General features: G+C 52.2%; 5 protein-coding genes across 10 annotated transcripts in view; 2 read left to right on the top strand and 3 right to left on the bottom strand.

The window, feature by feature from the left end:
* The window catches only part of Ethe1 (ETHE1 persulfide dioxygenase), a 15,911-nt gene extending 12,971 nt beyond the window's left edge, over window positions 1-2,940 (bottom strand). Inside the window, exons 1-3 of one of the 2 annotated variants that reach the window (XM_036176976.1) lie at window positions 2,747-2,940; window positions 2,189-2,333; window positions 1,707-1,855 (exon numbers count right to left, since the gene is read on the bottom strand). In XM_036176976.1, coding sequence (XP_036032869.1) covers window positions 1,707-1,855; window positions 2,189-2,333; window positions 2,747-2,827 — 375 coding nt within the window. In that variant the 5' untranslated portion in view covers window positions 2,828-2,940. Of the gene's footprint in view, window positions 1-1,706; window positions 1,856-2,188; window positions 2,334-2,746 lie in introns of those variants that run through there. The other variant, XM_036176977.1, reaches the window with a different exon arrangement.
* Window positions 2,941-10,348: 7,408 nt separating this feature from the next.
* Znf575 (zinc finger protein 575) lies at window positions 10,349-12,683 on the top strand. 2 transcript variants are annotated; one of them, XM_036194395.1, is made up of 4 exons: window positions 10,349-10,570; window positions 10,781-10,883; window positions 11,249-11,411; window positions 11,978-12,683. In XM_036194395.1, exons 1-4 carry the CDS (start codon window positions 10,386-10,388, stop codon window positions 12,619-12,621), a joined length of 1,095 nt encoding a protein of 364 aa, XP_036050288.1. In that variant the 5' UTR covers window positions 10,349-10,385; the 3' UTR covers window positions 12,622-12,683. The 2 variants fall into 2 exon arrangements, with proteins under 2 accessions (XP_036050288.1, XP_036050298.1); XM_036194405.1 differs by lacking the exon at window positions 10,349-10,570 and having other exon boundaries at window positions 10,826-10,878.
* Window positions 12,684-18,196: 5,513 nt separating this feature from the next.
* Xrcc1 (X-ray repair cross complementing 1) lies at window positions 18,197-42,918 on the bottom strand. Of its 3 annotated transcripts, none has more exons than XM_036175600.1 (17): window positions 42,742-42,918; window positions 42,120-42,212; window positions 32,702-32,818; window positions 26,118-26,276; window positions 25,573-25,647; window positions 25,371-25,482; window positions 24,686-24,795; window positions 24,509-24,614; window positions 24,074-24,332; window positions 23,723-23,839; window positions 21,898-21,991; window positions 21,625-21,751; window positions 21,071-21,125; window positions 20,849-20,985; window positions 19,079-19,169; window positions 18,448-18,523; window positions 18,197-18,364 (listed from the first exon to the last, which is right to left on the bottom strand). In XM_036175600.1, the coding sequence occupies exons 1-17, from the start codon at window positions 42,790-42,792 to the stop codon at window positions 18,251-18,253; spliced, it is 1,893 nt and encodes a 630-aa protein (XP_036031493.1). In that variant the 5' UTR covers window positions 42,793-42,918; the 3' UTR covers window positions 18,197-18,250. The 3 variants fall into 3 exon arrangements, with proteins under 3 accessions (XP_036031493.1, XP_036031488.1, XP_036031497.1); XM_036175595.1 differs by having other exon boundaries at window positions 21,625-21,754; window positions 42,742-42,917; XM_036175604.1 differs by lacking the exons at window positions 42,120-42,212; window positions 42,742-42,918 and adding an exon at window positions 41,183-41,204 and having other exon boundaries at window positions 21,625-21,754.
* Window positions 42,919-44,331: 1,413 nt separating this feature from the next.
* LOC118579444 (phospholipase A2 inhibitor and LY6/PLAUR domain containing) lies at window positions 44,332-50,343 on the top strand. The gene is made up of 5 exons (XM_036180730.1): window positions 44,332-44,407; window positions 45,299-45,415; window positions 49,379-49,531; window positions 49,717-49,860; window positions 50,096-50,343. The coding sequence occupies exons 1-5, from the start codon at window positions 44,338-44,340 to the stop codon at window positions 50,248-50,250; spliced, it is 639 nt and encodes a 212-aa protein (XP_036036623.1). The 5' UTR covers window positions 44,332-44,337; the 3' UTR covers window positions 50,251-50,343.
* A 6,020-nt stretch (window positions 50,344-56,363) lies between these two features.
* On the bottom strand, window positions 56,364-62,218 carry Irgq (immunity related GTPase Q). Of its 2 annotated transcripts, none has more exons than XM_036172064.1 (3): window positions 61,359-62,218; window positions 60,402-60,933; window positions 56,364-59,161 (listed from the first exon to the last, which is right to left on the bottom strand). In XM_036172064.1, the coding sequence occupies exons 2-3, from the start codon at window positions 60,929-60,931 to the stop codon at window positions 57,928-57,930; spliced, it is 1,764 nt and encodes a 587-aa protein (XP_036027957.1). In that variant the 5' UTR covers window positions 60,932-60,933; window positions 61,359-62,218; the 3' UTR covers window positions 56,364-57,927. The 2 variants fall into 2 exon arrangements, with proteins under 2 accessions (XP_036027957.1, XP_036027965.1); XM_036172072.1 differs by lacking the exon at window positions 61,359-62,218 and adding an exon at window positions 61,227-61,340.
* Between the last annotated feature and the right edge of the window lie 5,727 nt (window positions 62,219-67,945).

Raw genomic sequence — 67,945 nt, 5'->3', positions numbered from 1 at the left:
TTTGTTTCGAGAGAGAGTTTCCCATAGACCAGGCTGGCTGGGAATCCTCCTGTCTCTGAAAATTGGGATTAAAAGTGTGTTCACCCATGCCAGCTTTTTTTTGGGGGGGGGGGGGCGTGCAGGGTCACACGTAGCCCTGATTGGCCTCAAACAATGTGTAGCTGAGGGTGACCTTGAACTCCTAATTTTCCTCTCTCCACCTCCCAATCACTAGGATTACAGGTGTGTGCTCATCACACCCATTTCAAAGCTCCTCATTGTCATTTTTAAGATTTTATTTTATTCTCATTGTGTGACCCTGGCTGTCCTGGAACTCTCTAAGTAGATTAGGCTAGTCTCGAACTCACAGAGACCCAGCCTCTCAGCCTCTGCCTCCCAAGTGTTGGGGTTAAAGGCATGTGCCACTAAGACTGGCTTGCTTTTAAGATTTTAAGCAGTCATTTTATTTATGTGTATGTCTGTGTATCTATAAAAGTGAATGTGTGTGCCAACAGATGCCAGACAAGGGTGCCGGGTCCTCCTGGATTGACAGCAGAGTCAACTGTGACCAGTCTGATGTGGGAGCTGGGAACCCAGTTTGGGTCCTCTGGGAGAGCAACAGTGCTCTTAACCACGAAGCCATCTATCTAGCCCCTAAGGGCTCCTGTTGACACAGCCCTGGTCCTTCTAACCTTCCACACTCCTCTCCAACCCAGAAACACTTGTTACTCTCTCACTAGTAGGGCTGACACAAATGAACCATGCATCTTTCCAAATACAGGGGTGAAGTCAAAGTCTCTCACGGCTGCTACACCCTCTCCACACAACACACGGCCCTCACGTCCGCTAACCGCCTCCAAATAAACTGTACCCATTCCACAAGACCATCAACCCAGAGGCCGGGACCTCACACTCTCACCAGACACGCTGTCCCCTACGTCAGCCAAACTACATCTTTGGCAATTCTAACCACCTGTTTCCTCCCTCTGGGTACAACCCCCCAGCCAGTCCACTGTGCCCTGGGTTGCAAAGCTGGCTGGAAACCTGCTGATTAAGCTTGTAGCAGAGAGAGAGAGAGAGAGAGAGAGAGAGAGAGAGAGAGAGAGAGAGAGAGAAGAGAAGGGGAGGGAAGGGGAGGGGAGGGGAGGGAGGGGAGGAAACAGACACAGAGACAGAGACACAGAGATAGAGACAAAGAGACAGAGACACAGAGAGACAGAGAGAGAGGAAGAACTGCCAGCCCTCTTCTGGGTGAGGCAATAGGGTTGTGGTTAGAGTGAGCTTCAAGGCCAACATTTAAGGAAGAACCCACTAATACGTGGTTGACCCCAAATTCATACCACCAGGCCAGTAAGTGCCACCTTAAGTGGTAGCCCGGGATACCTCACTAGACCCACCCCAGAACTATTGCTGGACAACGTGATGCTCCTTCTTCAATGCCAAACCCCAATCAGCTTTTATGGAAATGGCCAGGCCAAAAAACCTGCCCCCAAGGCCGCAGGAAACTTCCGTCGGTGTTGACTTAGGAGGATTGGCAGAGGCACGCCTGCCTACAGCCTCCTGCCGCGTTGCCCCACCTGGCTTTATGGTCCTTTCCACAGAGAACAGAGCCAGGGAGTCGGAGCCTACATCCACTGACCCTTCTTCCCGCCCCACCCCCACCCAGCAGCTCTTCCCCCACCCCTCCCACGTGCCCCCTCTTCTCTAAGACCCAACATCCAACTCACAAAGCGACCGAAGCGGATGGAATCACCTTCGTCGATGTGCAAATCAGCCTGGGCTCCGCTGAGGCGGGAGATGACAGATTGGCAGCCGGGGAGTAGGGACCTGAGAACCCCTGAGCCGGTGATGTGGTCAGCATGGCAGTGGGTATTCACTAGGAGAGAAGAAGGCAGAGCAAACCCTCAGACCCAAGGAATCAGACCCTACTCAGCCTCCCACAGACCCAGAATCCAGGCCCCAGTCTCCTTCAATCAGATACTGTGGTCCAGACCTCAATCCTCCTCCCTCGGACCAAGGGGTCCAGGCCCCAGCCTCCTCCTTCAGATCCTGGGGTCTAGCCCCCAGCACTCCTCCCTCATCCAGGGAGACTCAGGGGTCCGGGCCTCGCCATCCTCCTCTAGACTAGGGGCCCGGGTCCCTATTTCCCTAGGCGCACTTTCTCTGTGGCCCCGCCTCTCTCACGCCCAAGTTTGGTCCGCAGACTAACCGGCGTAGAGCAGCTTCAGCCCCAACTCCTTCACCAGTTGAGCATCCCGCTGCGCCGTCTCCAGAACAGGGTCGATCAGAAGGGCCTCTCGAGACTCCGGGTCACCCAACAGGTAGGTGTAGGTACAGCTCTTGGGCTCAAACATCTGGGAGGGGTGGGGCACCGGACAGAGTTCCCGGACCTGACTCCCATGCCTGGGGACCCCAGCATCCAGGGCTCCCCTCCACCATCTTCTAGAATGAGCAACCCCACCCCTCTTGGCCCAGGGCTCAGGAGTCAGGGGGTCTCCACCGGAACCAAGGAATTCCATCTTCCAACAGGGTCCCTAATCAAAGACCCCCGCCCTCCTCGGGCAATGGGCCCAGACGCTCGGCCCCCAAGCCCGGGGTCTCCCTGACCACCTCCTTGAAGGGCTCGGGAGCCCTTTTATTTGCAACAGCCGGGGGTGAAGGACCCCCCGCCCCAACCTCTCCATCTCCTTTCAAGGGCAGAGGGGTCCCACCCCGCCCGCCCGCCGCCCCGGACGCGGGGTCCGCTCGGCCATCCGCCTCGCCGCACCTGCCGCAGGAGGACCGGAGCCCTGGGTGAGCTTTGCTGGCTCAGCCGTCGCACGGCGACCCCGAGGGCCGTGCTCGCCATCGCGCCGGGCCCGCTCCGCACTGAGCGCGGCGGCCACCGGCCTGAGCCCTACGCACCCGGGCTGACCCGGGAGGGCGGGGCGGGGCGGGGCGGGGCGGGGCCTGTCTTAAAGGAGCCGCAGATGCCCCGACCCAGGAAGACCGCAGGCTGGCAAGGGCTGCCGGGAGAGCCTGAAGCCCGCAGAAAAGAGGCCATCGCTGGGGCATTCGGAGATACTGCTGTAGAAACAGGGAGGGGAGTAGAGAGCTCCCAGACACTTAGAGACACGGGACGTTTTCCAGGAAAACACGTGGTGCGCTAGTCATCCTGCGAAAGAAAAAAAAAAAAGGACGTAATTCAGTATCACCAGTGTTTTGAGGAACTGTTGGTTAAGTGTCTGATTACAACTCTTTTTTGTTTGATTGTTTGGTTTGGTTTTTTGAGACAGGTTCTCATCACATAGCCCTGGCTGGCTGGCCAGAGGCATGGCAATCCTGCCTAAACCTCCCAGGAACAAAAACAAAAAAGAAATAAGATTTTTTTTTTTTTAATTTGGAGGTTTTTTTTGTTTTGTTTTGTTTTGTTTTTGAGACAGGGTTTCTCTGTGTAGCTTTGCTCCTGTCCTGGATCTGGTTCTGTAGACCAGGCTGGCCTCGAACTCACAGAGATCTGCCTAGCTCTGCCTCCCAAGAGCTGGGATTAAAGGCGTGCACCACCACCGCCTGGCCAAGATTTTTTTGTGTATTATTTTTAATTATGTGTATGTCTGGGGGGTGCAAATGAGAGTGAGTGCCAGTGCAGGTCCGGGGCACTGGATCCCCTGGAGCTGGAATTACAGGAGGTTGTGTGCTGTCCAGTGTCGGGCTGGGAACAGAATTTGGGTCCTCTATACGCTCTTAACTGATGAACCATCTCTCCAGTCGAAAAATTCTTTTCAATTGTTTACAATTTTGAAGGGACTCCACGCGCATGTGCTGGTCAGAGAACAACTTTGTAGGGTCAGGTCCCCTCTTCCGCCTTTATGTGGGTTCCAGGGACCAAACCCCTCAGGCTTGCCAGCCATGGTTGCTTAGCAACTGAGCCTAAGCTCTTTGTCAGAAATAGTTATTTTTCTTTTCTTTCCCCTTCTTCCTCCCTTCTGTTGTTTGTTCTCCCCCCCCCCCCCCCCCCCCGTTGTTGTTTTAGACTGGGTCGTTGTAGTCCAGGCTGGGTTTGAACTCCCATGTAAAATTAGAATGACTCTGAGCTGCTCTGTGCACACACACACACACACACACACACACACACACACACACACACCACAACTTCATCTTCGCTTCCCAAATGCGGACCTTACACGTGTGGGACTCCATACCTGGCTAACGGTCTTGTTCTGTTGTTTTATTTTTAATTTTTTGTTTGTTTGTTTGTTTTCTTTCTTTCTCCAGGACAAACCCTTCCGCAAACATCTGCCTGCACGTGCCTTGTGTTATTTCTTGCAAGTTCAGTATGAGGGCCATTTGTCTTCTGTGGGAGTTGAAGACTCTACACGCTTACTGATCCCTTATATCAAGGATGCAGAGATAGCTGGGTGTTATGACACATGTCTATAATCTTCGCACTCAGGAGGCTCAGGGAGAGAAGATCGCTGCAAGTTTGGGGCAAGCCTTGAGTACATTGTGAGTTAGGCCAATTCGGCCTAATGTCCATCAATGTTATTATAGCTCCGTGACCCAAGCAACTTAGATGGAAAGCGTTTATTTGGGCTTACATTTCTACATCACAGTCCATCGCTGAAGGAAGTCAGGGCAGAAACTCAGTCAGGGCAGGAACCTGGAGGCAGGAGCTGATGCAGAGGCCATGGAGGGGTGCTGCTTATTAACTTGCTCCCCATGGCTTGCTCAGCCTGCTTTCTTATAGAATCCAGGACCAGCAGCCCAGGGATGGCCCCACCCACAATGTGTGGGGCCCTCCTCTACCAATCACTAATTAAGAAAATACCTGACAGGCTTGCATGTAGCCAGATCTTATGGAGGTATTTCCTCCTTTGCAGTCCCTCTTCTTTGAGGGCTCTAGATTGTGTCAAGTTGGCATAGACCTAGCCAGCACACCTAGCTGCCAAACCCAGTCTCAAAAACAAACTCAGAGCTGATAGTCAGTACACAAACTATCAAACATTTTGCTCCTGGAAGCCTATCGATAATGGGGCCACTCCTAGGCTAAAAGGTGACACGTGTGACTTCGCCATAGAGCCCTTGTGTAACATACATAAGGTTTCTATCCCCAGCAACAAGGAAGAAAAACCCAAGTCCTCCATTCCAGTGGACCTCAGTCACATTGCACTTTGTCACAGAGGAGAGCCGTGGTGCGGAGGGAGAATCCAGCAACAGTCCACCGTTATCTTAATCTTGCAGTTCTCAAGGTCCCTGCTGGGTGCCTCACGGCAAGACCTGTTTGTATAAACTATATATAACTATATATGACTATATGACCAGCTCCAAGGTTGAGGGGAAGGTTTTTATTATAGATATGAGGGAGAATAAAGCCAGAGGCATCTGGATGGGTCCAGGTTAGGGAGAGAAAGTCATACACTGATCGCGGCCAGAACACAAAGGTTGTGGAGCTGGGTGGGGGTTGGGGAGAAAAGAAGACAGAGTGTGGGCTAAGGAAATGAGGAGAGAGAGAAAATGCATGGCCAAAATAGTAGGATTTGAAGGGAAAAGAGGAGCTGGGGGGAAGGCCTATGAGCTGGAGAAGTTTGGGGTAGGAGGCAGGCAAGAAGAGCTGTGAAGAGCTACAGGTACTGGGGACGCAGGGAGCCTGGAGGCCAGCGTGAGCTTGACGTGCTAAGCACACCACAGATAGCCTCCTGGTTCTTTTGGACCTGACCTTGTTATTCTCTTTACACAGCCTACTTTGCTTTGACCCAACACTCTGCTTCACAAAAACGTTACATAAAAGCCAAGTTTTCCAAATCCTCTGTCTCCCCTGGTTTGGGGAACCCGCCCCAGGAGTCCCATTGTGTTCTTCTCCCCCAAGCTTCAAGTCAATAAAAGGCAAGCTATCTTCTGACTCTCCCCCCAACACACACACACCTTTGGTGTGGAACAAATGCATCTCACACCCCAAAATAAATACCACCAGTGCCGGAGTCCTCAGCATCTCTAGGAGCCTTCATCACAGAAGAGGCTCAGAGAGCCACTCAGAGACATGCCTATGCTTCGAAAATGGAATGGGGCATGAAGAAGGAAGCCAGAGGGTTTCAGAGAGAGGTGTGAAAGAGCAGAGGAAGGACCGGGGGGTATCTAACAATGAAACTAACACAGGCCAGGCGGTGGTGGCGCACGCCTTTAACCCCAGCACTCGGGAGGCAGAGGCAGGTAGATATCTGTGAGTTCGAGGCCAGCCTGGTCTACCAAGTGAGTTCCAGGACAGACACATATGTGTACACTTGACTGCAGAGGATTGTGAGAAGCTAGACATGGTAACTGATGCCCATAATCTCTACAATTGGGAGGCTAAGGTCAGATGGCCATGAAATTTTGTTATTGTTTGTTTTTGCGACAAAGTCTCTCTGTGTAGCCTTGGATGTCCTGGAACTCACTCTGTAGACCAGGCGGGCCTCGAACTCACAGAGACCCAGCTGCCTCCGGCTCCTGAGTGCTGGAATTCAAGGTGTGGGCCACCATGCACAGCTTTGTGTTGATTTTGAGGCCAGGCTGGGTGACATAGTGAGACTCAAAAGATAACAAGACTGTGAGAGAGGGATAAACAGAGGAGAACACGGAGGGGTGTCATGTGGAGCCAGGAAAGGGGAAGAAGAGATGGCCCAGAAGGAAGAGGCGGAGAATGTTGCTCAGCCTTTCAGGCACTTATGAAGTCTCTTGTTTGCCCAAGCTTGAAGACGCTGGGACCAAGAAGAGAGTTACCAGGCCCACTGGAGAGGGAGACAGTGGGTACAGTTAGGGGACATTAAGATTGTGGAAGCCCAGGAGAGAAAGAGGCCAGGAAACCAGGACCTTTAGGCACAGGTGAAGAGCCAACCATACCTGTGGGGCCCTTCCCTAATGCTTTAGCAGGGCTTTGGCTCCCTGTCCCTATAAGGGAATCCCTGGCCTGCCACACTCTAGATACAGGTTCTGCTAAGTCTCACCTGAGCTACACCCCAGCTCCTCACTGGGGCATTCTAGGCAGGGGCTCTACCACTGAGCCACACCCCAGCCCCTCACTGGGGGATTCTAGGCAGGGGCTCTACCACTGAGCCACACCCCCAGCCCCTCACTGGGGATTCTAGGCAGGGGCTCCACCACTGAGCCACACCCCCAGCCCCTCACTGGGGGATTCTAGGCAGGGGTTCTACCACTGAGTCACCCCCAGTCCCTCACTGGGGGATTCTAGGCAGGGGTCTACCACTGAGACACACCCCAGCCCCTCACTGGGGGATTCTAGGCAGGGGTTCTACCATTGAGCCACACCCCAGCCCCTCACTGGGGGATTCTAGGCAGGGGCTCTACCACTGAGCCACACCCCCAGCACCTCTTCTACTGTTTAAATCTCTGCCCAAGTTTCTCACTGAGTTTGCATTCCTTCCTAAGCCCTTTGACCCTGAGTTCCACTTCCCCCACTGTTACCCTTAGTACAGAAGGCTTCCTGCTGGTTATCTACATGCTGCAAATGTGTAAACATCTATGTGGAAAGCCCTGTTCTTGCCTTTGGAGTCAAACAAGATGGGTAAGCTGTCCATCTTAACAAATGTATATTCTAGAAGACAGACACACAGTGGGGAAGGGCGGAGATAACAGAGGAGTGGAGGGCTGAAGAGATGGCTCAGAGGCTTCGAGACAGGGTTTCTCTGTGTAGCTTTGCGCCTTTCCTGGATCTTGCTCTGTAGACCAGGCTGGCCTCGAACTCACAGAGATCCGCCTGGCTCTGCCTCCCGAGTGCTGGGATTAAAGGTGTGCGCCACCACTGCCTGGTGAGTTGACTCTTTCTATGGGTGAGTTCTGGGGATTGAACACAGGTATTCAGGCTATGAGGTAAGCACCCTTACCCGAGTCCAGTGTTTTGTTTTTGTTGTGCATTCACCCGAATGGGGTCACATTGTCCTGGGAACAGCAGGTGTGCAGGCCTCAGGAAGAAAGGACTGTGTTGTATTTAGGGGATCTCCCCTATCAAGTGTTCTCTCTCCCCAGAGTCTGGCTCACCTGCTGGCTCTTGTGCTTGCTGTGGCCAGTCCTACCGCAGGGCCTTTGCACTCTCCCCAGGGGTCTTCCTTCATTTCTTGGCTCATCTGGTTCCCTTTCCAAAGGTCTCGCTCAGAAGTCACCACGGCAGGGGGCTTCCCTGGCAAGGCTCCTCCATTCGGCTGCCGTGTGTTTAAAGGTTTATTTATTTATTGTGTATGACCAGAAGGGGGCGCCAGAACTCACTACACATGGTTGGGAGCCACCAAGTGGTTGCTGGGAATTGAACTCAGGACCTCTGGAAGAGCAGTCGGTGCTCTTAACCTCTGAGCCATCTCTCCAGCCCAACAAATGTAATTTTTTTAAAATATTGGTACAGGGGCCAAAGAGAGCCCCGTGCTTAACAGCACTACCTGGGAAAGGGTGTGGTGTGCAAACCTTTTATTTAAGCTCTGGGAAGGATCTCTATGCGTTTGAGGTCAGAGGTCACTGGTCTACATAGTGAGTTCCAGGACAGTCAGAGCCACAAAGAGACATAGAGACCCTGTTCCCCCGCCCCCCCCCCCCCAAAAAAAAAACAAAAATAACAAAAACAAAAACAAACAAACAAACAAAAAACAGAGAAAACAAAACAAAATGCTTGCTGGTCTTCCAGAGGACCAGAGTTTGGCTCTTGGCAACCATATCACATGGTTCACCATTACCAGTATCTCCAGTCCCAGAGCATCCAGTGCCCTTCTTTGGCCGCTGCACAAATGTGGCCTAAACACATACACATAAGTAAAAATAAAATAAATCTTTAAAAAAATATTGGCAAAAGCCAGGTGGGGTGCCACATATCTTTAATCTCCTCATGTCTTTTAAAAAAAAACGATTTACTTATTTTTATTTTATGTGCATCGGTATTTCACCGCTGTGTATGTCTGTGTGTGGGTGTCAGATTCCCTGGAGGTAGAGTTACAGGCAATTGTGAGCTGCCATGTAGGTGCTGGAAATTGAACCCAGGTCCTCTGGAGGAACAACCAGTACTCTCAACCACTGAGCCATCTCTCCAGCCCCTAATCACCTCATGTCTTTAATCCCAGGCAGGTGGATCTCTGTGAACTCAAGGCCAGTCTGGTCTACATAGTGAGTTCCAGAGCAGCCAGAGCTACATAGTGAGACCCTGTCTTAAAAAAAAAATAAAAAATAAAAAATAAAAAAAAAGACAGCGTTAATTGAACACTTAGCAATTTGTAAACACTTTCCATTGATAATTCAATACCAAGATACCTCCATTTTCTGGATGAGGACATTGAGACCCAGAATGTGAAATGACTCATGGTCCATGCAACTAGAAAGTGGCAGAGTCCAGGGCAAACCAGTTACTCAGCTCCACCAAACAACTCCTGTGGCTCCCAGGCCTGGCCAGATATTGTGGGTTACCCGGATGAAGACACACCAGTGCAGAGGACTTTTATGAGCACTTTACAATCAAGTCAGTGCAGGGCAAGATATTGCACCATCACTGCCTGGAAGAAGGCCAAGCATTCAGTGTCACCCTTGGCCTGGCACTCCTGGACCACCCAGATTAGGGAAGGGAGGCAGGTGGTACCAGATGCTGGGTGTGGCCTGAGACTCTAGTCACCCGGTGGTGAAGGGTGCCTGAAGTACTATGCAAATACTTTTGGGTGTCACCCAGGTCACTGAGCTCAGAGTCCTGGCCCCTGCCCTTCCTGGAGAAAACAACCATGCTTTCTGTAAACACTTGGAGGAGTGGATTCTAATCCACTTGGAGGAGTGGACTCTAATCCACCCGGAGCTTTTGAAACTGCTCCCAAAGGTTGAACTCAGACTATCTACAGAATTCTCAGTACAAGGCCAGAGTCATCTCAATGGTTAGCAGCTGCAGCCAAGCCTAAAGACCCAAGTTCGCTCCCTGGGACCCACATGGTAGAAAACGAGAACTGATTACCACAGGTTGTCCACTGACCTCCACACACTCAAACACATCCACATACAACAAATAGTAAGTAAGTGTAATAAACTTTTGAAAGAAAATAACAGGGACATTAACAAAAAGAAGTTGGGCGTGGCTGTACATATCTCTCTCAGCACTAGGGAGGTGAAGGTTTGAGGATCACCGGTTCAAGGTCACCCTCTATTTTATAGGGAGTTCAAGGCTAGCCTGGGCTACTTGAGACCCCATCACAAGAAGAGGAGGAGGAGGAAGAGTGTGCATGCAGCCAGCCTCGGTAGGCCCCACACCGTGCCAGCCATGCACTTCTCTAGGATCCTTTGGCCAATAGCTTCGCGCTTGCTCACGAACTTGCCAGCTGGGTGGTGCATCCATCCCCTCCTTCCACCGTGTCTTCTCCCGGCCGCAGCCGCTTACTGGGTGTGACTGCGCATGCGTGCCGACGCCCCCTCCAGCCCGGATGGGAGGAGGGTATGGAAGTGAGGTTGGGCCCCGCGGCTTGCTGGTCTCCTCTCTCTCCTTCCCTCGGGCGGCGTCTCGGCGCTCACAGGACGGTGCAGATCCGGAGGTTGCAAGATGGCACACAGGTTTAGCTGAGACGGGAGGGTTCCGGAGCCCCACCCCCGGGAAGAGGCCGCCCTGCAGGTGAGGAGAGCAGGGCAAGGTCCTGGTCCCCTGGAGACAGATTGAAGGCAGGACACCAGGATCTCTCCTCCGCCGACCATAGACTTGGGTCCGGGTATCCTGGTTCTTGAGGAGTGCATGCGATGCCAGACGTTTGGGACTCCCCCAGTGAAAGTCTATTCTGGGTCTCTAGGTGGCTCTGCACACACCTTCCTTTCGTCTTTTTTCCAGGTCTCCCTATCCTCTGAGGTTCCCAGTTCTGCACCAGGGATGCGATTTATCGACCAGAAGGACAGGGTGGACACTTCATCCATGGACTGAGACTAAAGGCAGGGTAAAGCGCCCCCCTCCACTTGAAATCCCTGCCACTGCACTCAGAGGGCCCACCTCTAGGACAGTGTGTCCGAGGGCACGCCCACTGAGCTCAAAAGCCCGCCCCTGGGTTTGGGTGGCTCGGCCACTGACTGTGATCCTTTTTGTATAGCCCCGCCCCTCCCAGATTTAGCAGTCCCGCCCACTCAGAAATACTCCCCCCCCACACACACACACCCCTAGCAAAAAAAGATCTCTTGATTTGATTTGCATATCCCCTCCCTGTGTGCGCTTAGGCTCCTCTTTCCAGCCCCGCTGCTGCTCGGTGGAGCCAGGATCAGACTTAATCAAAACCCTGGTCCTAACAGACTGACCTCCTGATTTTAGGCTCTCACCCCTGTCTCCATGAACTTGGTAATCACCGGGGTCTTCCCCGCCCTCTGCTCTGCTACCCCGGGTTCCTCTGCCAGCAAGATGCTGGGTGAAAGCGTGAATTCCGAGGCCAGGATCTCGGAACCTAGTCTCACTTGCCAGGACCCAGTGACCAGAGGTGAGAGCAGCCTGGGTTGTACATAGGGGCCATTCCCCAGGATTGACAGCTGTGAAGAACCAACGTTAGGACCATTTGGGATTACACACACACACACACACACACACACACACACACACACACACACACGGGCGCGCGCTTGCAGCAGGTTATGGGGGATTTCCCCATCTGGCTGGACCTCCCATTTGCTGGGGCTCAGGAAATAACAGGAGGTGCATAGGGGGTAATGTGGGATTATGGAAAGTACTAGAAATGAACACTTTAGTAGGTTTCGGGGACCTCAAGATAGAACGTGGGGTCAGAGGGCAAGCAGACATGATCCTTAATGGACCCCAGTGCGACACTTGCCTGCTCAGACACTTTGAGATGTCCTTCTGGTAGTGCAGGCCTCTAATCCCAGGATTCAGGAGACAGAGGCGGGGGATCTCTGTGAGTCTGGGGCCAGTTTGCTCTACAGAGCGTGTTCCAGGCCAGCCAGAGATGCATAGTTTCAGAGAGAGACAGAGCCTTGCCTGGGCCCTGGGAGTGCCTGTTACCAGAAGCTCATCAGCTCTCCTGTCCCCAAGTTTCCCACCAGGACCTGCTGAAACCCAGCCAGCCCAGTGCATCCGGGAGCCTGCCCTCCCGGCCCCGCCGGCGGCCCCCACCCCAGCGCCCGCACCGCTGCCCGGACTGCCCCAAGGCTTTCTCGTACCCGTCTAAGCTGGCCACGCACCGGCTAGCACACGGCGGCACCCGCCCGCACCCGTGCCCCGACTGCCCCAAGGCTTTTTCGTACCCGTCCAAGCTGGCCGCACACCGCCTCACGCACAGCGGAGCTCGCCCTCACCCCTGCCCGCACTGCCCCAAGGCCTTCGGCCACCGCTCCAAGCTGGCCGCCCATCTCTGGACCCACGCGCCCGCCCGCCCCTACCCGTGCCCCGATTGCCCCAAGTCCTTCTGCTACCCCTCCAAGCTGGCGGCCCACCGCCACACGCACCATGCCACCGACGCCCGCCCCTACCCTTGCCCGCACTGCCCCAAAGCCTTCTCCTTTCCCTCCAAACTGGCGGCCCATCGCCTGTGTCACGACCCCCCAACTGCGCCCAGCAGCCAGACCACTGGCAACCACCGATGCTCCAGCTGCGACCAGGCCTTTGGGCAGAGGCGCCCTCTGTTAGTTCATCAACGCAGCCACCACCAGTCCGAGGGCCAGGGAGAGAGGGAGTGAGCAGTCAGTCTGCCCGCCCCCTCGGCCTCCATCACGTGTCAATAAAGACCTGGAATTTCTAAGCCCTGCTGTATGTGTGGACCTCCCTTTAACAGGGAGAAAGAAAGGGTCTTGATACTTGTAGCCCAAGCTGGCCTGGAACTCTCCGTCTTGTGTGGCCTTCCAAATCCCAGGTTCCAGTTATGTACCCCCATGCTCATTTGGGATTGGCTATATTGGAATCTGGTTTAGATGGCTGGGAAAAATTCTATTCCTGTGGAGAGGTAGGAGTCATCAGGTTGGCATTGGGTTCAAACCTTGATCACTGGCCCCACCTGCTCCCCTACTCTCCCCCCCCCACACACATTTGTATGGCCAAGGTAAAAAGCCTGCTGGCATCTTGGGTTGGTGAGGCACACGGGCTCTTTGCTTACTGTTGAAAGTAACTCGGTGCCTCTGCCTTGGCCATAAGACATTTACAAAATTCACTTATTGTTGCAGGATTTATCTCGTAAACTCAAGCCTGTAAGAAGGGCTTAAGGGGACGCACTGTGGTGTGGCCACACTGGGGCCAATTAACAGAGAGGAATGTGTGACTGTAGGAAAGAGGCCAGCACTGTGTATACCAAGTGTCCTGAGCTCAGGAGGTGACAGAGGCAGACCACCAGCAGCACACATACTGGAAAACTCAACGCTGGAGTGCCTCTGAATCTCTCCAGGAACTTGGACAAGGTTTGTAACTTCTCAGGACTCAGGCGCATTATCTGGGAGATAGGACTTTGTGTTTGTGGGGTATTTTATTCTTTGGACAGGCCCTTACGTCTCCAGGCTGTCCTTGAACTTACATGGTGCTGGGGATTGAACCAGAGCCAAACGCTAGGCGAATATTACACATACAGGCTTGCACACTTTTTTCTTTTCCTTTTCTGTCTGAGCATTTTGCCTGCATTTGTGCATGCGCACCATGGGTACCTGGTTCCTGTAGAGATGAGAAGGGGGTTAGATCCCCTGGAACATTAGAGATGGTTGGCAGCTGCCATGCGGCTCCTAGGAGCAGAACCCTGGCCCCTTGCACAAGCAACAAGTGCTCTTAACCACGGAGCCGTCTGTTAAGCCCCAGTAAATACACACGCCCTTGGGCTGTTTATCCTTTCCATTTTATTTTTTTTTTAAGATATGGTCTATGTAGCCTTGGAATTCACGATTTAGATCAGGCTGCCTTCAATTTCAGAGACCTGCTTGCTTCTGCCTCCCAAGTGCTGGGATTAAGTGTGTGCCACCACACCTGGTCCACTTTTTGGTGTTTTAAGATAAGGCTTATTCTGTAGTCCAGGCAGGCCTTAACCTTAGGGCAATCCCCCCATCATGGCCTCCTGAATGCCAACACTCCTGTGTAACAGGGTTGCTGTAAACAGTGTGGAAGAGGAAGCTGTCATGCCAGCACAGGTCAGGCAAGCGCTGAAGTCTGGAGTCTGTAAGGACGCGGGAACTGATGTTGCCTGCTCCTGTGCTCTGTAGCTCTGAATTAAACACCTACTATGTGTGGAGGCCTGCATGGAGCACAAGGGTACAGCGGTGAAGACCTGCCTAGAAACAGTGGACCCTAGTCAATCAAGTAGTGGTCCAAACCAAAACAAAACGGTCAGCCTGACGACCTGGGACCCACACCCGGTGGGCAGAGAGGACCGACTCCTGCAAGCTGTCCTCTGACCTCCTCGTGCAAGCTGTGGTACACGTACCCTCTCCCCCAGCGCCCACACTAAATAAGTAAATGCAATAACAAAACCGAGCTGGGAGTGGTGCCACACACCAGTAGTTCCAGCATTCAAGAGGCAGGAGGATTGTAGAAGTTCAAGGCCAGACTGGTCTACATAGCAAGTTCCAGCCCAGCCAGGGCTATAGTGTGAGGCCTTGTCCACAAATCAAATAAACTAACAACACACATGCTAGGTCTACTTGCAAGAACAAGTCTGAGTGCTTGGCACACTGCTTTCCAGACACAAGGGTCCCAGGGATCGAACTCGGGTTGTCAGGCTTGGCAGCAAGCCCCTTTACCCACTGAGCCGTCTCCCTGGCCACCTGTTTTTGTTTTTGTTTTTGTTTTTTTAAGAGATGAAAGGAGAGGTTTTCTTGGCTAGGGTTCAGGTAATACATGATGTAGAAAGTGTGATGGCTGAGGCAGTCAGGGGTTAGATGCATGGCAGTGAGAACATTCAAGATTGTAGCATGGCCTGCTCATGCCGTCTCAGGAAGCAAGAGATGTTTTGGTTTTTAAAATAGTTATTTCAAGCTGGTCTTATATGCATTATGTAGCTGAAGATAACCTGCAGCTTTTTTTTTTTTTTGGACACTATGTAGGCCTGGCTGGCCTGGAACTTACTATGTAGACCAGGTAACCTAAAATTCAGAGATCTACCTGCCTCTGCCTCCCGCACCATCACCGCCCAGCTCTTAATTTTTGTTTATTTTTAAGTTTAGATTTTACTATTTTATGTGTATGGGTGTTTTGCCTGCATGTATGTCGTACCTTGTGCATGCCTGGCATCTGCAGTGATCAGAGGGCATTGGATCCTTTAGGACTGGAGTTACAGATGGTTGTGAGCCACCACGTGAGTGCTGGGAATTGAACCTGGGTCCTCTGCAAGAGACAGTGCTTTTAATCGCTGAGCCAACTCTCCAGCTCCTAAGTTCTCTTTTTCCCCCCAAAGGTGGTATCTCACTATGTAGCACAGGCAGGCATCAAGCCTAGAGTCTACCCAATAAATGCATATGCCACCTAGATCTGGGTTGAGATACAAATCTAAAGAGTAAAATCCCAAATGTTTAGATGGAAAGGAGAATTATATTAGAGACCAGAAGCAAAGAAAGAATATTTGAAACCAAAAATACAGCACACTTCATGAAGGAAGAGACAGATAAGCCTGACCATGCGCAGGTGTAGCTACACCCATGAGGAGACTCGCCCCGCAAGCATGTTAGCTGGTGCACTGAGTCTTGAGGAGGTAAGGAGCTAAGAGCTGAACGTTCTGGAAGTAGACAGAGGAAGTGAGCAGGCTGTTGTGCAGAAGCCGCTGGGGAGGCTTTGGAAGTGGGGAGAGGTAGTACCCCCCTGCCCTGTCCTAGCTGTGGGCCCTCTCTGGGTTGAGAGCTGTCCATTACGGGTCCTTCCAAAGCGCTCACAGCAGCAGTGGTCGCACAGAAGTGAGGCACAAGGGGTGCATATTTTATAAGGCTGGTACTTATAAAGGTGGAGAAAGGAGGGTCAATTCAAGGTCACCCCCAGCTACCTATGGAGTTTGAGGCCAGCCTTGGGCTATGAGACTGTCTCAGAAACAAAGAAACCAAAGGCATTGGTCTGATCGGACCTTAACCTTGTACAGGTGGTGGAAATGAGGCCAAGAGGACTTACCCGGGACCAACAGGACGGTGGCTGAGTGGGTGGAAGCGGGTCTCTTGACAGCCCGATGCCCTGCGTCCTACCTGCTCCTCCCCAGGGCGGCTTGTGCATGTCCCAGTCCCTGCAGAGGGCTGGTACTCCTTTGAGAGTATAGCCTTCCTTGTAACCCTATCTAAACGACCCATCCTGCCCATTGCTTGCCCTGTTCAAAGTGCCCACGCTGCATTTGCCACTGCCCAATGCTACACTGAACGCCTGCTTACTCCCCTGCCCTGCCTGCCACTGCCGAGCACACAGGTCCCATGACACCAGGGAGTAGCGTCTTTCTTCACTCTACATCCCTAGCATCTCACAGATGGAAGACATGTCACTTCATGGTGCTGGGAATGTGTGGATACGGCATGTGGTGAGGGGGAATGAGCTGGGAAGGATGAAGGTTCTGGGTCAGTGGTCACTAAACCAGTGCAGGGCTTGGGACACAGTCCAGTGGAGTGCCTGAATGTGCTGAAGGCCTGGATCCAATCCCCAGTACTGTCACCAAACTAATGATTAGATTAACCCAGGTGGGGATCATGTCACCGGGGGAGTCTTTCTCTGGGTAGCCCTGGCTGTCCTGGAACTCTCTTTGTAGCCCAGGCTGGCCTTGAACTCAGAGATCCACCTGCCTCTGCCTCCCAGGTGCTGGGATTAAAGGCACACACTGGATTTTTTTTTTTCTTAAGTTCACCAAGACAGTCTCATGTCATCCAGGCTGGCCTCAAACTTGCTATATAGCCAAGGATGACCTTAAATTCCTGATCCTCCTGCTTCTACGTCCCAAACACTGTGATGACAGATGTGTACCACCCCATGTGGCTCATCACAGGGTCTCTGTAAGACAGGGAAGAGGCATGAGCCCAGTGATGTGAGGTGGAAAGATGTGGCCATCTTAGATCAGCTGTGGGCAGCCCCTAAAAGCTGAAAAACATTGCCTGCTCAGTCACACCTATGTTAGTCTAGACACCCACTCTGGATCTGAGACCCCCAGACCTGCTGGAGAACTTGTCTGAAGCCATCAAGTCTGTGGCACCTGACTTCAGTGCCAGGAGTGCAGCTGGAACAGACAAGCCATGACCCACTGACCAGGTACACAAAGCCCAACAGGGCCAGTGTGACCAGTCAGTCAGCGAGACGGTGGAGGGCGGAGGAGATCGGTGACCCTTGGCTGGGTAAAGTTAGCAAAGGGCCTGGCGTGTCCAAGAAGAGGTTACCTGGGGTCAGGTCTCAGCTCTGACCGACCCTGGCCTTTGTCCTGCTTAAAGCCCCTTCTGGCCCCACCCCAGAAAGTCCAAACTCCTAGGCCTGGAGTTCACAGCCCTCCAGGACAGGCCCGTCCAAAAGAACTTTCCCTGGAGGCAGCATGTTTTGAAATTTGTGACCCTGTGACCGAGGACCTGATGTCAGCCTCCCCGACTGCCTCTTCTTGGCGTTTTTTTTTTTTGTTGTTGTTTTGGTTTTTTTTTGGTGGTGGGACAAGGTCTCACAATGCACCTTATGCTGGCCTCAAACACTAATCGATTCTCCGGTCTCTGCCTTCATGAACCAGGGCCATATACCATTATTCCTTTATATTAAATGGCTACCTGTGTCTAGTGGCAACCACAACGGCCGGCACCGGAGGACTGTGCTCATCTTTCTAGCCAAATGTGCGCTAGAGCTCCTTCCTGTGAGCAGCCTCAGGCCACGCCCACCTCCACAGGCCACGCCCGCCTCCGCAGGCCCCTCCCACCGCTGGCTTTTGTCTCTGTCACCCCTATACCCCCCATCCCCTTACAGCTCTGTTCCGTTCCCACCTTCAGCTCGGAGTCTTGAAGGGGCCTCCAGGATTTGGATAACTTGATGACAACAGCTTCCCTTCTGCCCATCCTGCCTCCCAAGGTGAATGTAAACTATGCTGGCAATGCCACAGCGTCACCAGGAAAGGGACCCGGAAGCCGGTACATGCTCTGAGACACAGAGCACCTGGCAGGACGGACGGCACCGATCAGGGAGAGGACAGTGCTGAGTGACAGAGTTTCACAGGACTGCACAGCCACTGGGGAGAGCGGTTGGTTTCTTAGCAGATCTCTGGTGGAGGGCCACCTGCCTCTTCCCGGCACCAGCACAGAGGGCAAGCTAAACCCAAGCCGAGCTAGAGCCCCCTGAGGAAGGAACTACTGCTCCAAACAAAGTCCCCTTTATTAAAGCCATGTGTGTGCACACAGGTGTGTACGCTCAGGCCTGGGGCACCACCCCATACAGCTGGTGGGGGAGTAATTTCTGCTTCTCGTTACAACTGTAGATCCACCGGGGCCGGACGAATGCCAGGGAAGGGTTGTCCATCAGGGCCTGGGGGATACATAATCAGAGGACAGAGGGTACCGACACCGAGGTGGGTTGGAGCTCCCCACCTCTGGCCCTCCAGGGCTTACCTCCTCAAAGCTGGGGTCCCACTCCTGGGCTGTGATAACAAACTGGACCCGCTCACTCATGTAGTCCTCGAGCTCACTGGGGGAGAGAAGAGGTGTGTGTAGTGGGGGAGTGTGAGCGGCCTGGCCACATGCTCAGGTGAGTCTGTCGCACTCTCCGCTAGAGCACATTCTTTCTCGTGTGTCTCTTGCTGAGGTCCATATTAAAGTCTCTTTTGAATAGCCCCGGCTCTGCTTGAGGCGGACAGACACCATGATGCAGGGCCCTTCCAACACACAGCTCCTAGCTGTTCTGCAGGTGGCAGGCAGCGTCCTCCCTCCGGCCAACTTTTCACTCTCTTTTCTTCCTGTTTTCTGTTGTTTTTTTAGCTTGACCTCTGCCCCTTGGGGCTGCCCGTGAGACCTCCCACACAGATGCCCTGACAAGTCACCCCAGCAAAGTCCACCAGAGTGCTAACCCTCTCGGGAGTGGGAGATGAGCAGGGCTCCACAGCACAGTGGGCAGGGCTGGCACATGGACTCCGCAGCCTATGCTTGCCCTGCTAGGCACACTCACATCATCTTCCCAAAGCCCATGCCCTCTAGAATCAAGCTGCCAGCTTGACTGGGACCCACCACCAACCCCACAACTGACCCATTGAAAGCGGTCACGTATCGGATGAGCTTCCTCCTCTCATCCCCAGGGAACTCCCCGTACAGGAAGAAGTGTTTGCCCTGGAAGAAGTCTGTGGGAGAAATGGGAAAAGGGAAAACGTGAGGCCCCAAAACCATAGACATTGACCAGCATCATTGAGTACTTGGGAACAGAGAGGAAGGTGAAGGTGCTTAGCTGAGGAGGAGGTGCTCACAGAGTGGGGACCCATGACTATTAAATCCAGGTCTAGCCCCAGTCCAAGGCGTCAGAGGCTCTGTGTGCCTTTGCCTGGCACTCACTTTGCCTGGCACTCACTTTGCCTGGCACTCACTTTGCCTGGCACTCAGCAGAAGCTGAGACACACAGCTATGTGGCTCTTACGGTCAGGCCCACAGCCATCTCACTGACTTGGCCCACACTGGCCCAGAGGCCCACCATCTCACCACAGTTGGCTTCTACTCTGGCCTCTGAGCTGGTTTCCTTCCTATCTTCATGTGCTGGAATTCCCAGGTCAGTGATTCACTATTCTCATTCTAGGAGCTTTGGGGGTCACGGTACTTTCCTGTTTTGCCCACAGCCTGGAAATGGCTCCTCCAGTCACCTGGCCTCCCCTGCTCCTTCTTGAGGCCTTTTCTTCTCTCTCCTGCCCTCATACCCTTCCTTCCTCCCTCCCTTCCTTCCTTTGTTTTTTAAATATATGAGTGTTCAGCCTGCAGGCCAGAAGAGGGCGCCAGATCTCATTACAGATGGTTGTGAGCCACCATGTGGGTGCTGGGAATTGAACTCAGGACCTCTGGAAGAGCAGTCGGTGCTCTTAACCTCTGAGCCATCTCTCCAGTCCCTCCTTTCTTTTTTGAAAAAGGGTTTTAGTAGTCCAGGTTGGCCTTGACCTTGTGATCTTTCTGCCTTGGCCTCCTGGGCACTGGGATTGCAAGCAAGCATATGCACCATACCCGGCTCTCCTTCTGGTCTTCTATTCGCAGGAGGGTCAGACACCCTTCCACACCCATGTGCTAACACACATGTGATCAAGGGCCAAAGCTCTCCGGTGGGGTGTGCTAACACACATGTGATCAAGGGCCAAAGCTCTCCGGTGGGGTGTGCTAACACACATATGATCTAAGGTCCAAAGCTGAGGCAGAAGGGGAGCTACAAGTTTGGGGCTAGCCTGGGCTGAGACCCTGCCTCAAAAAACCAAACAGAAAAGAGAGTGCGTGTGCACAAACATATATATACACACACGCAATCACACACACTCGCACACTTGCACGCACACACACAGAGCAGTGGCTTAACATTGTCAGCAACGAGTGCTAAACATACAGTGTGCCAAGCCGGGTGGTGGTGGTGCACGCCTGTAATCCCAGCACTCGGGAGGCAGAGGCAGGCGGATCTTTGTGAGTTCAAGGCCAGCCTGGGCTACCAAGTGAGTTCCAGGAAAGGCACAAAGCTACACAGAGAAACCCTGTCTCGAAAAACAAAACAAAACAAAAACAAAAAACAAAACAAAACAAAAAACCCAAAACAACAACAAAAACACAAAAAAATCACTCAGGTGTGCAGGACAAACAGCTGAGTCTGGGGGCAGGGTGGGGAGTCTTGAGCCACTGGTCAGCAAAAGAGGTTGCTCACCCTGGGAGGGTCACCATACAGCAAGATCACACTGGTGGGAGCAGGGAGCTGTCGGCAGGGGTGAAGAGGGAGTCCAGGAAGGGAAGTGCTGAGGGGGTAAGACACAGCAGGGACCCTCAGAAATCAGGGATCTCCAACCTGGGAGCTCTGGAATCGGCAGGTCAGCCTCCATGGAAGCCTCGTTGTCTGTGTTCTCATCTGTGGAGCCAGCATACGGGTCTTCACCGTTCTCCCCTGGAGCTGGGGGCTGCCTCGGCTCACTCTGCTTGGCCACCCTGGGAGGTCAAGGGTTATGGAGAGCACTCAGGGAGCAGACGCCCACACCCAAGGCCAGACCACACCTGCCCCAACCCAGCCTACCTCCTCAGTTCATCCTCGGTGTCCCCGGAATCTTCCGCCCCATTGTCCTGCCCTTCTGCAGTAGCAACTCGGTCAACATGCTATTTTTCTGGGGAGTCTTTAACGCCCCTCTCAGAATGGCATCCGAAAACAGAGCCAGAGGCTGCGAACTCAACCTCAGCTGCCTTCTCAATCTAGTTTTCTGGACCCATAATGCCCTCCTTCACTCCTTTCATACAGCCCTTCCCCCTCAGACCCAGAAATCTGTCCCCCAGCCCTGTCCCAAGACCCAGGGGTCCACCAGGCCCAGGCTCCTCCTCCAGACCCAGGGGTCCAGGCCCAGCCCTCCTCCCTCAGACCCAGGGGTCCAGACCCAGCCCTCCTCCCTCAGACACAGGGATCCAGGCCCAGCCTCCTCCCTCAGACCCAGGGCTCCAGGCCCAGCCTCCTCCCTCAGACCCGGGGTCCAGGCCCAGCCCTCCTCCCTCAGACCCAGGGGTCCAGGCCCAGCCTCCTCCCTCACAGACACAGGAGTACAATAGGAGTACAGACCTCCCCCTCACTCAGACTCTAACCTGACTGTTCTCCCTCGGTGTCACTATTGTCCTGGGGTCCTGGTGAGGATGCTTTGGTGTCTTTTGGAGTTGGTGGTCTTTGGGGTGAGCTGGGTCCTGCTGCCTGGGTCTTGGCTTTAGCCTGGGGCTGCTGAGGAAGGAGGTCTGGGTGAGGTCAGAGGCAGTGTGAGGCTGCGGACAACCAGCAGGGGGCAGAAGCAGGAAGGCTGAGGTAGCACAGCAGACCCTGGCAAACTCCCAGCACCCCCTCCTGGCTAGGCGGGGGCATAGGACCTTTCGGGGAAGCTTGGGAGTTTCCTCTTCACCGCTCTCACTGGGAGAGTCCCCCTCGTCCTCACTGCTGGAGCCAAGACCTGCCATGAGGTACCTAGGGAAGAACAGGACCTCAGGCACAGAACTAACAAGGAACTGGGGGCTGGGGGACGGCTGTAATAGGAACCCACTGCCCTGCCCCTCCCAGCTCCAGAGGGGGTCCACAGCATGCCAGGGGAAGAAGGTCTGTTCCATTTGAGAGAGAAAAGAGCAAGGGGAGAGGGTCTTCCCTTTGGGAATCAAGGGAGGATGCCGAGCAATAGGGGGGATTCTCAAAAGCAAATTCAGGTGGAACTCGGAATCTGGGGTCCCTGCACCTGCACATCCAACCAATCACAGACCAAAGTGGCGTCGGTACTGAACATCCACAGACCTGCTCATTACTTCCAACAACATGCTGTGAGAAGGGCTTACATGGCATTACATAGTTCTGGTTACAAACCACCTAGAGATGACTCAGAATAGGAGAGGAATCTGGCCTGGTGGGCAGCTCTGTAATCCCACTATTCAGGAGGCTGAGGTGTGGCTCAGTGGTGGAGCCCCTGCCTAGAATCCCCCAGTGAGGGGCTGGGGTGTGGCTCAGTGGGAGAGGCCCTGCCTAGAATCCCCCAGTGAGGGGCTGGGGTGTGGCTCAGTGGTAGAACCCCTGCCTAGAATCCCCCAGTGAGGGGCTGGGGTGTGGCTCAGTGGTAGAGCTCCTGCCTAGAATCCCCCAGTGAGGGGCTGGGGTGTGGCTCAGTGGGAGAGGCCCTGCCTAGAATCCCCCAGTGAGGGGCTGGGGTGTGGCTCAGTGGGAGAGGCCCTGCCTAGAATCCCCCAGTGAGGGGCTCAGCAGTTGCTTAGCATGTGGGAAGACTTGGGTTCAGTTCCTAGCAACACACAGAGACACACACGCAAATGAGGCTGGAGAGATGGTCCAATGATTAAGAGCTTGTACTTGCTCACAGAGAACCCTGAAGTTTGATTCCCAGCACCCACACTAGGTGCACAACTGCCTCTCACTCCAGCTTTAAGGGATCTTGACACCATTGGCCTCCTCAGGTACCTGAGCACACACATGCATACTCCCACACAGATATACACACATATACATAATTTAAATAATAAAATATTTTAAAAGTATATGGAGAGATGTGTGCACTTTTTATGTAATACTCTATTTTGCAGCTTATAAGCAACTTCTGTATATGCATATTTTTAGAGATTTACCTCTGGAAGAGCAGCCAGTGCTTTTAACCACTGAGCCATCTCTCCAGCCCCTACCATGTTCAGAATCTTGATCCTCAATAGATTGTGTGTGTGCTGAAACTAGGAACCATCACGACATACCTGTGGGATAAGAGAGCCCACAGATGCCCTCACACTCCCGCAGGAGGATCATGGAGCTGTGGTCGATGCTGACACCAGAGAACTAGCTTCCAGGGGTATGTGGATCCCAAACACAATGTGGAGTCCACTGCCTCCTCTGGGTCAGTGGACCCTCCCACCTTCCTGTCTTAGTCCCGCTAACACAAGTATGCCAGGTAAGCCTACTTCTGAACACTCTCACGCGACATCCTGTGACCCAGGTCTCGCCCCTGTCCTCAGTGCTTGGATCTGACTGCTCTCCTCCACCTCAAAGGCCGTCCCTAGCTCCTGCTGTCGACAGCCCTGTGGTCCTTCCACCTCCCACTGCATCTTCAAGGGGACAGACAGACGCGGCTGTCGGTCCCTGCCTGTCTCCCCGGCTCTGGACCGAGAGGCAGGTGTGTGAGCTGCCAGAGAGGGGGGCATAGCGAGGCCTCACCTCCGGGAGGGCAGCCGGCGGCGCATGCGGTGACAGTCTAGCACCCACTCTTTACGCACGATGCGGCCTCCGAGGCCCAGGACCTGGCTGTACTTGGGAGTGTTGGCGAAGGCACAGCTGGGGGATGCAGAACAGGGACGTCAGACGCGGTGGTCTGAACAAACGTGGCAGGGTGAGAGACAGCAGAGATGGGGCTGAGGGAAGCAGGCAGCAGAGAAAGCGAGGCAGCCTCCAGAGAACTAAGGAGGCAGCGACAGACAGGCAGACCGACAGACCAGGAGCAGTGAAACCAAGAGGACACGCAGGGCAGCACGGGAACGGGGTGGGTGGCATGAAGGGACGGAGGCCTACATGAGGTGTGTGCTGTCCGGGGTCCAGTCTGGCCGATACTTGGCCCCCATCTCCAGGGCTTTGTCCCGAAGCTCTGAGCGGAAGGGGTTCTGGAAGCCACTGAGCACCACCACCACACCCTGCAGAATCTTCCCCAGCTCCTGGGGGCCAGCTCGAGCTACCCTGGGCTCCGTGCTGTCTCCGCGGGGCTTCCCTGGGACTGTCTTCTGTGCTGGGGTAGAGGCAGGGGCAGCAGCTGGGGCGCGACCAGGAACAGGCACTGGGGAGTCAGAAACAGAAGTTCAGCTGGTACCCCTGGGGCTGTACATGGGGAGGCACCAGCTCCCACAGGACACAGGAACTAAGGCCCTCCTGCCTCCTTTCTTAGACCCCAGCCCTTCCTTTACGACATACAAGCCCGGGTCCCTGCAGGATTAAGGAATCCAGTTTGCTTACATTTGGGTCTCTTGAGGACAGGTGGCCCTGCTGAAGGTTTGCTGGGAGGCTTCCTGTCTTCTAGATTCAAGTCTGGTTTCCTCTTCCCTTTGGGAGACTCCTGGGGCTGAGGAGACAGGGATGGGTTGAGGCTTCCAGCTTCTCTCATTCTCCACACCCCGTGTCTGATGACCTCACCTTGGAAGAGCTACCCAAAGCCTTGGAGACTGGAGAGGCAGAGGAGGCCGCACTTGAGGCCTGCAGCGTAGCTGCTGCGTAGCTGGGTCCTGCTGGGTCGCTAGCAGAGGCTACAGAGGGAGACTGAGGATGAGAGGTCAGGGCCAAAGACACTTCAGCCCTATCCACCAGCTATCATGTCATGCTCAAATCCAGAAGTGACCCAGGGCTCTAGACCTCCCTCCTCAGACTCAGCAGTCCAGGCCCCGGCCTTCCTTCCTACACAGCCTCGTCCCCAGACCCAGGATCTAGCCACATCCCTCAGCGCTGAGGTTTCCTTCTGTTAAGACAAGCCAAGTGGGCAAGGCGGTGGTGGCGCATGCCTTTAATCCCAGTACTCGGGAGGCAGAGCCAGGCGGATCTCTGTGAGTTTCGAGGCCAGCCTGGTCTACAGAGTGAGTTCCAGGACAGGCACCAAAGCTACACAGAGAAACCCTGTCTCGAAAAACTAAGGGAAAAAAAAAAAAAAAAAAAAAAGACGAGCCAAGTGTCATACAGCTGAGGCTGAACTCCAATTTTCTAACTAACCGAGGAGGACCAGAACCGTCTGACCCTCCTGTCTTGTCTCCCCATTGAACCCAGGGCTCCATGCTAAAGGGAGCACTCGGTCCCCGCCAGCCCCAGCAACTGTGCTTCCCACAGACACCTGAAGACGGCTTGCTGATGCGGCCGAAGAAGAGGGCCCCTGGCTTCAGGGAGTGGGCACTGTCATCCTCCTCTTTCACACGGAACTGGCCGAGCTTGGTCACGGTCACCTTCTAAGGTCCCACAAGGTCAGTGCTGTAGGAAGGCTGTGCAGGCGGGGGAGAGGCAGGGAGCAGGCTGTGGGGGTGACAAGTGCAGCTTACCTGGGACGGAGCCTCCGCCTCATCTTTGTCTGGAGGGCTGTGAAACCTCACAAAACTCAGGCCATAGGGGGAGTCCTGGAACGTGAGGTGTCTGGGTGGGACAGAGCTAGGCTCTCATGCCCCTTCATATAGGGAGCCCTTTCTGGCTCAGTGAGGCAAGTGCCCCCCAGGGAGAACGATGGTGGTGATAATAACATTAAACCTCACGGAGCCCTAACTGCAGACAAGGTCGGGGCTCGGCTCTCTGCCCTTCACAGCAGCGAGTCCACCTCCAGGTGCTCTGTCGGGGCCGCTTCTGAGACACAGAACTACCCAGGGCTCTTTGCTCCTCTGCTGTCAGGATGCAGAAGGCAGGAGCCTGAGTCCCCGACCCCAGTATGCTGGCATTCAACAGAGCCTGATGGGCCTCAATTCACCCTCCAACACTCCCTCCAGGGAACTAAGCTGCTTGCCACTGGAGGACCTCAAACCCAGCTCTCTGGACTCAGAATGGGCCCCTCAGGCACCCCTGCCCTGGGCCATGTCTCCGCTTCCACACTAGGTACCTTGCTGTATGGCTGGCTGCACACAATTTTAACGCGGTCCCAGCGCTTCTCTGCTGCTGCCCGGACTAACTTGTCAGGTCCAAACATACGAACTCGGTTCAGGTTCGAGCCACTTCGGCTCTCAGAAGGGGACATGAAAGAGGAGGTGACCAGAAGGACCTAGGTAGAAGACAGCACAATGAATGAGGAACAGAGCGAGATGACAACACAGAGGACACGCCCCAAGAGTCCCCGGCAGAGAAGTCTTGGTGAGAGGCACAGGACTCGAATGCTCTTTGGAAATGCACAGCCGAGCCGACTCAAGGGCCAGGAGAATTATAGGAGGCCAAAACCAAGAGACCCAAATCCAGAGATGCCCATGCCCAGGCGGGGCTGTCCCTGTGCCGTCATGGGTGGCTCTTCTGAGAGGCTGCGGGGCAGGACGAGAGCCCCTCGGCCATATGCGGAGCTGGGAGCACTATGCCAGCTCCCGGTTTGCAGCAGCCTACACTAACCCCTCTCTCTGGACAGCAGTAGAAAGGGTGGGGCTCAGCTGCCCTTCAGGATCTGTTTCAGCCCCATGACCCCTCTACACTGTGGTAGATGTTTCCGTCAGCCCAAACTACCTTCTGTGGCCCACCCCAGGGGCCACAGCTGCCCTGCATTTCCTTCATCAGACCCCAATCTTACAGTAACAGTAACTATATTCTTACGTAAATCCTGTCCACAAAAATAATAGGTGTGGTTTCTCTGGCTCCAGGTCATGGCAGGGCCACCACAGAAGCAAGGATGTGGATAGCCCCGTCTGGATTACACAGTGAAGCCTGTTTTAAAAATAAATACACCAAGCTGGGCAGTGGTGGCGCACACTTTTAATCCCAGCACTCGGGAGGCAGAGGCAGGTGGATCTCTGTGAGTTCAAGGCCAGCCTAGTCTATAGAGGGAATTCCAGGACAACCAGGACTGTTACACAGAGAAGCCCTGTCTCGAAAAAACAAAAACAAATCAACCAAATAAATAGAATATAATGGTTCATGACTATAGTCTTAGCACTGACTACGTGGAAGACCTTGCAACCCATTTCCAGGTTGAGAAAAACAAAAGAAATTCAACACACACAGGTGGGCATGTCACACATGCCTGCAATCCCGGCACAGTCTGATGGGGTAGGAGGATTGGGGTTCAAGGCCAGCCTCAGCTGCATGAGTTCAAAACCAGTCTGGGCTACTAGCAAACCAAAGTTAACCATAGATGCTTTGGAGAACTGAGGACAGAGAAAGAGATAGGAAGTAATAGGATGTGGCTGAGAGAGGGTCTTGGAGAAAGAGAGAGAGGAGGTCATTGGTTGCTTCTGTGCTGCTTCTCTGATCATTCAGGTTTTTACCTCAATATCTGACTCCTGAGTTTTTTTTGTTAAAGAATAATTAGATAAACACATCATCTGGTGCCCAACATGGGGCATGAAATAATGAGGTAGCTGCTCATCTCTGGCTGTGCAACCACCATTACATTATAAAACTGGAGAGGACCAAGGTCATTAGAAAACCAACCTTAATATATCCAGTTACCATTCTAGAATGACCACAAGATGATAGGCACCCAAAGGCTATTCAAAAGTTCAGTAGGATCCTATAGAAATGTTAGATTTGAAGAGATTAAAGAAAGCAGTAGTTTCATATGGTATGCACTCACTTTTCATAAAGCAGATGTTAAATTCATGGGCCAGAATAGAATTATTCCACAAGACTGGAAAGATTTAGTTACACCAGTATTGGAGGCTGGTCCTCAGTTACAATGGAAACCTTGATGGAGAGAGGAAGCTAGGATCATAGAACAATGAAGTAAGGCTAGAAGTATGGAAATTTCCAAAGAACACCTTCTCACTGAGGCCCAGTTTGCTGATTTGCAAAGACAGATTACATTTAATGATCATTCCCTGGCCCTATGCCATACAGTAGTTTTGAATGGTTGGGACAAGGTTGAAGAATCAGGAAAGAGGACTGAGTCACTTATTAAAATTACACAAGGCCCAAAAGAAGCCTTCACTGATTATTTACAAAGATGATTTCAGCTGTAAATAGAATGCAATCAGATCCAAAATTTAGACAAATATTACTCTTTGGCTTTTAAAAATGTTAATTCAGGGGTTGGGGATTTAGCTCAGTGGTAGAGCGCTTGCCTAGCAAGCACAAGGCCCTGGGTTCGATCCTCAGCTCAAAAAAAATGTTAATTCAGAATGTAAAAGGGTGATTAGGGCTTTAAAGGCAAGATCAGCACCAACAGATGAATGGATAAGAAATAGGCTGATATCGGATCTCACATTTATGATTATACATCAATAGGAGAATTGATTTCCAAAGGTTTTAAGAAAAATCAAAAGGTTAGATGTTTTAATTGTGGTAAACCAGATCATCTGAAAAGAGATGGTAGGCAAGTTGTTCCTAGAAACAATGCTTTTCCTAGAGATAATCCAGAGAGAAGGCCCCCGCCTTCTGGAGTATGCAGAAGGTGTGGCAAAGGCTGACATTGGACTAATGAAAGCAGATCAAAGAGACAGACAAGGTAATCCTTTGCCATCAGGAAATGCCTTGGGGGCGTCTCGCAGGTACCAATATCAAATTTGGTTCAGTCATTCCCTGTCAGCATTGGGGAAACTCCTCCACAGAGCAATTAAAAGACTTAATGCCTGCTGTTAAAAACCATACTGCTAGCTGGGCAGTGGTGGCGCACGCCTTTAATCCCACCACTAGGGAGGCAGAGCCAGGTGGATCTCTGTGAGTGCGAGGCCAGCCTGGGCTACCAAGTGAACTCCAGGAAAAGGCACAAAGCTACACAGGGAAACCCTGTCTCGGAAAAAAATAAAAAATAAAAAATAAAAAATACTGCTTGGAATGACAGAACAGATTCATTTGATAAAACAAAATTTTTAGGAGAGACCATAAAACAAGTATTTTGGCAATCTTCTAAGATGATCAAAGATCAAAGTTAAAAATACAAATAAAAGTTGGGGATTTAGCTCAGTGGTAGAGCACTTGCCTAGCAAGTGCAAGGCCCTGGGTTCAATCCTCAGCTCAAATAAAAAACAAACAAACAAGTGGCTTTGAGACTGAGGGTTTGGTAGACATAGCGGCGGATATAACAATAACTGCACCAAAATCTTGGCATACAAATTGGCCTCTTCAGGGGGTAAATGTTCAGCCTCTAGGGATTGAAACTCTATGTCAGGTAAAACAAAGTACAAGATAGGTTGAATGTATAGGGCCAGAGGACAGAGAGGAAAAATAAAGCCACAGGTGGCTAATATAGCTATTAATTTATGATTTGTTACAACAATGGAATACTCAGATTAGCATTCTTCTAATCTCAGAGACAAACCATAAAATAAAGAATGCTTCTGAGAAAAATATTAAAAGATATTATGAAGAACAGCCACTGACCATTCAAATTGTACATAAGCAGGGCACAACAGCTGCTGATCTATCAAAGGAAACCTTTAAAATGGTTAACTGACAAACCTGTGTGGATGGAACAATGGCCTTTGACATCAGAAAGATTCCAGGCCTTAGAGCAGCTGGCACAAGAGCAGCTAAATGCTCAACATATTGAAGAATTGACCAGTCCTTGGAATTCTCCTATATTTGTCATTAAAAAGAAATCTGGAAAACGGAGAATGGTAACAGATCTAAGAGCTATTAACAAGGCGATTCAGCCAATGGGCTCTCTACAGACTGGAATTCCCTTGCCTTGTCTAGTACCTAAAGGATGGTCTATTATAGCCTATTGATTTAAAAGACTGTTTCTTTGGGTTGGAGAAATGGCTCAGTGGTTAAGAACACTGGTTGCTCTTCCAGAGGTCCTGAGTTCAATTCCCAGCAACCACATAGGATCTGGTGCTCTCTTCTGGCCTACAAGCATACATGCAAGCAGAACACTGTATACATAATAAATAAATAAATCTTAAGGAAAAAAAAAAAAGGACTGTTTCTTCACTATGCCTTTACAAGAACAGGATAAAGAAAAATTTGTCTTCACAGTGCCTATTTATAATAATTCCTAGCCTGTTAAACTACACGGAGGGAGAAAAACCATATATCAAAAACACCCCCCACCAAAAAAAAAGTATTTGTGGAATGTTTTTCCACAAAGGATATTAAATAGCCCTACTTTGTGTTAATATTTTGTATTAACAGCCATTGGAAATAATTCATGAAGTTTCCTCAATCTAAAATTTACCATTATGTGGATGATATCTTACTAGCTGTTTCAGACACAGATACCTTAGAAAAACATGTTTGAAGAAGTAAAGAAAATTTTGCCTTGTTGGGGATTACAAATTGCTGGAAAAAATACTGAGAGGAGATTCTATTAATTACCTAGGATATAAGATAGGTTCACAAAAAATTCAACCATAGAAAGTACAAATCTGGGGGTTGGGGATTTAGCTCAGTGGTACAGCGCTTGCCTAGCAAGCACAAGGCCCTGGGTTCGATCCTCAGCTCCGGGAAAAAAAAAGAAAGAAAAGAAAGTACAAATCTGGAGAGATCAATTACAAACCCTTAATGACTTTCAAAACTTGCTGGGAGATACTAGCTGGCAACAGCACAGAAATGGATTGACAACTCAAGAACTAAGGAATTGATTTCAAACCTTACGAGGTGACAAGGGCTTAAACAGTCCAAGAGAACTGTCAGCTGGGGCAGAGGGAACTGGCTCTGGCGGATGTGGAAAAGGATTCACAGGAGGCTCATGTGGGCTGTCTGGATCCAGAGCTTGACTGCATTCTGGTCATTTACCTTCTACACACTCTCCTACAGAAATTCTAATGTAGAGAGATCGTTTCTTAGAATGGATACTTTTATCACACAAACAGAGTAAAAAATTAAAGACCTATGTAAAAAATGTTTCTGAATTGATTCTGAAAGGAAAATTAAGACTTTGTCAATTAGCAGGAATAAACCCAGCAGAAACTGTAGTACTCATGCTGAAATTTCCTCTTCATGGGCAGAAAATGAACATTGTTAAAGAGCTGGAGGCAATTTTTTGGGAGCGATTAGCAACAAGTATCCCAAAAGCAAGAGAATTCAGCTTACAAAGAGAATTAATTGGGTTCTTCCTCACATTGTATGATGAACCCTATGTTCTATACTGATGCAAATAAATCAAGAAAGGCAGGTTATATAAATCAGGAAACTTAAATAAAATGGCTCAAAGCCCTTATGATTCTGATCAAAAGTCAGAATTATGCTATTCTCATGGTATTATTAGATTTTCCAGAACCTCTTAATATAATTACTGATCCTCAATATACAGAAAAGAGTTGTTTTACATATTGAAATTGATACATTTATTACAGATGATTCAGAATTAACTTTGTTATTTATTTGATTACAAGAAAAATCAGGGGCTGGAGAGATGGCTCAGAGGTTAAGAGTACTGACTGATCTTCCAGAGGTCCTGAGTTCAATTCCCAGCAACCACATGGTGGCTCACAACCATCTGTAATGAGATCTGGTGCCCTCTTCTGGCATGCAGGCATATATGCAGGCATAGTACTGTATACTTAATAAATAAATAAATAAAATCTTAAAAAAAAAAAAGAAAAAGAAAAATCAGAAATAGAAATCATCCTTTTAATGTAAGACATCAGATCCCATACAGGTCTATCAGGCCTTCTAGCACAAGGTAACGCTGAAATTGATCAACTATGGGTAGAAAATGTGCTAGAAGCCTCAGCATTTCATAAGAAACACCATGGTAATAGCAAGGGTTTGAGAAAAGATTTTTTCCATCACACGGCAAAAAGCCAATGAAACTATAAGGAAATGTCCTACTTGTTCTTTGTATAACCAAATTCCACTACCTGCAGGAAGTAAACACCAAAGTGTTCTGAAAGAAATGAAATTTGGCGAATGGCGGTGTTTCATTTTGCAGAGTTTGGAAAATTAAAATATGTACACCGTAATATATATATATTCAGGATTTCAATGGGCAACTGCTTTCATTTCTGAAAAGGAGAAAACATCTTGTAGTAACTGGCTTCAACTTAGACTTGCCAATTCTATCACGTGAGTTTAATTTTTACCCACTATCATTTCACTGGTAAGCCAGGAGGCTAATACTCTGAGCTATATTGAACTCCACCAGTCAAAATAGGACCTGCGAGCCAGGCTTGATGGAGTGCACCTGATACTACTGGCTGAGAGGCTGAGGCAGGAGAACAGCCTGGGCAAAAGGAGAGGCTTTCTCAAATCAGTACAAAGCTAAAGTATCAATCACAAAAAAACTCTATTTTGTCTCAAGCAGACAGGCTACCAGAGTGGTGACGGACAACTTGGAACCCCAGTTCCCAGGCCACCTGTGAGAGACTTGGAGGCCTGACTAAAGCAGCTTCATGCTCAAGCTGCAACTGGATTTTACAGCCAGTGACAGCCTCTCGTTGCTTATTTAACCGGGCAGCCGGCCCTTCCCTGGTGATCAGGCAAACACCCTGTGCCTGCTCTGTCTCCTCAGCACACCCAGGACCCTCCACAAGGTAGGTACGTCGTGTAAGCACGGGGGACAGTGATGGGGATTCAGAGGTGTCAGCATCTCCCAGCCCTTCTTACCTCATAGTCCTGTTCGCCAGCTGTGGTCCCTCCGGCCGAGCTGCCCACCAGCACCTCTACAAAGGCTGAGCCGTCATTCCCAATGTCTATGCTGTGTATCTGCTCCTCCTTCTCCAACTGTGGGGCAGAGAAAGGCCACTGTGAGTTCCTCCCTGGCTTGCTTTGGAACAGGGGACAGGAAGAGAGATGATGTCTACCCGGGCTGCAATGTCCCCTATATGTCAGTGGGGACCAGAACTGAGTGGTGTCATTATGTCTCTGGCAGGCAGCCTAGAACATACCATAGAATTCACTGAATGAGTGCACACATACTCCAACCCTACTACACACTTGCTTCACCAACAGACAGCTGCACACCCCCACCTCGACCAGTCCACTGGCTGCCATGGATCTCTCCTTGGTGGCAATAACCAAAGGCATAGCTAGGTTCAGGTTGTCACACAAAGGACACATGGCTACAGAGGTTCCTGGACAAATCAAACGATGCATGTCAGGGGCTCCTGAGGTTTTACTCATCACCAAGTCCTGCATTTGAATCGCAGCTCTGCCACACATTAGCTGTATGGCTCACTTCCAGGAGCCCCTCTCTACCTCCTTGTCTGTGAAACAGAGGGTTCATCAAATCAAGGATCACCCACATAACTAGCTGGCTGGAGGTCATGGCACACAGTAGGCACCTAGCAGCTGTCAGCCAGGCATTGCTTTGGTACTGGTGACTTCTTTCACATATTTGTTTGAGACAGAGTCTCTCTGTGTAGACCTGGCTGTGCTGGAACTGACTCTGTAGACCAGGCTGGCCTTGAACTCAGAGATCTAAGTTCAGCCTGCCTCTGGGATTCAGTCAGGACTGGAATAATTTTTCTGAGACAGCTTGAAGACTGCCATCCAGTCCAAACATGAGGCTCTAGATTTCCTTTTTTTTTTAAAGTTTATTTATTTTATTGTATGTGTATGAGTATTTTGCCTGGATGTAGTTTGTACGTCACGTGCTTTCCTAGTCCCTGCAGAGGCCTGAAGAGGGTGTCAGATCCTCTGGAACTGGAGTTAGACAGCTGTGAGCTGCTGTTCGGGTACTGGGACTCAAACCCTAGCCCTCTATAAGAGCAACAAGTGCTTGAAACTGCAGAACAAACCTTCCAGCCGTTTTCATTTCCTGAGACACGGCCACTATAGTCCAAGCTACACATTATCCGGAAGCTGGGATTACAAGCATGAGCTACCACCGCTCTCCATTTTCACATGCTTATTTTTAGTTTTCTTTCGGTGTGTGTGTGTGGGGGGGCACAACAGACAGGGTCTCATTTTATAGCCCAAGCACACTTGGACTTAGGATCCCCCTGGCTCCACCTCCCAGGTACTGGAATTGAAGGCAGAAGCCACTTTGACTAGAATGGCTTTGTCAAACAAATGCTGCCCCAGAAAAGCCCCAGGCTTCCTACTGAATCTATTATCTGGGAGCAGGAGCATTACTTGATACATGCCTATTATTCTTAGGAAGAACGAGCTATTTATGAAGACTCTCACAAAGGCCTGCAGCTCTAGCCTGAGGGCTGAAGACACAGAAAGGTGTGGGTGTGGGGCAGTCAGGATGGGCAATGCTGAGTCTCTGGCTGTCCAGTCTGGGGCTCTTTTATAGGGTCCTAGGATGAAGAGTCATTACAGCCCTCAAAGATGTCTAGTCTAGTCTTGGGTTCAGATGTAGTTCAGTTGGTGGAGTGTTTGCCTAGGACGCAGCAACCCTGAGTTCGAGCCCCAGTAATGCATAAACAGATGCCTGTAATTTCAGCACTCTGTGGAGGCACTGAACCACATTTGCTCAATCTTGACCCGCCATCCGGCTAAAACTGAGGTCAGCCTGACCCTCAGGTGTGTTAGTATTTACAGGAACCACAACTCACCCGCCATCGTTCTGCACGGCCACACAGCTGTGCCCTAGTCTTATTGAAGTTCATATCCTGTCATGCTAGCTAACAGCCATCACAGCCACGTCAACGGGATGCACCAAACTTGTGGTTTTACCTCTATAACCCCTCTGCTCTCTGAGCTCTGGGCCTCTTTAGACACGCAATCACAGGGCGGGCGGGCGGGGTGGGGGGGGTGGGGGGGCGTGCTCCTGGCCAGGCCTGGGTGGCTCAATAAAACCTTCAAATCCATGAAGAGTTCGTCCTGCTCTCCTCTTGGGTAAGAACAGCAGGAGGATCAGAGGTTCAAGGTCAGGGATGCAGAGATGGCTCAGCTGCCAGAGCTCCTCCAACCCACAAGAAGTTCACAGCCTCATGTAAGGTCCTCAGAGACCCAATGCCTCTGGCCGCTGCAGGCACCTGCAGTCACCTGCACCAAGGTGCATCTACCCCTCTACACAAACTTGAAAATAAGTCTTCCTGGTAAGCAAATGTTTTAACTGCCTATCTACTGCCACTCAACACTGCCCTCCTCTGCCATTCTGAACCACACAGTCAATATTTCTGAGAGGAAGCTTCCTCAGACGAGAAAGGGGAATCGTGGTGATATCCCTCACAGGAAGCTAAGATGCCCCAAAGTAATAACCGCGGCCAGCCGGGCCTGCAACCACAGCTACTTAGGAGGTGAATCTAGAGTTCAAGGCCTGTGCATGGGCCACAGAGTGAGTTCAAGAGTCGATGGAGCAACTTAGCAAGACCCTGTCTCAATGAGGGGGCGGCTAGGATGTGCGTCAGTGGTGGAGTGCTTGTCCAGCCTGTACAGGGTCCTGGGTTCAATACCCAGCAGCCAAAAGCAAAGCAAACTGAGCGCTCACATCAGTGGCAGTGGGAACAACTCAAAGCCTGCTCTTCTACCAGGGCTCCAAGCAGGGGTGCTGCCATCACCTCCTCCTCACAGATGAGCAGCCTCGGGCAGGAAGTGGTTGTGCCAGGGCTGTGCAGGCAAAGCTGAGAGAAAGGCGGCCAGCTGTCTACAGGGCTCTCCATGCCCATGGAGAGAATGTAGGCCAGCACAGAACCTTCGGGACACTGAGCCCAGCTGACTTCCAGTATGCTCAACCATTCTTCTCCAGCTACATTACCCATCTCATATCTAAGAAGGCTGAGGCTCAGAGCCTTGGCTCCCGCCACCCCAGAATCTGAAACACTCCTCACACCCCGCCACCGCCTGTACCTTCTCTCTGAGCAAGATTCGGGTGTCAACGCTTCAGACCAAACAAAGCGGCACCCACAAAGGGCTCCTCTATTCCTAAGTCTGCTTCACCTGTCTCCACCAGCACCGCTTGGAGCCTGGGCTTCTTACTGTCGCCCAGAAACAGAGGGATTGAAGGAAGGCTCAGCGGGGAGAGTGCTGGCCTAGCACGCAGGAGGCTGACGTAGGAAGGTCACAGGCTCCAGACCAGCCTGAGGTACAGAGTGAGACCCTGTCTTGAATTAATACGAGTAACAAATATCAGGATAGTGTTACACAAGTCAAGGCCAGCCTGAGCTGCACGCAGTGAATGCCTTTCTCAAAACTTTGAAGAGCTGGGGGAGTGGCTCAGCAGGAGAGAGTAAGACCCTGTCTCAAAACAAAACAACAATGCCGGCTCAGGGGTTAAGAGCGATGGCTGCTCTTCCAGAGGTTCCAAGTTCAATCCTCAGCAACGACATGGTGGCTCACCACCATCTATAGTGGGATCTGATGCCCTCTTCTGGTGTGCACATGTACACCATATACATAAATAAGTAAATCTTAAAACATAAAAGTTGGGTTGGGGATTTAGCTCAGTGGTAGAGAGCTTGCCTAGCAAGCGCAAGGCCCTGGGTTCAGTCCTCAGCTCAAGAAAATAAATAAATAAATAAATAAATAAATAAATAAATAAATAAATAAATAAAAGTTTTTAACATGGAAAAAACACAGCAAGTACAGTGATGCAAAGGTAAGGGGGTCAGAGGCTCACAGAGCTGGAGGCCAGCCTGGGCTACAGGAGACCCTGTCTCAAAAGACAATAACAAGACAGAGCAAGTATCATGTGTTCCATCGTGCTGCTGACACCCAGGTGATAGACCAGTGTTCCAACTGGACCTGTCCCAGCCTCCCCTCCAGGACAGGTGGGGCTGGCAAGAGGCTGAACTCCCAGGCTGTAAGCAGGTGACCAGCCGGGCACTGAACAGCCACGGCTAACAAAAAGAGGTGTGTGAGCTGACATAAGCAGAGGCTGAACTGTGTGGCAACACCAGTGTTGTGTAACAGTGTTTGGAGGACACAGGGGAGTAGGAGAGCACACAGGAGTCTACTGTCTTCTCCCTGTCACTGCAAAGGAACCACAGTCAGCGCTGAATGAACGCAGGAGTTATCCACAAACTGGCAAGCCCTAAGTTCGACCAGATTTTCCCACGGACTCTACAGCGTGGCAGTGCTGACCTCCCGGCTTCTGAGCCTGGCCCTCTCGTTTATTCTTGACAGGGAACAAGGGGCCTGTGCAGACCTACGTAGGCGCCACCTTTCCTCTGCAGAGGCCCTGGGGGCTCCCATCTCCTACCCTCACCCCGTCGGCTCTGCTCCTATCCTGCTCCGGGCCTCCTCGGCCTAACTCTCAGCCTGCTGGCCTGTCTGTCCCTCCCTGTGGATGCTCAGCCTCCTCATACAAAAGTCACCAGACCCCAGGCGCGGAGGTGGCTCAGGGAGCAAAGATGCCGGCCTGAAAACCCACACAGCGGAGGGAAAGAAGTGACTCCTGCAAGTTCTCCTCTGCCCTCTACAGATGTACACATGTGCGCGCACGCGCGCGCGCACACACACACACACACACACACACACACACACACAATGTAGCTTTAAAAAAAAAAGGTGCACCCCTTTAATCCCAGCACTCAGGAGGCAGAGGTGGATTTCTATGAGTTTGAGGCCAGCCTGGTCTACATAGCAAGTACCAGACATCCAGGGCTCTATAGAGTGACCCTATCTCAAAAATAAGTCATCAGTTAGCCGGGCAGCGGTGGCACACACCTTTTATCCCAGCTGAGGCTGAGGCAGGTGGATCTCTGTGAGTTGGAGGCTAGCCTGGTCTACAGGGCAAGTTCCAAGACAGCCAGGGCTACACAGAGAAACCCTGTCTCGGGGGAAAAAAGTCACCCCTGAATGCCCAGTAGTTAACAGCACTTACTGCTCTTGCAGAGGATCCGCATAGCTCACAACCACCACCCCTAACTCCAGTTCTAGGTGATCCAGTGCCTTCTTCTAATGTCAAAGGCACCAGACCCTCAAGTGGTTTGTGTACATGCACACAGTACAACACTCACATACATAAAATAAATTTCTAAAAAATTGGGGTGGGGGTTGACAGGGTCTCACTATGTAGCCCTGAGTGCTGGGATTAAAGGCGTGCGCCACCACACCCAGTTTAAATTTTTCAAAAAGTAACCAGACTTCATCTTTAATTAACCCTGACCACACCACTTCCTGGCTGATACTCCCACTCCCTGCACTCTACAGCATTCATGGCTCACAGCCTGATGATACAGGACCAACTTTCTGAGCCTGATAAAGACACTGGCCTCTCATGGAGCCCAGGCTGACCTTAAACTTGCTATGTAGCAGATGACCTTGAATTTCTCATCCTCCCGAGTAGTGAGATGACAGGCATGTAGCAGCATTATGCCCAACTGGTGTGGTGACTGGGCTCGAACCCAGGGCTTGGAGTGTGCTGGGCAACAAGCCCAGCCTCCAGATGTGAACGTGCTCATTTGTGCTGCCCCCTGCTGTACAGACCCAGGACTACAGGATCAACCTACACACTTGTGCATTAAGTGAATGAGTGAACAAATGATGCTATGCTTGACTTTAGCCGGAAAAAACGAGAAGTTTCATCAACATGAACTACTCCAGGCATCAACTTCTACACCTCTGTCTCCAGGTGTAAACAGGGCCTCTAGTTGCCTCCCATATTTTCTTCACATTTAAAATGTTTTATGTATCTGGGTATCTGCGTGCCCTCAGAGGCCAGAAAGGGCGTCTGATTCCTTGGAACTGCGGTTACCCACTGAGCATCTTCCAGCTGTACTCTTATTTAAGGGATGTAGGTGGCGGTGCACGCATGCCATCGGATGTTGGTCCTCTCCTTCCACCAGGTGGGGTCCAATGACTGAACTTGGGCTGTCAGGTACCCTTACCCACTTGGGAGCCTCTTAGGACCCCTCAAGTCACACCCCTAAGAAAATGCATGTTCTTCCCAAGCTGCTTCCACTCTGAGAGCCACATTCTACTTCAGTCTTTCCCATACAGTCCTGTACTTTAGCTGTCTGGCTCGCTAGTTCTCCAAGTCCAGCTCTAGTCTTCTGTTCCCACCGAGCGCTCTTACAGAACTGAACGTCATTTTGCAGAGTGTGGGGGATGTCACCTGATCATAAGCAAGGCCTGAGGAGTCACTGTCCCACAAAGAAATCGCCAGTCCCTCCCTTCGTATCAACTCCTACATGTTGACAGAGCGCTTCAACAGACATTATGTCACCAGGCTTTTACAACCACCCCAGCCTTGGGTGTCTTTATTCTCAATGGGTACATTTAGAGAGATGAAAAACATTTGCCTGAGGCCGGAGTGAGTAAGAGGGAGAGCTAGGATTTGAATCCAGATCCCCAAACTAAATGGTAAGCAACCTGGTTCTCACACAGCTGAAAAGACAGGCTCTCAGTTGCATAATTTCGCTGAGCCTCAGTTTCTTTATCTGTAAAATGGGGATAATGACAGTTTGTAGGTCATGGGGTTTTACAAGGGCTGAATGAATCAAGCCACATGAGGTGTGTAGGCTGCTGACTGGCAGGTTATAATGCTGAATAACATTAGTTTTCATTGCCAGTCTCTGATTAGGGATTTAAGAGACACTTAACCACCTAAAATTGGCCAAGAAAGGACACAGATCTATGTTGGTTTGTTTGTTTAAACTTCTCTAATCTTCAAAAGGCTCTGTGAGCCAGAACGACTGAGCAAAGATGGATACATTCAGTATGAGAGAGTCTGGTAAGTCTTCTCCCTCCAACATCCTTCACCCAATACCCCTCGACTCAGAACGGAGGAATGTGGCCAACACCAAGGAAAGTGTGAGCTGGGCACAGTGGTTGTGGTGGTGACGGTGTGTGTGTGTGTGTGTTGTAGCTCAGCAGTGCATACGGAAACACAACAGGTTGGCAGCGTTGTCAAAAGCACCAACACTCAATGTGGGCAACCCTAGAACTGTCACCGTGAGTGGGCACAAAGCAGGACAGCAGGACACCTGGATAAAACACTTGAGCCACCACACAAGTAGCAACGGGCAGGCGCTTAAAAGCATCTAATTCTCTTTCCCAACAATTTTTTAAAGATTTATTTTTATCAGCCAGGTGGTAATAGCTCACACCTTTCATCCCAGCACTCGGGAGGCAGAGGCAGGTGGATCTCTGTGAGTTCAAGGACAGCCTGGTCTACAGAGTGAGTTCCAGAACAGCCAGGGCTACACAGAGAAACCTTACCTTGAAAACAAAACAGGATTTATTTTATCATTTTTAAGATGTGTATGGGAGGAGGGTGTGCCCCCAGAGGCCAGCAGCATCAGATCCTTGGGAGCTGGACTTACAGGCTGTTGTAAGTCATCAGTGCGTGCTAAGAACGGAACTCAGTCCTCTGGGAGAGGAGTTTGCACCCTCAACCAGAACCGTCTCTCTAACACCTTCCTCAAATTTCTCGATCCTTTCAAAAACAAACTTTTTTTTCTTTGTTTGATTTTTTTTTTTTTTCCAAGGCATTTTCTCTGTGTAGCTTTGTGCCTGTCCTGGACTAGCTCTGTAGACCAGGCTGGCCTGGAATTCACAGAGATCCACCTGCCTCTGCCTCCCGAGTGCTGGGATTACAGGCCTGTGACCCTGCCACCCAGTGTCAGAAACAGACTCTTAGGCCAAACTTTACCACGTCTTAATTCCAGGACTTGAGAAGCAGTGGGGAGGGGGTGTTAGGAGTTCTCACAGGGAGCTCATCTTAAAAAAAGTCACACATGCACCACACCCAGTCCAAAGAAAAGAAAAGCTCTCCAAACTTGCAGAACTGTGTCTAGCTTCAGTTAGAACGTTATAAAACATAGTCAAAGGCCAGGTCTAGGGGTCCACTTGGGGGAACACAACGATTATGCATTTCAAGCTGGGGGTAAGAATCAGGACCCACACAGTGGGAGAAAAATGACCCCCACAAGTTGTCTTTTGACCTCCACATGCAGATGCCCCGGGACATGTACAAAAGAAACTAAAGTAAAATTTTTTAAAAAGTAGTCAGAAACAATTAAAAAAAAACAAAAAAACTAAAAAACAAAATATAGTCAGAAACATGTCAGCCAGGATGGGGACATGGCTCAGTTAGTAGGCGTCTTGTCTGGCCTGCACAAGGCCTTCAGTTCAAACCTCAGTAGTGTGTGTGTGTGTGTGTGTGTGTGTGTGTGTGTGTGTGTCTGTGTGTGTCTGTGTACTGTAAGTCAAATAAAAGAAAGGCAGACAGAGGCCAGACATGGTATCTACCTGGAATTCCTCCATCCCAGATGGACAGAGAATCAGAAGTTCAAGACACCAGCTTCAATTTAAGAAAATGAAAGAAAGCCGGGAGGTGGTGGTGGTGGTGGTGGTGGTGGTGGTGGTGGTGGTGGTGGCGGCGGCGGCGGCGGCGGCGGCGGCGGCGGCGGCGGCGCACACCTTTAATCCCTGCAGTCAGGAGGCAGAGGCAGTCGGATCTCTGTGAGTTCGAGGCCAGCCTGGGCTACAGAGTAAGTTTCAGGACAGCCTGGACTGTGTAGAGAGACCCTTCCTCAAAAACAAAACAAAAAACCAACCAAACAACTAAGAAAAGCCAGTCAACTGGCTACATCCAGTCCCTTCTTACACCTGTCGCACGTGTTTACTAATTTTGTGGTACTACAGATGGAACCAAGGGTCTCAGACGTTCCAGGCAAGCCGTGCACAGCTGAGCTGTACTCCCTGTGATGCGAAGGACTTTTTATTTTTGAGACAGGTTCTGAGTTGTTCAGGCTGGCCTTGAACTTTTGACACCCTCCTGTCTCAACCTCCCAAGCAACAGGGATTACAGGCCTGAGCCATCAGCTCCTCCAAGTCTGCCCTCTTTATAACGAAACTGATTGACGTCGATACCCTTCATGGCTAACTAACCTTCTGGTCCCGAGGACACAAGAAACAATCCTGACTGACACTGTCCCAGCTGAGGCAGGGGTAGAACCAGCCCACTCGGGTGCACCCACTGACTCCTGCTCATCTCTGGGCTTAGACTCTTCTCTCCTCTGCTGAGAGGGCACTGGGGTTTCAACTTGCCCGTTTTGCAGGCAAAGGAGCCGAGCAGCACTGTCTCTACCACAGAAGGGGACTCAACGTTCAGCCAGCTGGCTCGGGATCGTGGGCCCGGAAACTCACAGCCCCGGGACGAGGAGATGGGAAAGAGCAGCATCACCTGGAGGACCACGGAGATGGTCTTCTCGCCTGCCTTAGCTGCCCGCCACTTCCGGTAAGTGTCCGCCTTGAGGAGGTTTTCTGCACAATGGGTCTGCGGATAAGAGCAGAAAAGTGGAGGTTCGTTAAATAAAGCCTATTTGAAAAAAATAAGATAATTTGCCAGGCGGTGGTGGTGCACGCCTTTAATCCCAGCACTCGGGAGGCAGAGGCAGGCGGATCTCTGTGAGTTCGAGGCCAGCCTGGGCTACACAGTGAGTTCCAGGAAAGGCGCAAAGCTACACAGAGAAACCCTGTCTCGAAAAAAGAAGAAAAAGGCAAATATAAAAATAGTGCAAATAAAATAATACAGTAATTCGAAAAGCTAGCCGACTCTCCACACTGACACCCTGCCCCGAGTTTCCCTCGGTTTTCCCCCCAGAAGTTGCCCAGCGCCCCCTTCTCCTTCCTTCTCGGGGAGTTCCGCAGTGGCCCCAAACTGCCCATCTCTCCCGGAAGCACGCCCAGCCTCCACCCCGCAGCCCCCCTCAGAATGCCACCAAGCTCCCCCCGGCACTGCCAAAGCCCTCCGTCTCCCGCAGGGAGCCCCCCGAGTCGTCCTGGCTCCCACGTCAGCCCCTCACCGAGTCCTGGCTGCTGCAGGACACGACGTGGCGGAGGCTGATCTCCGGCATGTCCACGCCGGTGGACGTCCGTGCTACCACCCGGAGAGTGAGGAAGAAGGGTTCCAGCGGCAGCAGGGGCCCGGGAGGAGGAGGGGGGGAGCGCGCGGGCACCGGACTCCGTGCGCAAGCGCGCCAGGCTCGGGCCTTTCAAACCGCGGCGCGCCGCCGCGCACGTCGACACTGCGCAGGCTCGGTTGGACCTCGCCAGAGCGAGGCGCCGGGTCCCCTTAGCAACGAGCGGTCCCTCGGGCCCCGCCTCTCCCTGACCCCACCCCTCTCAGGCCCGGCTTCCCGGTGACGTAGGACTCGGCTTTCTGGGAGCCTAGCAACAGGAGCGGCCTCGGTGATTGGGTCCTACGTGAAATCTGCCCTGCTCATTGGGCGGTGCGGTTACCAACCAAACCCGAGCCTTGGAAGTGCCGAGGCTTGCCGAGAGTTTGCTGGAGGAGCCTGCAGCCTGCTTGCAATATGATCCCCTCCACCTGTTGTTGAGGACGCGCTCTGTTGCCCTTCTCCCTCCAAACACACACACACACACACACACACACACACACACACACACACACACACACACACCACACACACACTCGCAGAGATAATAGATAGATGACAGAGAGCTCTCAGACCTATATTAGCTCTTGACCTGACACCAAAGAGAGGGAGAAAGATCTTAGATTCTACAAATTATGGCCAGGCGGTGGTGGCGCACGCCTGTAATCCCAGCACTCTGGAGGCAGAGGCAGGCGGATCTCTGTGAGTTTGTGGCCACCTGGTCTACAGAGTGAGCTCTAGGACAGCCAGGACGGTTTCTCAGAGAAGCCCTGTCTCGGAAAAAAAAAAAAAAAAAAAAAATTCTGCGCACAGGCTAGCCCGCTCCCACGTTTGCCTTGGTTTCCCAATGCTCTGTGAGTGTATCTCTCCATCCTCGCCCATTGCTGGCCGCTGACAGGCTCTCTTCTGTTCAGTCCCCTCAAGACCCAGGGGCACATCCCTGGGCGGGGTTGGAGCTGGACACGGCTCAAATACAGAAGAGTGAGTGGAGTGTGAGGCAGGCACAGGAAAGGGAAAGGGAAAGTTGACAAGGTGCCCAGCCCCCACAGGACGGGCCTAGACATGCTGGGCGCTCCCAGGTTAGGATCCAACCCACGCTGGATGCCTCCTTGGGAAAAAGAGAAGAGGGGGTGCCAGTCTCCGAACTTGCTCTGCACCCGCAGGGAATCAAGTGGCCCAACTCCAACCTTAAGTTTTGTGAACAAAAAAAAAAACGGGGGGGGGGGGGGGGGGGACATAAGTGACCTGGATCCAGGTGGAAGAACACACTGGGAATCTAGAGACTTTAGGTCCTGGTGCAGGGGCGTGGGGGTTGGGGGGTTGTGTCCAAGATGTTCAGTGTTCTTGTGGATGCTGGCTCCATGGCTCCAACCCGGAGGCTGTGGAGGACTGCCGTGGTTCTGACCTCAGCGATTCCTCACCCCAGGGTGAAGGTGGGACCAGACCCGCCCTTCCCCAGCTTCCTATAAGGGCAGAGGACCTGGGACTACAGGTTCACACACCATGAGGCTGTCTAGAAGACACGGGGCCTTTCTGCTGGCTTTCACACTGCTCTGCACCCTCTTGGGTCTTGGTAAGTGACAAAGGGACCTGGCCTCCTTCCTGGCATCTCAGAGGGCATTGAGCAAGGTCCGAGAGAGAGAGAGAGAGAGAGAGAGAGAGAGAGAGAGAGAGAGAGAGAGAGATCCTGAGACATCAGATTCATGAAGGATGCGGAGAAAACCCAGGTCTGAGGAAGCTTGATGGGCCCTAGGAAGGGCCTCAAAACATGGCATCTGAGTTCTGGGAAATCAGATAAAAGCTTGATTATCAAAATATCTTTAAAATGTAACTAGCTAGCAAGGAGAGAGGTGTCCTTTCTCTCTGGACGTAGAGGAATTCAGGCCCTCTGCATTCCTAAGCCAGCTTCACTGTCCCTGGGACCCAGATAGATGGCTAGGTTCCTCCTCTATCAGGACGGAGGAACTCATGTTAGTGATCTGTGTAGACCTCACTCTCCCGCTTTGCCTTAGGACACAGACCTCGGAGTCAGATACCACTGTCTGTGCTACCAGACTTCTGTGGTACCTTCAGGGAGGCGAGTTCCACACCCCAAGAACCAGCTGGACCTGAAATTTTACAAAAGCTCAGTAGAAAACTCTGCCACGACCCCTCCCTGTCTCTGAGCTTGCTCAGAGGACCCTGGCGTCCAAAGTCCCCAAGCTTTGTAATTATTAAGTAAAACAGGCTCTGTGGTGGAGTCATTTCCCGCCCTGGAAGCCACTTCACTGGCATCGCTATGGCTTCCTCGTCAAGAGTCCGAGCAATTCCCTGGACAGTCCTCAGGGCTCCACCCATGAAAAACCAGGAAGACCCTAGCCCCTCCCCCAAAGTCATCTCTCCTGTGAGCTCCAAAGCCCAAGCCCAGGTCTGAGACTGTCCCGGCCATGACCACACACCCTGCTCTCCGCTCTCCTTGCTGCAGGGTGCCCTCTAATCTGTGAGGTGTGCAAAGGCTCGGGGCACACTTGCAGCGGGAAAATGAAGACCTGTGAAGCCGGCAAAGACGCATGCGTGGTTCTCGTGGGCGAGTCCAGCACAAGTAGGAGGGTGTGGCTTGTGCCAAGAGGGTGGGAAGGGATGGGTACCTTTATGGTAGAAGATACCACCCTGTGGGTGGGAGATGCTTACAGTGAGTTGTGGGAGGAAGGTGGTGTGCTGGAAAACGCTATGGTCAGAGGTTCTGAAACTGAGGCTGGGCGTAAACAAAGGAAGATGGGAGAATGGAGGGATGACGCTGCAGGCTGCCCTTGCAGAGGGCCTCTGTTCAATTCCCAGCACCCACATGGTGGCTCACATTGGTCTGCAACTAAAGTCCCAGGGGATCAGATGCCCTCTTCTGGCCCCCACCGGCACTGCATACTTGTGGTGCACATACCTACACGCAGGCTAAATATCCATACAAATAAAATAAAACGGGGAGAGGGAGGGGATCTGGGTGAGGAAAAGATGAGAGGACACAGGAGGGAGCCTAGCAGGAGGGAAAGAGTCTTCTTTTAAAAACTGTTTTTTTATTTGCAATTATGTGTATGGAGGGGAGGCATTATGCAAGTGAGCGCAGTGCTTGGGGAGGTGGGAAGAGAAGGTCAGGTCCTTGGAGCAAAAGTTACAGGCAGTTGTGAGGCACCGATGATGTGAGATGAACTTGGGTCTTCATGCTCTTAACTGAAGAGCCATCTCTTCAGCACAAGGGAAGGGCAGAATGGAAGGCAGGGCAGAACCTGGGGAGACAGGAAGGAGATGGTGTTCGGGTCAGGGGGAGACAGAAAAGGAGGGACCTGACTGGAAGAGGACTGTAACCCTGAGGGATGGAGCAAATACTTCCAGAGAAAGCAGGGATGTCAGAAAGGGGTAAGGAGCAGGAGGATGCTACTATGCAGGGGTCTGAGGCCAGCCTGGGCTATATAACAAGATCTGGACTTAAAAACAGACAAAACACAGGAGGAGGAGGAGGAGGAGGAGGAGGAGGAGGAGGAGGAGGAGGGAGGAGGGAGGAAGGTAGAGGGGGGTGGGAGGAGGGAAAGAGAGAGGCTGAGGGGAGGAGAGAGGAGAAGATATGGGGAGGGGGAGGGGGGAGAGAAGGGAATGGGGAGGCCCAGGAGAGGGGAATGGGGCCTGAATCAAAGACAGCACCCCAGACCTCAGAGACAATGAGGAAATAGAGAGCAGTGGGGTGGGGGTTCATTCTCAGTGGAAAGAGAGCATGAGTTACAGGGTGGTGGCGGGGGTGTGGGGGGGTGAGGGGAGGGGGGGTGAGGGGTGGGGGGTTGGGGGGGCGCCTTGATTTCCAGCCAGGAGGGGGACTGAAGGTCAGGATCTCTTTCAACATTAAAAAAGTGTGTGAAGTGTGTGTGTGTGTGTGTGTGTGTGTGTGTGTGCGTGTGCGTGTGCGTGTGCGTGTGTGTGAACATCCTGTAGAATCAATCCTCTTCCCACCATGTGGGTCTCAGAGACAGAACTTGGCCTGTGAGGCTTGGTGGAAGCACCTTTACGTACTGGGCCATATAGACAGTCCCGAAGGCGGTCTTTGAGGGCAGGACAATACCTATAGAGGCAGCAGATGAGAAAGGAAGGTAGGATTCAAGGCTGACTCCATCCGACCCACTTAGCAAGTCGTAGGTGAGGGTGGCCAGGAAGAATGAGGGGGAAGGGTTTGAGTCCTGTAAGCCAGAATGGAGGCCAGTGCCTTGGGTTTTCCTGGGAGAGACCGTGGGGGGGGGGGGGGGGGGGGGTGGGGTGATATCATGATGAAGGTGAATTTTTGGTGGTTTTTTTGTTTGTTTGTTTGTTTTTTGAGACAGGGTTTCTCTGTGTAACCCTGGCTGTCCTGGCACTCACTCTGTAGCCCAGGCTGGCCCCGAACTCACAGAGATCCACCTGCCTCTGCCTCCCGAGTGCTGGGATTAAAGGCGTGTGCTGCCACCGCCCTGCAATGAAGGCAAATTTTTAAAAAGAAATGAAAAGGAAAGGACATGATGGCTCCTGAGTATGCTGGAGGAGGAAGTTTATTGTAGGTAAAAGGGAGAGCGCCACTGAGCTGGGCCATGTAGGGAGGGGAAGGAAGGGGAGAGAGGGGAACCAGGTGCAGCAGCCAGGAGGCCAGAGGTCCGAAAGGGAAGGGGTCACCCAAATGTCTGGACTATATAGGGAAAAGCCTCCGGGGGGGAAGGGCAGCCAAGCCCCTGGGCTTGAGAGTTCAGGGTAGAGGGTGGGATATGCCAGCCATATCCTGTAACAGGCAGGGACTGAGGGGTGCTGGGAGAACCTGGAGGCCAGTCCCTTTGATATGTTAAATAGGCACCTCAGGCGTTTGTCTTGGGTTTAACAGAAGGTGGGGGAAAGTCCACCTCACAGAGACAGACACTGGGGTAGCCTTAGGCGGCTTGGGAAGACCTTGTATCCACAGCACAGGGGCCTGGGTGGAATGGGTAAAGGAACTGGGTCACAAGCAGGGGGCTACTACAAGCCGCTGCACACTAGGCAGATTGTGAATGTGGCCTTTCTGAGCCGCTACAGGGAGACGGCTCAGCAGGTAGAGACCCTGGTGTGGAGGACCTGAGTCTGCTGCCTGATCCCACAGGTAGCAGAAAAGAACTGACCGTGGAGAGCCGGCCTGGCCTCTTACCACACACAGTGGGGCACATGTGCACATACACATGCTGTCATAGAACTGTCATAGATATGAAAAACAGAAGAGATGGTGGAGACACCATTACATATTGTCATCATTTGGTTCATTGTCTCCCTTCAAAGATTCCACAGCATATTTCTCTACTTCCTCCCCTACTTTCTTTTCTTTTGGGGGTGGGGGGTTTGAGACAGGGTTTCTCTGTATAGCCCTGGCTGTCCTTGAACTCTGTAGACCGACCAGGCTATAGACTCACAGAGATCCGCCTGCCTCTGCTTGCCAAGTGCTGGGATTGCGCCGTCACTGCCTGGCCCTCCCTTACATCTTCTGGAACAGTAAGACCCTACCGGGAAACTACAGCCCAAAGACCCAGCAACACGGCAACGTGTGTAAGCCTGTCCACAGCCACTCTGTCCATGAGAGCTCAAGTTGGATGATTCTTCTCTTGCTGTGTCTGCTAACAAAGAAGTGTCTGCCAACAGGCCTGCTGCCTCCTGTCAATCACGTGAAGAGGACGTTTGTCTGTTTGTTTGTTTTGCTTTTTTTGAGACAGGGTTTCTCTGTGTAGTTTTGGAGCCTGTCCTGGATCTCGCTCTGTAGCCCAGGCTGGCCTCGAACTCACAGAGATCCGCCTGCCTCTGCCTCGCGAGTGCTGGGATTAATGGCACGGCCTGAAGAGGGCGTTTTGTGGAACTTTCTTCACGGAGTTTAGAGAAGACTAGCTTTCCTACCCCAAAGACAACACCATCTTTACATCTCCTCCCTACTGTTCCCACAGTCTTCATGGTATTCTCAACTCAGGAAACTCTTACGTTTGGAGAGAACAAAGAGGCTGACAGGTCATACCCAGTGCCAGTAGAACTCATGGTGCCGACCAGGAGGCCAAGGAGCACTTCCAGGCCTGAAGTCACACAGACATTTTATTTTAAAAAAAAAAAAAAAAAGTACTTATTTTAGGTGTGTGTGTGTGGTGGCGCACACCTTTAGTCCCAGCACTTGGGAGGCCGAGGCAGGTGGGTCTCTGAGTTCCAGGGAAGCCAGGGCTACATAGTGAGACTGTCTCAAAACTGTTCTTTTATATGTAGGTGTGTATAGGTCTGTTTGTATGTGCATGTGGGTGCCCAAGGAGGCCAGAAGAGGGCGACAGATCCCTGGAACTACAGTTGTAGATTGTTGTAAGCGCCCAGATGTGGGTGCAGGGAACCAAACTTGGGTCCTCTAGAAGAGCAGCAAGTGCTCTTAACCCACGAGCCATCTCTCCAGCCCTAGTGGTTTTACTTTCACGCGTGCGTGCGTGTGTTTAAAGGGTCCCTTTAGGGAGTGGTGAGATAAGGAGGTAAGAGGAGGGAGTGATTGACTCCTGTCCCTACTCTGCAGAAGGCCGGAAGTCAGTGAGCACCTTCAAAGCCTGCATGAAGTTCAAAGACTGCTACTCAGGCTTCGTGTCCACCACCATGAGTCCCAATGACTACATGGTATCCAACGCCCACTGCTGCCAGAGCGACAGCTGCAACAGCGGCTCGGTGCCCCGTAAGTGCCACCCCCACCAACAACAGCATGCCTGCCCCTGTGACAGCTGGCTAGCCCTTGGCTGCTGCGGGGCCTCTGTTTCCTGACCTGCAGACTCCACCAACCAACCCCGCGTTCCCCAGGTTCCGAGGGTGTTGAGGGCAACAGTTTTTCCAACCCGCTTTACACTCTGCCTTCATTCACAGCTCCCCAGAACAATCGAACGGAGAACGGCCTGATGTGCCCCTCCTGCATTGCGCCCTTCCAAGAGACGTGTCCAGGAACCCAGGCAGCCCGTTGCGTGGGCCCGGAAACACACTGCATCTATTTTGCTGGCAATGTGCAGGCTGGTGAGCTGTTGCATAGACTTTGATGGGGCGGGTGTGTGTGTGTGTGTGTGTGTGTGTGTGTGTGTGTGTGTGTGTGTGTGTGTGTGTGTGAAATAGAGATCCACACTTCCCCGTTACAGGCCATGAGGGGGAGATCCAGAGCACCGGACGATGAAATGATGGGGTAGGACGGGGAAGTGTGTATTAGACTCCTGGGTCGTGAAGACGCTGACTCCATTCTGAAATGCCATCACAGGGATCATCAACACAAAATTTGCCACAAGGGGCTGCGCTACGAAGAGCGCCTGCCATACCAAGACTGGAGCGGAAGTGCCTTCGGCCTCCTACCTCTATTTCCTGCGCCGGGCGGACTGCCTTCCAGCCCCCTACCCCCCTGGCAGGGGTGAGTGAAGAACTAAGGAGTATGTGCCTCGAGGTCCCCATTTGTCCTCAGCCTACAGCTCTCCAGGCGCCTGTGAATTAAAACAGATGAACAGAGCAAACCTCAGTCCTTGTGACCAGACGCATCTTGGGAAGGTGGGTGTAAACAGTACGGGTCCTGGCGTTCCTCTCCGACCCAGTTCAAAGGCTGAGGCTGAGGTAGGATGATGATCTTGAGTTCAGGACCAGCCTGAATTCAGGTTGCACAGCCAGACCCTGTCTCAAAAACAAACAGAAAAAGGAACCACCAGGCCGTGTTGGCGCAAACCTTTAATCCCAGCACTGGGGAGACAGGGGCAGGCTGATCTCTGTGAGTTCGAGGCCAGCCTGGTCTACAGAGTGAGCTCCAGGACAGGCTCCAAAACTACACAGAAAATCCCTGTCTTGAAAAACCAAAAAAAAGAAAGGAAAAGGAAAAAGAAATTGCTTGCTTTCTATTAAGAGGTGCCATGCCAATCTCCCACACTAAGTATTTTATATTTTATAATCATGCTATGATCACAGTTCCATGAAGTTGACTTGTTTTGCTGTTATTGTTTGAGACGGTCTCATTAGGTAGTGTAGTCTAGCCTCAAACTCAAGGCACACTCTCTGCCTCACCCTCTAGAATGCTGGGATTACAGCTGTGAACCGCCCCGTCCAGTTGAAATTGATATTATCCCACTTTACAGGTGGGAAAACTGAGGCAGATTGTGGAGGGCACTAGCCTTGAGTTGATCAGCTAGGATAGGCGAGAAGCCTGATTTGAACCCTGGTGTATCACCTCTCTTGACTTTCTGTGTCTCACCTCAGTTTCCATGTCTGCAGTGGGCGGCTATTAACAGTGAGAACCTCAGGGTTGTCATATGATGAAAAATCCTACTTTAAAAGCACTTACAGCAGTGGGTGCCACCTTTAAAGGAATGATGGCTCTCCAGACACTATGTTCCAGTAAATACTAATCAGTGTGATAGCTGCCACTTACAGGGTGACCATTAGTCCGCAGGTGCCAACGTTGGCACCGACTGGAGTAGGCTACAGTATGCTGCAGTAATAACTTCCTCATCTGGGGAGGGGGGGCTGAAAACAACAAAGGTGTATGAGTCAGCCAGGGCTGCAGTGACGCCACATAACAAACCAGCCCCAAACTAAGACTTAAGACAACAAGCATTCTCGTTTCTAAGGGCGTGTAGGTTGGCTGGGATGGCTCTCCTTCTAGCTGGTTTGATCTAGAACTGGCTCTTCCATGAACTTCCGAAACTCCTCGGCCTCAGTGGCAGATGTTCTCACAGCTGAAAGCCAAGTGCATATAAGGTGGTGGTTGTTGTTGTTGTTGTTGTTGTTGTTGGAATAAGCACTGGAAGCACTCCATTGACTAAGGTGAGTCACAAGGTCAAAACCAACATCAACACGGGTGTTTCACTGGGAGGGAGGGGTGTGTATTTGCTGAAGGAGCTCCCATTCACAGAAGGCTGGTGCTTTCCTTCGCTCTACAAGTTCAGCATAATCCAAAGCGGGTTTCAGCTCATGCCAGGCATGGATCAGCCCATTTCTTTGCCAAGGGAAGTACCTAGAAATGCCTCACCTGTATGATTAAACACTGTGTGACCCCAAAAGTGACTCAACGCTCTCAGCTCCTTGGATGGAGCTAGTCACATGGCCACACCTCACCAGTAGACTCCTTCCCCAGTCAGAAGGCTGAGAGCTAGGTGTTTCAGAAGCAGCAAGTGTGATGCGCCAACCCCTCAACCTTTGAGAGCAGACTCTGCTCTTACCTGCTTCCTGGATCACACAAGAGACACAAGCATTCTCAGCCTCGCTCTCATAGCTTAAATGTAACAGAACTTGAGTTTTAGCAGGGCTTGGTAGAGTACACCTTTAAACACAGTGCTTGGGAGACTGAGGCAGGAGGATAGTGAACTTAAAACAGCCCGGGAACATACTACTGAGCCACACCCCAGCCCCTCACTGGGGGATTCTAGGCAGGGGTTCTACCACTGAGCCACACCCCAGGCCCTCACTGGGGGATTCTAGGCAGGGGCTCTACCACTGAGCCACACCCTCACTGGGGGATTCTAGGCAGGGGCTCTACCACTGAGCCACACCCCAGCCCCTCACTGGGAGATTCTAAGAAAACACATCACCATTGTGCTTTATCCCCAGCTAATAGCCAGGGCCTCTTGACAGGCAATGATGGCAGGGAGCCCAAGGACAGCCAGAGAGGAAGTCCAGTTTATAAGCACTCTTCAAGCCTCTGACTACATCATGTTTGCTATTGTCCCTGCGGCTAGAATCCAGAGTCAGGCCGAGAGAACACATCCAAGTGTCCTCAGAAACTGAACCTGGGAACAATGGGTCAGGCTGGCTCCAGAGTTCAGTTACTTGGCCATCACAAGCTCTTATAAATCACCAAGTTCACCAGGCAGTGGCGGCGCACGCCTTTGATCCCAGCACTCGGGAGGCAGAGGCAGGTGGACCTCTGAGAGTCCAGCCTGGGCTACAGAGTGAGTTCCAGCCAGGGCTACAGGACTACACAGAGAAACCCTGTCTCAAAAAAAAAAAAAAAAAAAAAAAAAAAAAAAAAAAAACCCAAAAGGAAAAAAAAATCAAGTTCAAGGCTGAAGAGATGGCTCAGAAGGAGACTGAAAGGGCCTTTCCCAGCACAGACCCGCACAGATGCTTAAAATTAATAAATCAAAACTTTAACAAAAAAGACACACATAATGGGATTTCTACTCTTTTTATTCGTTTTTCTGAAACACACCACAGGTTGACCAGACTGTTGGATTTGTCCCCTGTTCCAACAGACAGTCCCTTCATGAGTCAGAAATGTAGGGTTCTCCCCCATGTTGAGGGTTATCCCATCCACTCACCAACTTTTGGAACCTGCACTTCTGACAAGGCCAAGGCCAAGGCCAAAATTCACTGTACAGTTGCAATTCCAGCCTGGAGGGCTGACATTTCCCAGAATCTCTGTGTCTAGGCTCTTCCAGACCGAGGTGCCTCATGGGAGCATCCTGTTAGCAGCGGGCGCTTTGTCCACAAGGGAAGCTGAGCCTTTTCTATTTGTGGGCTTCCAGAGATGGGCACCTCGCTCTCAGCTTTACTTACACCCTGGAAAAGCCTAAAATCCTAACAAATGATGTAGGCACCGCATGTAGTAGCTTACACCTGTAATCCTAGAACCGCAGAGACTGTGGCGTGAGTTTGAGGCCAGTCTGAGCTATAGAGTAAGACAGCCTACCTCGGAAAAGAAAAAAAAAGTCATAGTTTAAAAGGCAGTCCTCCGTGTCTGTAACCCAGGGCAGAGAGTGACAGGAAGATACCTGGGGTCAAGAGTTTGAGACAGTCTGAACCCTCTAGTAACAAAAACACCAGCAACACAAGGTCGCTGCTCTGTAAGTCTATGGAGCTGACAAGCAAAGCAATGGCCACGGCATGCTGCTTCTTCGGATGTATCCAGCATCTTGAGAAGAGACAGCAGAGAAGCATAGAGCAGGGATGCCAGGAGGCACCAAAGTAAGACATGGTCGGAGCTGGGTACGGTGACACATGCCTGTGATCCCAGCTCGTGAGGGGGAGGCCGGAGGACCAGGATTTCAAGGCCATCGCCAGCTGCATTCTGAGTTTAAGGCCAGCCTAGGCTGTGTCAAAATATCAGAAAATAAAATAAAACACAGACCTCGTGTCAGCGAAAGCGGGGCCCTTCACAGGAGTCACAGAAGGTGCCGAGTGGGCTGCCTGTTACCAGGCCAAGGGGAGTAGGACCCAGGCAGTAGAGACTAACACTTGTGTTCAAAGCCTCTCTGGAGGGATAGCGGTACATGTGAGCTGGGTATGCGCTCGAGCATGTTCATGTGCCGGTGTGCATGCTCAGACACGTGCATGTGTATACACAGCAAAATCTCAGCTCCCTGCTGGGGTGATGAATACTGCTAAGTGACAAGCTACATTCTCTGTCCCGATGTGGCTATGGAAGATTGTCTAGATTAGGTTAGCTGAGCTCTGCCTACTGTTTGAGGAACCATTCAATAGGCTGTGGCCCTGGGGTGAAGAAAAAGGAGAAACCGAACTGAACAGCAGTGTCTCTCCCCGCTTCCCAAATGTGGCCGGTCACCTTCCTGCTGCCGTGACTCCCCCGCCGCGACCGACTGCTCTCTGGAATAGCTGCTCGCTGTCAGTTGCTCTTCCTCGAGTATTTTGTCACACAACAAGGGACGCAGCTAATACACCTTGCTAGATGCCCTTTGCTGGTGACTTGCCCAATATCCTCTTATCTCAACTCCGCCCCTGGACCTTGTGCACAGACCCCTATTATCCTGGAGTCACTTACATCCGTATTGTTATACACTGTGGCCACTAAGTGTCCGATAGGTGGCTAGTACCGCTGAGAAATAGCAACCTCAAATTTTATTTGTATTTGATTCACTGACACAGGACAGGTTTGAAAAAACTATAAAGCCAGGAGTTGGTGCAGGCTTGTGACCTCAGTTACCCAGGAGGTTGAGGGAGAAAGATCCCAAATTCAAGGCCTGTCTGGGATGGAGTGTGTTCAAGGCCAGTCCAGGCAACTTAATGAGACCTTGTCTCAAAAAAAAAAAAAAAAAAAAGAAAGAAAAGAAAGCAGGCTGAGAATGTAACTTGGTGGTAGAGCCCCTGCCTAGAATCCCCCAGTGAGGGGCTGGGGGTGTGGCTCAGTGGTAGAGCCCCTGCCTAGAATCCCCCAGTGAGGGCTGGGGGTGTGGCTCAGTGGTGGAGTCCCTGCCTAGAATCCCCCAGTGAGGGCTGGGGTATGGCTCAGTGGTAGAGCCCCTGCCCAGAAATAATTACACACCCCCTTTCCCAATGAAGAGCTAAGGACATAGTTCTAGCACAGAAGAGTGTTTGCCTTGAATATGTGAGGCACTGGGTTCAAACGCCAGTTTTTGGGGGAACCTAGTTGAGGCAACATGGGTATGTGAATTGGGTTCTCCACCTAGGAATTCAAGTATTTCCAATTAGGTGTATCACATGAGCTGAGTTGTGCTCGGATGTAAGGAGCACATCAGCTCTCAGTGAAAACAATGCCAGGCATCTCACTAAGAGCTAACGGGAGCCGGGACCTGAGGTTTAGGGCTGTAATCAAGCACTGGGGAGGCTGAAGCAGGGCCAAAGCTAGCTGACCCAGGCATCAGAAGGACCTAATATCAGGCGGGATGGGCTGGGGCAGGGAGAGAGAAGAGGCAAGGACTAGACCACCGCAAGTTCAAGGCCAGTCTAGACTAAATAGTGAGATAGGACATGTTGCTCAGGTGGGCCTGCAACTCTCTACTGTCACTGAAGATGGTCTTAAACTTCGTTTTCTTTTTTTAAAGATCTATTTTATTTATTCAGTGTGCACTGGTGTTTTGCCTGTATATACTCTGTGTGAAGGAATCAGATCCCCTGGAACTGGAGTTGCAGGCACTTGTGAGCCACCATGTGGTACTGGGAATTGAACCTGGGTCCTCTGGAAGAGCAGCCAGTGCGCTTAACTGCTGGACCATCATCTCTCCAGCCCCGGTCTCAAACTTCTAATTCTATCTCCACCTCTCACGTGCTGGGGTGACATGCACACCGCCACATCAGTTGCACCCTTGACTTTCACGGGGACACACTGCACCGGTGCTGAGACTTGAGGGTTAGACGGGGGACAGAACCTAACAGTGTAGCCCTCTTATGGTTCGAATCCTCTCATCTGACGGGTGGACTCAAAGACACTCATTCAAGTGGTGACAGTGGCCAGGCTGCGCCCACTCCCCATTTTCTCCCCACCAGGTGCTCGCCTCTCCCTGGCTTACCAATCACAAGGCCACGTGCCAATGATCCGTAAACTAAAATAATAAATACTAGGCACGTACCGCGTGTCAGGCACTGCTCTGGGTGCTAGGGTACACCCAAGAAAAGGACAGGCAAGGGGCAAGAGCCAACAAACAGGAGAATGAAAGAACGAATAAGTAAAGCCATTATTATTATTTTGTTGCTGTTCTTTTGGTTTTTCGAGACAGGGTTTCTCTGTTGTTTTGGAGCCTGTCCTGGAGCTTGCTCTGTAGACCAGGCTGGCCTCAAACTCACAGAGATTTTCCTGGCTCTGCTGAGTGGTGGGATTAAAGGTGTGCACCATCACTGCCCAGCCTGTAAAGCCATTATTGATAGTAATGTCTACTACAAGGACCATCCAGTGGCCAGGATCAGTGTAAGCTGCTTGGGGTCATCAGGAGGCTTCTGAAGGGGCCATTTCAGGGAGACCTGATGGATGAGGACCCAATCTCAGAAAAGGATGGAGAGGCGGAGCATTTCACAGAAAAACAGAAAATGCCCAAGTCTTGAGGGGGGACCCGAGCATCAGAAAGACAAGTCAGGCGTGCTGGAGATGGGCTGGCAATGGGAAGAGGCAGGGAGCCAGCCACACAGTGACTTGCTGTGTTGATGAGCCTCTGGCCTGCATCTGAGTCTGTGGTCCCATCTACCAGGTCGTCCTTTTGTTTCTGACACTGAACAACCTTATGGTGGCACTTCCCACCTAGACAAACCACAGCACTGTGGTTTCTACCCCTACCTCACTCCTGACACCTTCCTACAGCCTCGATCGCCTGCCCAGCTATCTAGGAAATCCCACCCACAGCAGCATCCTGTGTGGACCAGTTATCTTGGGGACATGGGAGGAGGCCATGCAGAGGCTACAGCAGGACCCTCCTGTCTTTCCAAAAAAGCAGGACCACAACACTCCAAGGCCCAAGAGTTAAGGTTGTCACGACAGAAGAAACCAGTGATAAACTCAAGTGAACAGGAGCACACATGCTAGAGACCCCAGTCACCCAGCACCTAGAAAGTGGGGTAGTCACACCCCTTCCCAGTAAAGCATGGAGAGACAGTTGCCAGGACCCCAGGACATCAGGGGCTCACTGGAGGTATTTCTGAAGTGTAGGTTTCTACTCCTAAATACCCTAAAGACCCGATTCCTAGATTCTGGCCATCAGGAGACGACCATTCCCAGACCACTTGTCCCTTCCCTTCAATTTTGTGGGACAGTGTTCTCTACACCAAAGCCTTGGAGAGCAAATGGTGGGTGATCCTCCACTCTCCATGAGACCAGTGAGTCTCCAGCAAGCCCCAGATCTCCACAGATTTCCCACCACCCAGGAATTGACATCCAGTGTCCACAGAGCCTTCTTAGGAACCAGCATTTAAGTTTCTCATTTGAAATGAAGATCCCAAGTCCCCTTGGGCCGGTCCTGAAAACCTGTTCCTTCTAGGGCAACTTACATCTCATTTTCCTTTGGGACCCAGCACTCCAAGGGTTCTAACACCCTACAGCACCGTCCACAGGCATAGGTCCACCCACAGTCAGGCAGGAATTGAGGCGTCCAGATCTAGGACCAGATGCCAGCTGGAGGCCGAGGCCCCCATTTCTAGGAGCCCAGGCCCCCAACTCCCTTCACTACATTACTGTCTGAATGGCAAACTAATGGTGCTCAGACCCTACTCATTCAGAACCCAGGAAATCAGGTGACTGTTAAGTCGCAGATTTCAACAAGAAGTCAGTCTCCTTCAAGTCCCCGGGTTTGAGTACCACCCCTCACCCCTCAATCTCAGAAGCTGTGGGGCCAGAAACCAAGTCACCAGACACTCCAGCCCCCACCACACCCCTTATTGGTTGGGCTCTGGGGGTCCCAGCACCGCCTCAGCATCAGCCAGCATCTCATCCAGGGCCTGCAGCAGTACACCATGAGCAGCACGGTAACCCAGCCCACCTGTCGCCGCTGCGCCACCTGCGGGCCATAGGAAGGAGAGCGCACCCAGCGCCGCGCCTCCCGCGGTGCCCTCGCCAGCCCAGGATCCCAGTCTGGCCTCCACTTCAGCGCGTGTCACCGGGCCCGGGAAGCGCGTGCGCGCGGCCAGCACCCCAGGAGCAAGGCCCAGGGCACGCTCACGGCGTGCCACTGCCGCTGGTTCGAGGCCTAGCGCGCGCCGCCATTCAGCCAGCTGTCCCCGGAGAAGTGCCACATCGCAAGCCCAGCCCAATCCGGGTATTGGGGCGGCCGCCGCCGCCAGGCTGGCCAGCAGGGCTGGCCTCCACGCTCCTGCCCGTAGCGCCGCCGCCTTCCTCCGCGCTGCAAGGGGACTTGCGGGTGGCAGCGCCAGCAGCAGCGCCCCGGCCTGAGCCGCAGGCAGTGCGCGCTGAAGCCAGGCTCCCAGCCCCGGGAGACCACCTGGCCGCAGAGGGAACACGGGCGGAGGCACCTCCTCCAGGACCTCCCACGGCTCGTCCTCGGGACTCCGAGCAGCAGTGGGCCCCGAGTCCCTGGAGCCACGGTTTTCTTTTCCTTCGCTGCGGGCATCCCCTGAGCTCCCGCCGCTTGCATTCTCGAGCTTCTCAGCCTTTTCTTCTTCCAGAGCCTCGGGTGGATCCTCACCCTGGCCGTCCGTGCGCACACCGACGAGTGGAGCATCTGGTGACACCAATGAGCGGACCTGGGCCCAGGTCTCTTCGGTGGGAGCCCCAGGGGTGACAAGGATCAGGGCATCATAGTGGGTTGGGTGAGGGGTGGTGGCAGGGGATGTGGCGGTGGGGCCCAGGGGAACAGTCCAGAGAACCACGTTGAGGCGCTCTGGAGCCGGATAAGGGGTGGGCCCACTGGGTTCCGAAGCAGGCGCAGCACCTGGGTCGCCAGGATCCAGTCCCAGTAGCATGTCTAGTACAAGGCCTACGTTGGTAGTGCCGGCCACCGCCAGGTCCAGTCGCGCGCTGCCCAGGCGCTCAAGGCCAGCGCGCACCCACGACAGCGCCGCCTCCAGGCCACCGGTTTCGAAGGCCTCGCGCACAGCTTCCAGCTCTGCTGCGCCCAGCACCTCGAAGCCATCCTGGGCAGGTGGCAGGAACCTGAGGGTGGGGGAGGGAGAGTGGGAAAAGGTCAAAGGCAGAAGGGTTTTAAAAGCAGAAAAAGCGACAGGCAGTGGTGGCGCACGCCTTTAATCCCACACTCGGGAGGCAGAGCCAGGCGGATCTCTGAGTTCAAGGCCAGCCTGGTCTAGAGAGATCCAGGACAGGCACCAAAACTACACAGGGAAACCCTGTCTCAAAAAACCAAAACCAAAAACCCAACCAGTCTCGAAAAACCAAAACCAAAAACCCAACCAACCAACCAAACAAACAAACAAACAAAAAGAAAAAAAGAAACCAGGTGAGGCAGGACTATAGAGTTAAGGGAGGATCTTAGGGCTACCCAGAGGTCTGGATACTGCAGGGCAGGTTTCCAACAGACCCTAAAATGAGGACCCTGTTAGGACTTCCCCAGATACAGCCCTCAGGACCAGCGCTTTTCTAAATATGTGCTGGACAGGAGAAGTTTTCTAGGGGTGGTGGCAACTGCCTCGTGGCCTATGGCATCCCCAAAATATCTCATCTAGCACTGGCGGCGCAGGTGAGGAGGCTAATAAATGGGAAGTGGCTCTTAGACGGATGCATAAGCGGAGGTAGCTGGCAGCTGGGGAAGGGTGGATTTAGGAGAGAGCCAGTAAGCAGCACAGACCTGAGACGGGGTTGGGGAATGGAAGGGCGGGGTGAGCAACGGGAAACAGCTCCTTAAGGGTTTGGTGCTGGGGGCGGGGAGTCACTTGAGAACCAAGTTGGTGAGGAGTACAGGAGTGCTGGAGAATCTTCGGGGGAAATCTTCCAGGGAATCACAAATGTCACAGAGAAACGCAGTCCAGCATTTTGTCTGTAGACAGTATTTGCGTATGCCTGGGCCTCTTCTCAAATCTCATCAGAGAGGAGGCTTGTGATGTCAGAGAGCTTGCACGTGATAACACCTTTGTGGCGGGCCCTCCGGTTGACCCTTGGCGGGTGCAAGCTTTAAATAACAGAAAAGGGTCAAAAAAAAAAAAAAAAAAAAAAAAAGCGCACCCACTTATGGTGGAGCCTCCCTGATCTCAAAATCTGTGCTCATGGGGCGGGTGAGGGTTGGGGGGAATCTAGGGTAGGGTATGGAAGAACAGACAGCCGATAAAGTCTTGTCTCCGACTCTCTAGGAACAGGGCTCGAGAACCTTAAAGAGCACGGTAGCTGAGCTGGGTCTAAGCTGAAGGTGTCGGGCCACCCCACCCAGCGCGCGTCCCCTCACCTCTGCAGCATCTCCGCCTGGGTCCGCAGCACCCCCTGCAGGCGTTCTAGCCCCTCACAGCAGTCACTGCTGCTGCAATTGGCCGGCAGCACAAAGAGAGGCGCAGCTCCTAACCCAGCACTCTTCAGCAAGGCCGCAGTCTGATCCCGGGCCTGAGCTGCGTTTTGGGAGTCTCCAGGACGCAGATTGCGTACTGCCAGCAGCGGGGTCCCTCGGGCCAGGGCGGCCCGCGCTGCCTCTCCCAGAGCTGGGGTCAAGGGCTCCTCGGTCCCCTCAGGTCCTGGTAGCACCAATACCAGCAAGTTGGCCTCCGCCGCCCAGGGCCCCGGAGCTGCGGGTGGGCAGCTCAGCTCGCCCAGGAAGAGGCCTGGAGCCGCAGCTCTCAGACTGGGGACGCCAGAATCCGGCCGTCCTTCAGGAATCTCTACCATGTCTACATTCTTGTCGCATAACGCGGCGATCAGCGCGGACTTTCCCGAGCCCGGAGGCCCCAGGAATAAGGCAGTCACGTCTCCCTGCGGCAGAGGCATTGCTGGAAAGCAAGAGGTGGGGAAAGACATGGGTCAGGGAACACGCAAAACTTTTTGTTTGCTCCTTTTTTAAAGGCGGGGTCTCGCTGTGTGGTCCTGGCTGGTCTGGAACTCAGAGATCCTCTTGCCTCTGCCTCCCAGAACGCTGAGATTAAAGGCGTGTGCAACCACACCCGACAACACCCTTTCCTAGCTGCCCCACTGTAAATCCAGATCTCACTCCTCCAGCCTGTCCTCCACTTCCACTCTCCAGTATCACCCTGTAGGACCTAGAAACCCAACGCCCACGACCTACTCCCTGGAGAGCTAGGCGTCTGTCCCTTCTCCACACGAATGCATATCTCTATCTCAACAACTCAGAAATCTGACTGCCAATCTCTCGGAGACTCGAGGATGGCCCTCCCTCTCCCGGTTCCAAATCACCAACCGAGCAAAGTGCAGACGCGTGGGGAGAGCAGCGGGAGCCCCGCCCCTTAAGACCAGCTGCTGGAGGCCAAAGGGGTTGAAGCGTCAGGATTCAGAGACATCCAGACGCCTTCCGTAGCTCTATCCTGACGGCTTTCCTTCCAACACCGGGTGTGTCTTGAAATGCCGCCGCGAAGAGACGAAGTTCTTGGCAGCACTCAACACCGGGGGCGCTCTCTCTTCCTAGCTAAGACTCTTTGGGCATAGGAACAATATAGCCCAAGCGCGTGCGCAGGAAGCTTAGGTACGCCCACCACGACCAGCAACCAAAACGCCTGCGCAGTAAGTTTAGGCTTGTACGGCAAAGGGAACAAGAAGAAGCGATGCGCCCGCGCAGTAAGCCTCGCGTTGTACGGAACGCAGGCCAACGTCATCATCATGTAACTCAGTACAGGGAAGGACCTCGCCACCTGCTAGTCCCAGGACCTGGCTGGCGTGACTGTACTAATGCCAGACTGCAATCTTGACCCTGGCTCGGAGACACGGGTGGGGCAGCAGGCACGGAGATCACTGGAGACCGGGAAGAGTGCCCTGCTCTCCTCCGGTGGCAGCGCTGTGGCTTTCCTTGCGAAGAGAAGGAAAGCTAGAGGGCGTCGCGAGCTAAGGGCAGAAGGCAGTGCGTGGGAACAGCGCGATCCAGAAGCTAGCGTGGGAGGCGGTGTTTATAGGTGAAACAAGAATCACAGATGACAGAGAAGGATGTCTCCTGGGAAGAGGCGGGCTGAAGTGTGAGTGCCGTTAATTTATCTGGACTCACGTGAGAAACTAGGACGAGGCTGGTATGAAAGATCAAGGGTTCCACCTTCTCAAGGATTTAGTTTGGTGAAGATCATTGAGCTGGACGGTGGTGGCGCACGCCTTTAATCCCGCTCTCGGGAGGCAGAGCCAGGCGGATCTTGTGAGTTCGAGGCCAGCCTGATCTACAGAGCGAGATCCAGGATAGGCACCAAAACTACACAGAGAAACGTCTCAAAAAACAGCCGGGCCTGATCTCCAAAGCGAGTTCCAGGAAGGGCGCAAAGTTACACAGAGAAACTCTGTCTCGAAAAACCCAACACACACACACACATCAGAGGTCACAGGGGCTTGAAGACCAAGGGGGCACAAACCCGAGGAGTCTCTCATATGAGACAGGTGAAGCTTTTCTAGTGAGCGTGTCATCAGAGTTCAATGGCTAGCAAAAAACTAACGGGCCCTCTGTGGCTGGTGACACCTGGGCAGTCTCACTCATTCTTTTCCCTTGACTATGCATGGAGGGCCATCACTCTGAAGAGACCATGGAGTGGCAGGCTTCTCTCAAGGAGAGGAGTCCTGGCAGCTCAGGAGGCAATCTCTTTGAGTACTTGTTGGATAGAGGGGCTAGGTGCAGGAGTGACTTTAAAGGGGCCTCTATATCTCAACCCTTCCTGCTGGAAGTGGCTGCATGACCCTAGCTGGCTACGTGCCAGAAATGGCCTCCCTTCTTGATCAGATGTACCTTGCTCTGGGTACAGGCAGAAGCAGGATATTGTTCAGAGGGACCAGGGGCTTCCAGGCGAGGCTGGGCATGTGAGAGTGTAACTGGAGACTGGGAACGGGTCCACAGGTTCTTGTCCCAACTTGTCCCCACTCAATGTGACTGGGCTTCAGTTTCTCACATCAAAAGGGTGCAGCAGCCAGGCTGTGGTGGCGCACACCTTTAATCCCAGCACTGCGGAGGCAGAGGAAGGCGGATCTCTGAGTTTGAGGCCAGCCTGGGCTACATAGTGAGTTCCAGGACAGCAGGGGCTACACAGAGAAACCCTGTCTTGAAAAACAAAATCTATTTTGTGGTGCTTGGAACAAATTAACTCAGGGGGCTGGAGAGATTGGGGGTTAAGTTGCTCTTGTGAAGGACTTGGGTTTGGTTCTCAGCACTTGAATAGTGGCTCACAACCATCCCTAACTCCAGTTCTAGGAGATCCAGTGCCCTCTTCTGACCTCTTCAGGCACCGGGCATGCACTCGGTACACATGCATACATGTACACAAAATAGAATAAAGAATATAAAAATATGAACCTAGGGGCTGGAGAGATGGCTCAGAGGTTAAGAGCACTGGCTGCTCTTCCAGAGGTCCTGAGTTCAATTCCCAGCAACCACATGGTGGCTCACAACCATCTGTAATGAGATCTGGCACCCTCTTCTGGCCTGCAGGCAGAACACTGTGTACATAATAATAAAAATCTTTAAAAAAAATATGAACCTAACTCAGGGGCTTGTGCATGCTATGCATGTGCTTGACTACTGAGCCACACCCCAGCCCCTCACTGGGGGATTCTAGGCAGGGGCTCTACCACGGAGTCACACCCCAGCCCCTCACTGGGGGATTCTAGACAGGGGCTCTACCACTGAGCCACACCCCCAGCCCCTCACTGGGGGATTCTAGGCAGGGGCTCTACCACTGAGCCACACCCCAGCCCCTCACTGGGGGATTCTAGGCAGGGGCTCTACCACTGAGCCACGCCCCAGCCCCTCACTGGGGGATTCTAGGCAGGGGCTCTACCACTGAGCCACACCCCAGCCCCTCACTGGGGGATTCTAGGCAGGGGCTCTACCATTGAGCCACACCCCAGCCCCTCACTGGGGGATTCTAGGCAGGGGCTCTACCACTGAGCCTTTAATTCCTTTATTTCTTTAATTCTTACTGGGGGTTTCTAGGCAAGAATCATGTTTTCAAAGGATTTTTAGGGCTGGGCAGTGGTGGTGCACACCTTTAATCCCAGCACTAGGGAGGCAGAGGCAGGCAGATCTCCGAGTTTGAGGACAGCCAGAGCTACACAGAGAAATCCTGTCTCAAAAAACAAAAACTGTGTGTGGGGGGACGGGGGGGGGGCTATAGGATTGGGCTTGTGTGTGTGGTTTTAGGAAGGGCTCAAAGAGGAAGGGTATTGCCCAGGGTTGGGTGTTGCCAAAAAATAGAGGCATCCATGATTTCCCCCCTTTTGTTCTTTTTTTCTGAGACAAAGTCTCAGTTTGGGGATACTACGGAGGCTGCATTTAACTCCTCCTGAGACACTGACAAGCAGCTCAGACATCTCGGAGTCAAATGTGTATCCCTGTCTGTCCTATGGCCCAGGCTGGCCTTCAACTCAGAAGTCCACCTACCTCTGCCTCCCAAATGCTAGGACTAAAGATCGTGCCACCATGCCTGGCAATGACTGACCCAGGAGGGAGACCGGTACAGCAGCAGTCACTTGTGTTAACCAGTCACGCACATGGCGTGGGCAACTTCCAGTCTTGTCTGTCTCCCACCGTAGCCTTGTCTCTAACTGGTGTTCTGTGAAACTGCATCTGTTCCCCAGACAGAGGCCTGCCAGTGTCAACTCCCAGATGTCAGGGCTGCTCGTCACTGTCTCAGGAGCAGTAATGGCTGACACTGTAGCATTACAATGGTATGGAGCTGCCAAGTTCAAGACCCCAGTTTTTGGATGATGAAACTTGTCCTTGCCCAGCAAATGGAGATTCACCTCAGGCAGTGTCTTAATCACCATGCTCCCCACTTTGTCGGACAGGCAGACCTTTCATTTCTTTGTGCTTCAGACTGCTCATCCACGTACAGCAGGTGTGTTTGTGCGCGGTGCGCGCACACACACACACACCTCCCTTTCTGCAGAGTAGTCATTGGTGATTGCTGGCGTGGTTCCAAGGGTTTGGAGATTCCTCCTGCCCTTCCCCCTCTCCCCTCCCCATATCCCTCAGGCCACCTAGTTCCACAATGCACCCACTACCTCATCACCTTCACCGAGGCAAGTTCCAGGAGCATCATCTGAAGTGGGAGCACCGGAAGACTATGGCCCCTGAGCTGCAGGGGCCTTCTTGACTCTGCTTCACTCATCCCCTCCTCCAAGGACTTGATTGTCCACCAGGCCCCAGTCCGTGATGCCCACACCACCCCTAGCTCCTTTGCCTGGACTGAGCATGGCCGGGACTTTGCCCGGAAAGCAGGGCTCCATCAGCACTACACAGGGCATGTCTAGGGGAGCCCTTGAGCAGGCATGAGCCCTCTCTGCAGTGATGGGGCTCCACAGCTGGGGGCTCCACCCATGCTAGGGTTGCAGGTCTCCTGGAAGGATTTAATTACAGGAAGGCAAAAGTCGAGGTCACATCTGCAGTTTTTCCGAGAACATAGGGCCTTTCCAGAAGCAGAGACATTGGATAAATAGACGCATTGAGAAAGTGAGAAGGGAGAATTACTTCTATCTCCTCCATTCCCAGTGAAATAGCTTCGGATTCTATAATCACCTTTAATTTTTCCCAGATGGGTGCCAGGGGCTGTGGGAGGAAATTGCCCTGGCTCTGTGCCTGGGTGGGGGTGGGGGAGTGAAGGGCTGCTAGCCTGAGATGCTGAGTGAGTTCCAGGCCTGCATAGACCCTCTGGGGATGGGGAAGTAGGAGTGAGCTGGACCCCAAGGTACCAGGGGTGGGGGGGTGGGGTTACCGTTTTAGGTCCTGTCTCTTCCATCCCTATGCCAGCTTTCCCTGACTCTGAGGGGCAATGGCGCGGCAAGGTGCTACCGGCCGTCAGGTATTTACGCTCTATTTTACTACTTTTGTATACCATTCTAGTGATGGGATATTTTCATATGCACAAATGAGGTGCCACGAGTAAACCAACAGGAAGGGTGTCTAAAAAGCAAACATCCATGTTAAAATAGCTAAAGAGGGAGCCCTGGCCTCTGAGGGGAACTGCCAGAGAACATATGGAAGGGGGGCAGCAGCTCAGGGCAGAGCTGGCCCAGTCCTGCAGTAGAGCCGGTTTGGAGTCCAACAGTGATGCCTTCTGCTTTGTGTTTCATTTGGCCAACACTGAGATTTCCTGTGGAGCCCTGTCTTTGCCTCTCCTCAAAGGCCCAACCAAGAGTTTAAACTGTCACTAGGGACAGAGCAGTGTCAACCGGACCTGGGAATGAGTCCCACCAAGCCTGTATTACTCCCGAGGAATGTTTTAAAAGCCCACAGGAGAGCTAGGCATGGTGGTGCACACCTTTAATCCCATGGGGGGGGGGGGGGGGGGGGGGGGGGGGGAGTGGATCGCTGTCAGTTCAAGGCCAGCCTGGTCAACAGAGTTCTAGAACAGCCAGGGTGGTTACACAGAGAAACCCAGTCTGGAAAAACAAAAAACAGCAACACAAAATGCTGTGGATCTCGCTCTGTGTAAATAAAGTTCTGATTGGCCAGTGGCCAGGCAGGAAGTATAGGCGGGACAAGAGAGAAGAGAATTCTGGGAAGTAGAAGGCTGGGGAGACACTGCCAGCCGCCACCATGAAAAGCAACATGTAAAGACACCGGTAAGCCACAAGCCATGTGGCAAAGTATAGACTAATAAAAATGGGTTAATTTAAGATAGAAGAAGCAGATAGCAAGAAGCCTGCCACGGCCATACAGTTTCTAAACAATGTAAGTTTCTGTGTGCTTTCTTGGTTGGGTCTGAGCGACTGTGGGACTGGCAGGTAAGAGAGATTTGTCCTGACTGGGCCAGGCAGGAAAACTCTTAACTACAACAAAAGGCCACAGGTGAAGTGAATGTAGTAGAAAAAATTTCCAGTTTTTAGTGAGACAAACAAAAATTCACTTTCCAGGTTCTCTTGCAGCTAGATGTGGCACTGTGACCAAGTTCTGACCAAATTCCTGGGTAGAGTTCCCAAGTTTGGGAAAGAGACTTACCTTCCCTCTCCCTCTCTATGTGGAATGTGGATGTGGTTACCCAGCAGTCTTCACCATAAAGTCAAAAGCAATATAGAATGGCAGAGCAACAAGATAGTAGGAGCCTGGGCCGCTGTCACCTTCATAGAGCATTGTGACTATGTAACAGAGAAACAGAAACTTCTGTCTTAAGCCACAGTTATTTTAGGTCCCTGTCCCATACAGGAGAATTCACAGCAGAAGACAGGTGTCTACAAACTATGACTAGTTCCAGCTTGTTGCTTGAGTTTTCAAAGAAAGTTTTGGAGCACACACACTTGGACTCACTTAATTCTTTCTGCCTGGCTGCCTTCATACTAACAAAAGGCTGAGATGATGCCTCAGTGACCTGAGGACCTACATCACCTGACCTTTTACAGAAAGTGCAGTCCAACCCCTGGCTTCACCTTCTCAGATCTACCTTGAGTCTAGACAGCAGTTCTCACTTGGAAACAGTCATCTCCGGCTGATGTGTGGGATGTATGGCAGGGTTCGCCTGAAGCGAGCTCTTTTTCTGGGGTGATGAATGGGGAAACTGGCGTGCAATCATTTGGCCAATACTTTTCTCTCCAAGATGCCCGTTTCACAGAAGTGAAGCCTTCCCTTTGGTACCTGGTGAAAGCCCTGTTTCTGTCTCAGGTGTTCTCCCACCCCACACATCTGCTTCCTTAACCAAACTGACAGATCAAATCTCATGTGTTCTCCTAAGACAGTGGCCTGGTGAGGTGTGCTTCTCACACCTCTCAGATGTCAAGGTTGCCAAGACTTGGAATGGCATCAATGATGGTCTCCAAGTTTGTGTTGGCACAGCTACCTGAGTGACAAAAAGGTATAAAATGGGTTGGTGT

This window comes from Onychomys torridus, chromosome 1 (genome assembly GCF_903995425.1).
Source record: "Onychomys torridus chromosome 1, mOncTor1.1, whole genome shotgun sequence".
NCBI classification, from domain to species: Eukaryota; Metazoa; Chordata; class Mammalia; order Rodentia; family Cricetidae; genus Onychomys; species Onychomys torridus.
The sequence above is the reverse complement of the archived record's forward strand: the minus strand, read 5'-3'. Positions and strand labels throughout refer to the sequence as shown.

Bases quoted from the DNA above. Each gene is read 5' to 3' on its own strand.
- Znf575 (XM_036194395.1), top strand. From the start codon at position 10,386: ATGGGAGGAGGGTATGGAAGTGAGGTTGGGCCCCGCGGCTTGCTGGTC. The intron at 10,884-11,248 runs GTAAAGCGCCCC...TCCTGATTTTAG, and splicing joins GGACTGAGACTAAAGGCAGG to GCTCTCACCCCTGTCTCCAT. The intron at 11,412-11,977 runs GTGAGAGCAGCC...CCTGTCCCCAAG, and splicing joins CCAGGACCCAGTGACCAGAG to TTTCCCACCAGGACCTGCTG.
- Xrcc1 (XM_036175595.1), bottom strand. From the start codon at position 42,792: ATGCCGGAGATCAGCCTCCGCCACGTCGTGTCCTGCAGCAGCCAGGAC. The intron at 26,277-32,701 runs GTAAGAAGGGCT...TCTTCTACCTAG, and splicing joins CTGGCGAACAGGACTATGAG to GTCCTTCTGGTCACCTCCTC. The intron at 23,840-24,073 runs GTAGGCCTCCGT...TGCATCCCCCAG, and splicing joins CCGGACAGCACACACCTCAT to CTGTGCCTTCGCCAACACTC.
- Irgq (XM_036172064.1), bottom strand. From the start codon at position 60,931: ATGCCTCTGCCGCAGGGAGACGTGACTGCCTTATTCCTGGGGCCTCCG. The intron at 59,162-60,401 runs GTGAGGGGACGC...CCCCACCCTCAG, and splicing joins CAGGCGGAGATGCTGCAGAG to GTTCCTGCCACCTGCCCAGG.
- LOC118579444 (XM_036180730.1), top strand. From the start codon at position 44,338: ATGAGGCTGTCTAGAAGACACGGGGCCTTTCTGCTGGCTTTCACACTG. The intron at 49,532-49,716 runs GTAAGTGCCACC...CTTCATTCACAG, and splicing joins CAACAGCGGCTCGGTGCCCC to CTCCCCAGAACAATCGAACG. The intron at 49,861-50,095 runs GTGAGCTGTTGC...ATGCCATCACAG, and splicing joins TGCTGGCAATGTGCAGGCTG to GGATCATCAACACAAAATTT.